At 43.1% G+C, this 72,089-nt stretch overlaps 1 pseudogene; it reads left to right on the forward strand.

Moving 5' to 3' along the window:
- Positions 1-18,188: 18,188 nt before the first annotated feature.
- Positions 18,189-18,306, forward strand: LOC124790601 (annotated as a pseudogene).
- Positions 18,307-72,089: the final 53,783 nt, after the last annotated feature.

Genomic DNA, 72,089 nt, shown 5'->3' on the forward strand with positions numbered 1-72,089 from the left:
CCGCAGGGCCGTATTCTCCATGTTTACATATCCCTGTATTTGAAATACTCATGCTTGTAACAATTTATTTGGCGCTTCAGTATATATTGATACTTGCATAATGAAGCTATCAGTATCTGGATTCCGTGAATTCGTTTTTGGAGTGTTTACGTACATGCTTTCACAACAGCTCCTGAAAACAAACGTCTGTTTGAAGATTTTTCTTTGGTAATTATTTAAGCAACCACTGTCTCTGATCCGCAACGGTCAGCAGAGATTGCTTGATGTTTGGTCGCCCGCTGCTGCTCCCAGAATGCGTCGATCTTGAGTTCCAAAAATCAATGTTTAAAGCTATGACGCACCACAGATACAATGTGCGCAACACGTGAATAGATGTGCCGATGTGTCCATCCGGATTCCCGTAGGCTCACACGGCAACGCAGTCAATGGACAGTGTGTGACGTTTGGTCGGTCACTACTGCTCGCACAGTGAATCGATCTTGACAAGTTTCCATACCTTGCGGACATCTTGTAAAGTCATCAGATGACCAAAACGAATCGCAAAATGATTTAGATAAGGTATCTGTATGGTGCGAAAAGTGGCAATTTACCCTGAATAAAGAAAATGGTGAAGTTATTCACATGAGTAATAAAAGAAATCCGCTAAATTTCGATTACGCGGTAAGTCCCACAAATCTGAAGGCTGTAAATGCAACTAAATACTTAGGAATTACTATTACAAATAACCTAAACTGGAAGATCTCATGGTTAAAGTTGTAAGTAGAGCAAACCAAAGACTGCGATTCATTGGCAGGACACTGAGAAGGTGCAACATGTCTATTAAAGAGATTGCTTACATCACGCTCGTCCTCCCTATCCTGGAGTACGTGCGGTGTGGCATCCGAATCTGGTGGGACTGACGGGTGACATCGAAAAAGTTCAAGAAAGGGCAGCTCGTTTTGCATTATCGCGAAATAAGGAAGATAGTACCACAGACACGATACGTGAATTGGAGTGGCAGTCATTAAAACAAAGGCGTTTTTCATTGCGAAAACATTCTGTTGGCACCCACCTACATAGGGAGAAATGATCATCACGATAAAATAACAGAAATCACGGCTTGCACAGAAAAGTTCAAGTGCTCGTTCTTTCCGTGCGCCGCTCAAGAGTGGAACGGTAGAGAGAGACAGCATAAAGGTGGTTCATTGAACCCTCTGCCAGGCACTATATTGTGAACAGCTGAGAAATCACGTAGATGTAGCTGTCTTTGAATAAAAGTATAATTTTTGTTCGTCTCATTGCGTATTTATTTCAATTGCGTTATGCCCTAAACAGTAGCGGTGCTTTCTATGTATGCTCCAGGTTTTGTCGAGGTATAATAAAGAGCCAGAAACAGCCTCCTTGCTCTGGCGCTCCTTCGCTTATCATCAAAGGCTCCTGATGTTCTCCTCTGCTTCTCTCTGTTTGGAGGCTGCTCGGCATATCGAACCACTTCTTCTCTATTCTTCCTACCCCGTTACCCTTTTTAACATCAAGCACTGTTTTCTTTCCTTATTTAATAAAGGGCTCTATACCGATGAGTTACAGACTGATTTAGAGAGAACGACAAGATGATAATCACTTATATGTCTATTAGGATGCTTAATTAAATGACTGAAAAAAAGTGTGTTTCATACTCATACTTTGCACTGTTTTATGGACTGAACTGTTTCACAAAAATATGTATGCCCTATTTTAATTAACGCAGGTACTTCCGTGGATACTTGTTTTCATACACACAGAATCATCACTGAATTCTGATGGGAGATTTTGATCGAAAATCTCTTCATCGTTGTTCTCTTTACCACAGGAGTTGCCCGTAAATCAAGATTCTAAAAATGGCTCTGAGCACTATGGGACTCAACTGCTGTGGTCATAAGTCCCCTAGAACTTAGAACTACTTAAACCTAACTAACCTAAGGACAGCACACAACACCCAGCCATCACGAGGCAGAGAAAATCCCTGACCCCGCCGGGAATCGAACCCGGGAACCCGGGCGTGGGAAGCGAGAACGCTACCGCACGACCACGAGATGCGGGCAAATCAAGATTCTGAACTGCGCGCTGTGCCTGCAGTTACATTAACATGACTTATAGACTTTGTGAGTATTGTGACAAGTAGGTTGTCAGCACAGTACAGGAAGACCCCCACCGAACTACCACAAGTCACAGTGACATCATTTGCACCCTCGAACACTATTGGGAGACTCGAAATATGGCTTCACAGTGGTCACCAGCGGTCAACGACACCAGCTGATGACTGGCACCTATAAATTATGGTACGTAAGTACCCGGAAGAGAGTGGAAAAGAACCGCAGGCTGCCTTTTTGGAGGCAAATGAGAGGGCTGTGCCGTTCCAGACAGAGCCAGCCGTCTCCAAGTGATCAATTTGGCCTCTAGCCGTCCATTACAGACAACAGTACAACTGTGGAGCGCGAAGAAGTCACTATCGTGGACTGTAGAGTACCGCAACGGGAGCCTCCAAAGTATTGTTCAACCGTATAATTAAGTCTTAACTGAAACATCTCCTGAATGTGCGTAACTAAAGCGTGTCGCTATAATCGCTCTTTCCGTTTGGTAAGTAGTTAATATAGGTTGTAATGAATATAAAAGGGAAAAGGAAGAAATGGCGATTATAATGATGAGATGAAAGACGAAAATCAGCGAAACCTATGTTGTTGGCCAATCTTTAATAGAATGATACGTGTCCGTGGGAAGATAGTTAAACAGTTTTATACATGAGAGCTAACTAAGTCAACGCTCATAAATTGCCATCGGACTTCGTTGTGACGCAACTGAACGAGGATAGGTTCGGTATTTAAGGCTACAATAATGGCGGCCGATACATTCCATCATCATATTCGGAAGACCAACAAAGAATATTTTCTGAATAGTATTAAAAGGAGTAAATTAAATAATACAAATGAGCAAAGTAAATGATCAGAATGACATAATTTAACTCAGTCAAACGAACGTCATAAGGCACCATCTTTTATTCCATCCGTTCACTGAGATGACTGAGAAAGAAGAGTGTGAAAGACACTAGTATTTGTCCTAAAACAAATTTAGTGTGAAAACAAGTCATAGCACGTAGCATAGACCATGGATAACACAGATTACGCATGACGTCATTTTACTGAAACCATCATCTAAGTCACGTGACTCGGTGTAAGAAGGCGATTATGTTATTACGCATTTATAGTGAATAATTTATGACATTTTTGTTACAGATCAAATGTTGTACTTTATACTAGAAGCAGAAGTAATGATCTTCATATATGCTCAGATAAGTCTTGTTTTGTATCCTGCAGATTAGGTGAACTGACGACATATCAGTTGCGAAAGTGAACTACTTTAAAATACTTGCAGAGACGTAAGTTGAGAGAAAAAATTGGTGTAGATCCTTAGATGTAAAACTCGATGAAGCTCTAACATTTTAAATGACAGAAAGTCAACACCTAACTCACTACAGGAATTCTCTACAATATTTTCTAATACCTACATTATGTCCATTATTTTGATATATGTACTGTATTAAGCAAAAGTCATGAAATGTAAAGTCTTACTATGGGAAAAACGGATTTCATTGCTTATAAAAGCATAATAAAACATTTCATACAGATTGTTGAGGAATCGTCGCTGTCTGCCAAGCATAGAGTTTGTCTTCTACTCCTGTGGAGGCGGTGAATTAAGACCGATAATGCCACAAAAACAGACACTCATTGAATAACTACAGTTCTACCGTTTGTAAAAAGAACTGTCAGTACTTTTCAAAAGGCCACGTGTAGTAACGATAACCATCGCATTAATATTAGCAATCTCGGAAAAATTAGGATAACTGTACTAGTGCATGACGTTTAACGACAGTACGACTAGTCATTTTATTCCATTGCATTAACATTAGGAACCTCGGAAAAATTAGGTTAACAGCAATAGGACAAGCCATTTTATTCTTAAAATATATGTTTGATTTCAGATACAAATGAGAAAAACTCTCAGTTCTGCTTCGCATAGCGCGTGATGGCAGAGATTCGGCTTGCTGCTACGAGTTTAGCTCGCTGCCCCGAGTCACGTGACTTAGATGTTGGTTTCAAAGGTCAACATGGTACAGATTGGTGCGCGAGCGGTCTACGTTATCTGTGGTCTACGGCACATATATACCAGATTATATCTGATTGTGAGATGGGGAATTCATGGTGATGATGATAATAATTGTGGGATTATACGGCCTGAGACACCTCGTAATGTTTTTATCACACAGCTCCTCATTAGTTGACAAAAATTAAGTTTACATTACAGGTTAACAGTATAGGTTATACTATCCAGCCCCTATAAAGACTTTGTTGTTTACATTATTTGAAATGGAGTCGAAATATCATGCATATTTATAGTCATTAATTATCAGCCTTGAAATGATTGTTAACATCGTTACAGAAGTCGCGATATTCGTGAATATAAATGGAAGATTCCAAAAAATTTAAACAAACCTAATGATCAAATGAATTGAAAGTATTAAATGACATCACTTTTGCACAGTCGACGGATATTTTTCTGCTACATTCCAGGTAACTTGGTTGACCACATTTGATGCACTGATATGCCGGTTTCCTTTTCTTGGATGAAGGACACTACGTACACGTATTCCTCTTTCCTGTTCTATCACTTGGTATGCTTTCTCTTGGCTCCTGAGTGTCTCCCAGATCGTTGTGGATCATGTCCTTGATAACTATTATTAAATTTCAATTTTTCAGGCGTTTCGTTATTTTTGGCTGTGTCACTTACATGGTTAAACTCTTGGTGAATTTAAACCTAGTCCTCTGCAGCACAAATTCGGAATAAAGCCATTCCCACGACATATGTTTACTGGTATATACAAGCCTGCCATCTGCCAGCATCCTGTACCTTCTTTGACGAATAATTGGGGCATTTCATGTCAAGTAAATCTACACCAGATTCCGTTAAATTGTAGTAACAAATAATTTACGGCTTATTTTTTTGTGTTATTAGTTTCAGTTGAATGATACCTTTGCCTCAAAATTTGACTTTTGACTGTTAGTTCAGGCATTACTTCTTTCAAATGTTGCGTCGAGGCTCAGAACGTTTCCACTTGAGAATATTTTTGCCATAAACGTACCATGTTTACTAGGAGGGATCATTTGTGATACCGATCGCTCCAGGCTCTTCTTCCAATAAAGTATTTGCTTTTCCAGTATCACTTTCTGCTTAGTGATGACAATCAGCTACCACAAAATGAGAATGAGCTACAGAATCATCAAAAATGTCGTCTCTTATTTTCCTCTGTGGATCAGTCGGAACATCTTACTCCTTTTCGAAAGTCGCTCCTTATTATTGCTGAAAAGTAACATAAATTGACGCAATAATGAAATGCTGTAAAATAATAAAATCCGAAAAGCAATTGAAAGCAAAATATGTATTAATTAGAAACAAGCTGTCTGTTGGACTAACGTAATCATTACACGTAATCTGAAACACGTGATCAGACAGACACTCAGTTTCCTATTCACTTCTAAACGGTATACTTTATCGCTAGAATCAAATTGATTGTTGAACATTGCTTTACGCGCGGCAAGCATTAAGACGAATATACTGAGAAAGGGAGACCACGGCGTTCGCAGTGTTATCACACTGAATCTTTGAAATGAATGCTGAGTTTGAGAGAGCGATGTTTACGGTGAAGGGTTAACGCGAAGGGACTGTCTCTCAAAACGATCGCGCACACGGTTCTCATCACGTAAACACCTTCCCACGGAGAAAGGAATCAATCGAATGGAATGGTCTGCAGTGTCTGGGGACACGAACCAATTACGAATACTTGGGATTAGCTGAGACATGCAGTGCCTCGCCACAGGATCCCTCCTCATATACGGGATAACATCAGAAGCGCTGCCGACCAAGACTAGAACAGAGGTGGGAAGCAACGGGTCTCGATTATCTGATGTAAGGCATGCCGAGAGGAATCCAGCCATGTTATAATGAACAACGTGCGGCAACATGGTACTGTATGTTGGTCAGAAGCAGATTTTGGTTTCACAGATGTGCTAAGACGTGCATTTTCGAATAGAATGCCTTATTTTTGGTTGTTATTTTGTTTTCATTGAAAAGTAAATTTTTAGTTTCATGAGGATTATTCTTTCATTCTCAGCTCCCTGCCCACACATGTTCGCTGATACGTAGGTAGTGCTAATCCTTTATTTGTTCAGTTTTGGGCACGATGTAGAATAGGGCTCCAGTGAGAAAGATAACTAATACATTTCATTACTGTTAGTCCTAGAAAAACATTGGAGTACCAGCACAAGAGTATGAGACAAATGGAAGACAGACTGAATCCTCTTCGTAGTTCTAACTTTACCAACAAGAAATCGTTAACTGTTGCAGGGTTATGGATTGGTTAAATAGCACAGTTAAACCATAATTAGGGGACGAATTAGTATAGGTTCAAATGGTTCTGAGCACTATGGGACTTAACATCTGAGGTCATCAGTCCCCTAGAACTTAGAACTACTTAAACCTAACTAACCTAAGGACATCACACACATCCATGCCCGAGGCAGGATTCTAACCTGTGACCGTAGCGGTCGCGCGGTTCCAGACTGAAGCGCCTAGAACCGCTCGGCCACACTGGCCGGCTAATTAGTATAGGACAATTTTATCTGATGTTCACGTATTTTATATTCTAATCGACGAAGCTTAAATAATATTGTTATTCTCACCAATCTGCATCTTCTAGTTTTAGATATCTTTAAATTATGTTCCATATTTCATTATGGAAATAGAAGAATGAAACATAGAAATCGGGATGCATTTTAGAAAATGTCATTGGCGTAAGAACAAAGGAATATTTCATTCATATAGCTTGTGAAACCGAAACATGCCCTTCGCACTGCTTTATTGGGATAAAGAGTTTCAAAAAATATGGCTATCCTATTTTAACCACCTGAGATTTTTTCTGGGAAACTGATTTCGCGCATACAGAATGATTATTGAATATGTCCAGCTCACGAAAAAGTAAGATAGTCAGTTCTTCTGAGGAAGATAATAAAATCAAAAAAATGGAATCACAAAACACAACACACAGCCATGTCTAATGCGGTATACGAAAACCGTTGGCTTTCAAAACACCTTCTTGTCTTCTTGAAATAGGTAAATACAGGTTCTGTACGCTTTTCGACGGAGTCTTACACGATTCTTCGTGCGAAATAGTGAAAGCTTCAGGTAGCCATGACTGAGGTGAATAGCGGTCGTGCTCCCTTTTCTCCAAAGTAGACCACAAATGCTCAATACTATTGAGATAGTGACTGTGGTGGACAGTGGAAATGTGACTATTCATCCTCGTGCTGACAAAACCAGTCCCGGACGACGCGAGTGGTATCAACAAGGGGTCTGTCTTCTTGGAACAGAGCGTCATCATGGGGAAATAAGCAGTGTACTATGACTATGGGATGGACTTGAGTAGCCAAAATGTTCACACAATCCTTGGTCGTGATGCGATCTTTCAGAGTAACAATGGGACCCACGGAGTATCAGGATATGGCTGCCCAAATCATTACCGAACCCACGTCATATTTCACACTTGGGACGTAAACTCGGCCTGAAGGTAAAAAATGTATGAAACGATACTGGCCTGGTGGGCTAGGATTTTCATTCCACTCTCTGAATGGGCTTGTGCATGGGCTCTAACTATGTAAGGCTTTGGAGGTCGAGGAGACTGTTCGTTTGGGTGAGTATCTTTAACGTGGCGAGAATATCCATAGTACCCTAAAGAGCGGCTAGTTTCTATTGTCTGCTTCCAAAGTGTACGGTGATAACCTTCCTGATACGGCAATTGTCAGAAGTGTCTGCGGATTTCTGCAGTAATAAATATTCAGCGGAAGAAAGCCGCTGCCGATGGTGATACTTGCGGGTATATCCGAGGATAGGCGAGGTAATAATTGCTTTGTTGTTTAAATGGTAAACGATAGTGTCAGTATTATGATTTTTGTTTGTTTTGATTACATACTATAACTAGTTAACAATTATTAATGTTTTAAGATCTTGTTATCCTTCATTTGGGAGGAGTGGCGCTATAGTTTCTGGAATGCACAGTGTCCTGAGATTTTATATGCATTGTTGATATCTGCAAGAGCTAAAGATGAGGAAATTCCCCTTTTTATGATTTTCCTCACAATTACACGTACATCATGTACCCGTCGTAACAGCAGCTGCCTTACGTCTGCGTGATTCCAGTTTCGTTTACATTAAGCTTAGTCACTCGTTCAACTACCGAAAACTGCCACTAAGAATATTATGAACGACTCGACTGGAGGGAGGGGTGGGGGGGGGAGGGGGCTAGCAGCAGCGCAATATGCTGCTCTACAGCCTACAGAAAAGTTAAAAAACATAATGAGAATAGAAACAAACAAGAAAAACAGGCTATAAAACGGTGACATTGTAAAAAACTGTAAAATGGCGGTAAGTTGTGGAATGTAAAACATACAAACACTGCGGTGATGATGCGGATGAAGACACACAAGAAGTAGACAGGCACAATTAAAAAACACGGCGACAGTGTGGTTTCTGTTCGCACGAGATAAAAAACACAACTAGCGACAGTATGGCGGCTGTTCGCAACACTGACAGGAGACGCACAACACTAAACGCTCACTTATAACAGCACTATACAGGTGACCCGGATCTATAAGGGGGAGATATCAGTCGTTGTTTCACATACTACATAGATATTGTATAGTGCAAACGTGGTGATGTGAATCTCTCAGCACTCTCTGATATAGCCGGAATTTGACAATTCCTGTTAAAGACTTAGAGGGGTTGTGGAGGGGACTTCATAAACACAGTTATGTTAAGGTAGTCATGTCCCGAAATGTACCGTCTAGATGTAAGATAAGTTTGAAGATCGGATTAGTTTCAAACCTCCCGTTTCAGTTTGCGCACACAGCGTAGCCGCTCCACGTGCTTCACTACTGTTCATTACACAAGGTGTATCTGCGACACATGCTTTTATACACTCGATCCACAAACCGTGGTGGGCGTCCGTTGAGCACCACAGTCAACCCTCGTAGTTGTGAATGTACTACTATCTCGAAGTCGTTGTTGAAGTCGCGTGGAAATGGTGCTTACATGATCGACTGAGGCGATTCGCGAAACGTTCTCGATACTTGCGTTGTGCGGTTTTACCATTAAGGGTCCCGAAGCGAGAGATTTAAAGGTGGTCCGATCTTCAAACTCATTTTAAATGCAAAAGGCACATTTTCAGATACGAGTTCTTTATCAAAACTGTGTCTCCAAATTCCCTCCCGTAAACCTTAGAAGCATGTAAGGAACTGTAAAACAACCTATATATTTACAAGTAAGATTTAGTATTACGGTGAATTATCGCAGATCTGCTAAATGAAATACGGTATAAATATTTGATAGTAGTACAACATGTGACGATAATCTGTGACGATTTCATTTGACTTTCCAATTTTTCGGATGTGTTCAGCAGAACAAGTCCCAAAAATGGTTTCAGTTATTACCACAGAAAACTGTGGCTTATGGAGCATATCAGTGATATGACAGTCTATGTTTTGTTAAAATGTGGCCATGAAAGGGCTCTACATTATTAGATCACAACCATGCAAACGAAAATTTGGGCAAAAGAGCAGACATACCGTCAGAGTTCCGACGTGCCGAACAGGTTAAAGCGCGAGGGTCGTTCAATAAGTGATGCAACATATTTTTTCTTGAAAGCATGTTGGTTTTGTTCAGGATTCCAATACACGATATTATTCCCAACTCTTTTGGCTACAAAAGATTATGTTTCTCAACATAATCTGCTTTCAATGCGACAGACTTCCGGAACCTTACTGGAGGGGCCCTATGACCGCATCGTACCACTCTATTGGTCGACGTCGGAGTCCACGTGTTGCTGCATCAACAACCTTCCAATCATCCACGCACTGCTCGCCGCAAAATGCATCCTTCATTGGGCCGAACAGATGGAAATCATGAGGTTCGAAGTATTGTAAGCTGAATGAAATATTGCCAGCTCCTCTCGGGTGCGCAGACTTGTGAAAGGCCCTGCGCTGTCATTGGGAAGGGTAAGTTCTTTTGCATTGTTGTGGCGACGAAAACGCTGGAGTCGTTTCCTCTGTTTCCTGAGGCTGTGCACGGCCGGCCGGCAAGTTGTGCGAACTTGTTGCTTTCATGGCTAACGCCGAGCGCAACGACTCGTCGTGCTCTTGTTTGTGTTCGAGTATAATGACTTTTCTGGAGACTAGAAATCTACTCTGTAGGAATCAGCATGGGTTTCGAAAAAGACGGTCATGTGAAACCCAGCTCGCGCTATTCGTCCACGAGACTCAGAGGGCCATAGACACGGGTTCACAGGTAGATGCCGTGTTTCTTGACTTCCGCAAGGCGTTCGATACAGTTCCCCACAGTCGTTTAATGAACAAAGTAAGAGCATATGGACTATCAGACCAATTGTGTGATTGGATTGAGGAGTTCCTAGATAACAGGACGCAGCATGTCATTCTCAATGGAGAGAAGTCTTCCGAAGTAAGAGTGATTTCAGGTGTGCCGCAGAGGAGTGTCATAGGACCGTTGCTATTCACAATATACATAAATGACCGTGTGGATGACATCGGAAGTTCACTGAGGCTTTTTGCAGATGATGCTGTGGTGTATCGAGAGGTTGTAACAATGGAAAATTGTACTGAAATGCAGGAGGATCTGCAGCGAATTGACGCATGGTGCAGGGAATGGCAATTGAATCTCAATGTAGACAAGTGTAATGTGCTGCGAATACACAGAAAGATAGATCCTTTATTATTTAGCTACAAAATAGCAGGTCAGCAACTGGAAGCAGTTAATACCATAAATTATCTGGGAGTACGCATTAGGAGTGATTTAAAATGGAATGATCATATAATGTTGATCGTCGGTAAAGCAGATGCCAGACTGAGATTCATTGGAAGAATCCTAAGAAAATGCAATCCGAAAACAAAGGAAGTAGGTTACAGTACGCTTGTTCGCCCACTGCTTGAATACTGCTCAGCAGTGTGGGATCCGTACCAGATAGGGTTGATAGAAGATATAGAGAAGATCCAACAGAGAGCAGCGCGCTTCGTTACAGGATCATTTAGTAATCGCGAAAGCGTTACGGAGATCATAGATAAACTCCAGTGGGAAACTCTGCAGGAGAGATGCTCAGTAGCTCGGTACGGGCTTTTGTCAAAGTTCCGAGAACATACCTACACCGAAGAGTCAAGCAGTATATTGCTCCCTCCTACGTATATCTCGCGAAGAGACCATGAGGATAAAATGAGAGATTAGAGCCCACACAGAGGCATACCGACAATCCTTCTTTCCACGAACAATGCGAGACTGGAATAGAAGGGAGAACCGATAGAAGTACTCAAGGTACCCTCCGCCACACACCGTCAGGTGGCTTGCGGAGTACGGATGTAAATGTAGATGTAGATGTAGATGCTATCTGATCCCTGTAGACATTCTGCCAGAGCCTGTGAATATCTGCGATGCTTTAGTTTTCCGCGAAAAGAAACACAATGACAGTTCTCTGCTTGGAACGCATCCCTGATACAGAAGCCATTTTGAAGTCTACATGTGTTGTTGTTGTTGTGGTCTTCACTCCAGAGACTGGTTTGATGCAGCTCTCCATGTTACTCTATCCTGTGCAAGCTTCTTCATCTCCCAGTAGCTACTGCAACCTACTTCCTTCTGTATCTGTTTGGTGTCTTCATCTCTTGGTCTCCCTCTACGATTTTTAGCCTCCACGCTGCCCTCCAATACCAAATCGGTGATCCCTTGATGCTTCAGAACATGTCCTACCAACCGATCCCTTCTTCTAGTCAAGTTCTGCCACAAACGTCTCGTCTCCCCAATCCTATTCAGTACTTCCTCATTAGTTATGTGATCTACCATCTAATCTTCAGCATTCTTCTGCAGCACCACATTTCGAAAGCTTCTATTCTCTTCTTGTCCAAACTATTTATCGTCCATGTTTCACTTCCATACATGGCTACACTCCATACAAATACTTTCAGAAACAACTTCCTGACACTTAAATCTATACTCGATGTTAACAAACTTCTCATCTTCAGAAATGCTTTCCTAGCCATTGCCAGTCTACATTTTATATCCTCTCTACTTCGACCATCGTCAGTTATTTTGCTCCCGAAATAGCAAAACTCCTTAACTACTTTAAGTGTCTCATTCCCTAATCTAATTCTCTCAGCATCACATGACTTAATTCGACTACATTCCATTATCCTCGGTTTGCTTTTGTTGATGTTCATCTTATATCCTCCTTTCAAGACACTGTCCATTCCGTTCAGCTGCTCTTCCAAGTCCTTTGCTGTCTCTGACAGAATTACAATGTCATCGGCGAACCTCAAAGTTTTTATTTCTTCTCCACGGATTTTAATACCTACTCCGAATTTTTCTTTTGATTCCTTCACTGCTTGCTCAATATAGAGATTGAATAACATCGGGGAGAGGCTACAACCCTGTCTCACTCCTTTCCCAACCACTGCTTCCCTTTCATGTCCCTCGACTCTTATAACTGCAATCTGGTTTCTGTACAAATTGTAAATAGCTTTTTCGCTCCCTGTATTTTACCCCTGCCACCTTCAGAATTTGGAAGAGAGTATTCCAGTCAACATTGTCAAAAGCTTTCTCTAAGTCTACAAATGCTAGAAACGTAGGTTTGCCTTTTCTTAATCTAGCTTCTAAGATAAGTCGTAGGCTCAGTTTTGCCTCGCTTGTTCCAATATTTCTACGGAATCCAAACTGATCTTCCCCGAGGTCGGCTTCTACCAGTTTCTCCATTCGTCTGTACAGAATTCGCGTTAGTATTTTGCAGCCGTGACTTATTAAACTGATAGTTCGGTAATTTTCACATCTGTCAACACCTGCTTTCTTTGGGATTGGAATTACTGTATTCTTCTTGAAGTCTGACGGTATTTCGCCTGTCTCATACATCTTGCTCACCAGATGGTAGAGTTTTGTCAGGGCTGGCTCTCCCAAGGCTGTCAGTAGTTCTAATGGAATGTTGTCTGCTCCCGGGGCCTTGTTTCGACTCAGGTCTTTCAGTGCTCTGTCAAACTCTTCACGCAGTATCATATCTCCCATTTCATCTTCATCTACATCCTCTTACATTTCCATAAAATTGTCCTCAAGTACATCGCCCTTGTATGTCTACATATGGCGCCGTTATCTATCGGAACTTCATGCTTTCGGAGTTGAAACGGGAACATTCCACGATGTCCTACAACAAAATACATATATTTTCAAACGAAATTGAATGGGAAATAAATGTCTGAATTACTTACTGAACGCTCCTCGCAGTTCACAAGATTTTAGTATCCGCAAAGGTAAATCTGGATGCCGATAAGACTTTGAGATGCACATGAGGGACTTGCGGGTTGTGAAAGCATTTCTGTTATCCGCGCAGACCTACAGCAGCGCTTCATTTCCGCAGCAAGCCTGTTCACTACTGTCAGACTGGCTTCTTTTTGTGTTTGCAATGACCATAAATTACCATATACTTGTACAGCCCGTTGTATGTCGAAGAATATAGATTCCATAATCTCGCTATGTCGATGGAACGCCTAACAACGACCACCAGCATGATTACCCGGAACGTACTAGTCTTTTCGTTCTTAGATTAATTTTTTTGTAATTTCCGTTTTGTTGTGTGGCGATTCTAAAACGAAGAGCTGGACCGCAGCATTCCCGCATCTGCGCGGTTACCGCCTGGACGTCGGGCGCGGCGCGCGCACCCGCATGCGGGCTCTGCCCAGCAGGTGATCTCGGGCCGCACCTGTTGCTGCCTGCCCAGACGTCTTCTCGTCAGCAGTAAATTAGGCGCACAGCATCAGTAGAAATGCGACACTGTGCGCCTGTACCACTGAAGCTTTGTTTGTGGCTTGAAAAAGATTGTTCGTGAGCAATACACTCCAAATGATACGTGATATTACACGAAGAGCCAAAGACACTGGCACACCTGCCTAATATCGTGTAGGGGCCCTGCGAGCACACAAAAGTGTCGCAACACGACCTGGCATAGGGTCGACTAATGTCTGAACTGGTGCTGGAGGGAAATGGCACCAAGAATGCTGCAGGGCTGTCCATAGCGACGGGGTGGAAATGTCTTCGGAACAGCACATTGCAAAGCATCCCAGACACGCTCAGTAATGTACATGTCTGGGCAGTTTGGTGGCCAGCGGCAGTGTTTAAACGTATAAGAGCGTTCCTGGAGCCACTCTGGACGTGTGTGGTGTCGCATTGTCCAGCTGGAATTGCCTAAATCCGTCTGAATGCACAATGGACAGGAATGAATGCAGGTGATCAGACAGGATGTTTACGTACGTGTCACCTGTCAGAGTCGCATCGAGAAGTATCAATGGTCCCATATAACTCCATCTGCACGCTCCACACCATTACAGAGTCTCCAGCAGCTTCAATAGTTCCCTACTAACACGCAGGTTTCATGAATGCATGAGGTTGTCTCCATACCCGTGCACGTCCATTCGCTCGATACAATCTCAAACGAGACTCGTCCAACCAGGCAATATGTTTTCAGACATCAACAGTCCAATGTCGGTGCTGGCGGGCCCAGACGAGGCGTAACTCTTTTTGTCGTGCAGTCATCAAGGGTGCACGAGTGGGCCTTCAGCTCCGAAAGCGCATATCAGTGATGTGTCGTTGAATGGTTCGCACGCTGACACTTGTTGCTGGCCCAGCACTGAAATGTGCAGCAATATGTGGAAGGGTTGCACTTCTGTCACGCTGAACGATTCTCTTCAGTCGTCGTTGGTCCCGTTCTTGCAGGATCCTTTTCCGACCACAGCGATGTCGAAGATTTGATGTTTTACCGGATTCCTGATATTGGCGGTACACTCGTGAAATGGTCGTACGGGAAAATTCCAACTTCATCGTTACCTTGAAGATGCTGTGTCCCATCGTTCGTGCACCGACTATAACAAGACGTTCAATCTCACTTACATTTTGATAATCTGCCATTTTGGCAGCAGTAACTGATCTGACAACTGCGCCAGACACTTGTCGTTTTATATAGGCGTTGCCGACCGCAGTGCCTATACCAGTTTCTTTGGCACTTCAGTGTAGTTTGCCCATGTTGTCGGCGGTAGGAAATGAAGAAGAGAAGGGAGGTTTAGAGCAATATCCATGAAAAGGATTTTGAAGAGTACGGATAAGATAAGTCAGGGCGATTAGGCGTGGAAGCATACTAGTGTGGTCTTGGCATACCGTGTGCTTATACATAATCGCTGCTCGATCCAGCGTACACGGAAAACTATTTACCGTATGAGTACCCAACTTATAGGAATGATGTTCTGGCTGTGCGCTGCAGGATTTGCGTTGTTAGTAATGTTAGTGTCATGACTTGGCGTTAGGCGCCAGAACTATGGTTCAAATGGCTCTGAGCACTATGGGACTTAAGTTCTGAGGTCATCAGTCCCCTAGAACTTAGAACTACTTAAACCTAAGTAATCTAAGGACATCACACACATCCATGCCCGAGGCAGGGTTCGAACCTGCGACCGTAGCGCCTAGAACCGCTAGGCCACTCCAGCCGGCCCGCCGCAACTGATACAGCAGCTTAGAGGAACTCGAATCCCAAGGCCCAAGGACATGTGGTGTGGACACCACAGGTCACTGTAATCTGGTTCACCACTATGTTATCCCTTTTCTAGGGGAGAGAGGTGCCTTGCTTTTGGTGCATGATGGAGCTGCACTTCACACTGCTCGTGTGCTTATTCGGTTGCTCCGTTAGCACGTTTGTAAAAAAACGAATCATTGGTCGATCGTTAAAATTCAGTGCCCGCCAGGATTATCAGATTTGAATCCATGTGATATCTGCCTGTGAGGTACTCGAAGGGCAGGGCTTATCAACGGGACACTAACACACTTTGACGAGCATAACGAGGAGTGTAGTCAACGTTCCACCTGAGATGTTTCGGACAGCAACAGTGCAATCTGTAGTAAGGTTCCAGGCTGTCGTGGACGCAGATGTGCTTTACCTTGAGCAACGTTTGTATCCTGGAACGTAAATACGATACGCGTTAACAAATATTACCCTCTCATGCGGAAATTAAAATGTTTTCCTTTGAATGGTTTATTCTTTATTTCTCTACCGCATTTCTTTATAAATGTTTCCACAAAGTCCCATTGTCCTTCGATTACTCTTGATCGTGGGGGTCTTCTGAAGTAGCGAAAGGTGAATATTAAGACTCCGGACTTCAGTTGTACGGCCTCCGTGACTTCTACGGTCCCGTACAAGCTCATTAGTGAACTTCCTCACAAGAAAGAGGACTATATTTTAAACTAACAAAAGAAAATCTAAGTACCATATTTATTTAATTTAAATAAATATTACTTTTAGCAGCACTAACAGAAAATAAGCCAACACGTTTTCCGTGTAGAACGCTAGTTTCCCACTTAAGAAGATCTTCGTTTTGAAGTTTGGTTTCATCAGTTCATGATATACCTTGCTTTCTAATTCTGATTTTTTTTCTTATCATACATACTGCATAATACAGAGGACATGCACTGTCCACCAACAGCCGATGTTGAATATAAGGACGACACGCTTACATTATACAAGGTGTTTATGAAATTAGTTACAAAATCTTTAATTGTGACGAAGGTAAATAAGTTACAGAAATGTTTGATACAGCACTAATGTTGCTGTATTTTGAACGATCGACGAACGATTCGTTTTATTTACAAATGTTCAGTGTTGCTGCCTTTTTTAACACAACCCAATGTCCGACCTGAAATCAATTGTCTGCCAAATCCTATGAAGCAAGTCTTGATTTATTGTGTCAACTGCTTGTGTTATCTCGTTGTCGCAGCCTGTCCGCGTTTCCCGGAAGTGGGGAAACAAACACTCAATCTTTAATTTAACCCCATACACAGAACGGCATTAGGGTGAACTTAGGTGACCGTGGTGGCCGCGTTGTGAATGGTGTATGTATGCAGAATAGTATAGCGACCCGTGTCCGCATCCCTTAGCGTACTGGTCTAGGAGTTGTTGAACAGCATCACGCGCCGGCAAGAGGGTAGGCGCACAACATGTCATCGGAGCCGTATAATAGCAGGTGTGCAGGGCAACTGTTTCAATGTATTGTGACATCAAGGTGAAAGAGACGTCAGGTTGAAGTTTTATGACCTTTCTTTGCAAACGCTGTAATCGACATAGCATGGATATTCCAGACTGGACGACACTACGGGTTTTCCGTCTCTCACTGGGACATGCAGTAAATCTCTTGTTCTCTTCCGCTGTTCCATCCACTGGCTCTTCTACGCACCATCCAGAATTTTCTAAATCGTTCGAATCTGAGGGAGAAGCAGAGACATGTTGTAGGTCTTGAAGCGCTGAACTGTGAGCTGTGTGTAAGGATTTGTACCTTACATTGCGTGTACGGTCGATCTCCACCACTTTACGTTCATATAATATCTCATGGGACAGGAACGCTAAAGCATTACGTGTGAGGTTCGACGCCACTGTAGCAGTACCATCCATTTTCGTAAATGATCCATCAAGATATACGAAACTCTTCCATACAAGGGTTAAGTTGTCTTGGTATTGGATAACAATCCTATTTTCATCACTCTTGGTAAATGTGGTTGAGGCATAAGACTCCTGACTTATAGTACACTCATCACATTCTACCAGATTAATTATATCGAATGACATGATTGTGATGTTTCAAACCTACTGATTTAAGAATCTTGTAGTTCCTATTATCACTTTGGTGTTCTCTTGTTAAGTGCTGCACTGTGAGCTGTGTGTGGGGTTTGTACCTTACACCCATCCTGTCTTTGTTGGAATTTTGTAGACAGGAATCTGAAGGCTGCTTCGAATCCTGACTGGTTGTAGGTCATTCCCGCTTCTGGTCCCTAAACGATTTCAGAAAGTTGAAGATCATTGTCGTCACTTCCGTCTTTGACAGGTCTCTGAACATTCAAGGTGACCATCATTCCGAATTTAGATGTAGTCGTACAGTGATTTCATCACCATGAAAGTCGACAAGTTGATTATCCTTTTCCATAATACGCAGCTCCAGCTAGCCCAATTTCTGAATTGTTACTGGGAGATGTATAGCGTTGGTAGCGGTCTCAGAGCCAACGGCCTTGCCGCAGTGGTAACACCGGTTCCCGTCAGATCACCGAAGTTAGGCGCTGTCGGGCTGGGCTAGCACTTGGATGGGTGACCATCCGGTTTGCCGAGCGCTGTTGGCTAGCGGGGTGCACTCAGCCCTTGTGAGGCAAACTGAGGAGCTACTTGATTGAGAAGTAGCGGCTCCGATCTCGGAAGCTAACATACGGCTGGGAGAGCGGTGTGCTGACCACACGCCCCTCCATATCCGCATCCAGTGACGCCTATGGGCTGAGGACGACACGGCCGCCGGTCGCTACCGTTGGACCTTTATGGCCTGTTCGGGAGGAGTTAAGTTTTTTTTTTCTTTTTTAGCGGTCTCAATATCTTGTACCCGGTTCCAACTGATGGTAAGAACCGTAAATCGTATGAACCAATTACTGTTGAGATAGAAGTTTGGTGCAATGTTACAATTGACAAGCGTTTTATTAACAAGAAGTATATCGACAGACTGATTAGATCTGTAAAATTTATTAGTTTCCTTCAAAGCATGTCCTCTTGTGAAACCTAGTAGGTGCCATATTGAACCTTTATGGTTAAAGTCAGTCATTGCACTCGGTGTATTTATTTCGGATTTAAGTGTATTAATGCTTGCACGTAGCACAACCCCTTTTAAAACGTTATTTAAATCCTCAATATAGTATGCACCAGATTCTATTACAACATTGATTTCCAGATACAGTTTCTTGTCAGCCTCTGTGATATTTGGAATCCTATTGTATGTCTCCAGTCCAGTCGGTGCAATACTCAACTCTCCATCAATCGGTGGGAAGTATTTTGCGTATAATACTATGGTTCATTTAAAGTCTGGGTGTATGCAATTACATCTGAAGCTCAACTGATGATTGGAAGCTTAATGCACCTACCTATATATGCTTCTTCATACACGGTGCACAGACACACACACAGGTTAAGTATTACAGTCTTGGCAGTGGTGAAAACTGTACAACACTTGTCTTCTAGCGATGAAGTATCATTGTAACTTTTCTGGTAGTTGCAGGTCTCCAAATGAGCCGATATAGTAGACATTACTAGTCTTTTTTTCTTAACATACACCACCCAGTGGGTTTCAGGTCCCTCCGCAATATTTAAATTCACAGTTCCACATCCTCTACATTTCCACATAGTCTTCGGTATTGTATCCAGCATAAAAACACAGCAGAATCTAGGAATATTTGAAGTCTTTCCTTACGAATCTGTATTTGTAAGCAGTCTGGTAGGATGGCTTCCATTATAAAGTTACGTCATCTTGTTTCCCCTAGCTGCTCCTTAGAGTTCTGTACTTTCATGACTGTTCTGGCAATAGCTGCAACTCCACCAGGCAGTGAACCCATCACTGAGAGACCTACAAGAGCAGGACTGAGGAATGCGATAATTCTGCCTGAAGTGGGTACTGACAGAACACAAGATGCTTTAACCAGTCCTTTATGCTTCAGAGCACTTATAGCTGCATCCATCGCTTTTTTTCTTCTTCTTCAACATTGCCTTTTTCGTATTCAGTGCATGACGTGTAGCGTAAATAACTTGCTGTGAATTTACACCCAAGCCCAACATAATTTTACCCCCATTGCTTTATGGACTATAAAACTGCCCTACAGCAATATCCTTTCTCGTATTTATTGCCTTGGCTCGATCAGCTAAAATTCGATCTGTAGAATGACGTCATTGGAGATCTTTATGTACGACATACGCATATGCCATGTCGTGTTCCAGATATGCTTCGCCAAGGAAGTTAATTCTCTCATCACCACGAGCAAGACATTTTTGAAGCTTTGTATCACGTCTGCAGTATCCTGGAATGTGCAATTCAACTGGAAGTTTGCTGAGAGTACCGCCACATCCTATAATGTGTCTCCTATTCTGAATGTTATGCAACTGTGCTGGTTGTGCTCTGTGCATCCCATTATCAACAAATCGTCTGCATCTGTCCAGCTACTTTGTGTTTCAGGAAAACTAAGCCAATTTACTAGTGCTCTTTACTCTTGTCCTCTTATGACATGCGCTATGAGAAATAGTTTGGTTTGAGCTCTTCTGCAATTCCTCTGTGTAAAACCATCCTGAAATTTCAGTGCCACTGCTATCCCTTTCAGTGCCACTGCTATCCCTTAAGGTGTAAGTTTTGGAATTTTTTTTCTCTGTACTTTGGAAACTGTGAATATCTCACTCGACCAGTTTAGGAGGTATGACTTCTCAAATGCTTTCTTTGGTTTTGAGATACATACCAAATCACTTACATTAAATTTTAATATCATGAGTCTATGAATCTATTATGATGAACACCGAGTGGTCTCACTTTTATTGTGCTATGTTTGGTTCGATTATACTGTGCAATTATTTCTAAGAGGATATCTATCCATTTCTATGACCTACAAAGATTAAAACACATCCTCATTTGGCATTTTATTGCTCTGTTCAGACATTCCACGATACTCACCTTCAGGAGGCCTTGAAATATCTAGTGTCAAGGTCTCAATAGTGATCGGTTTGAAGATTGTCCAGACATCGATCTGTCTCAGTCTGCAACAATCACTCAAACACCCATGTCAAATCCCTCTCTGTTTTGTTTTAACAGCTAATGCTAGGCGAATTTAGAGTCTGATCAATAACCATTAAAATGTATTTGAATCCAACTAAATATTTCCTGATACCTACAAGATCAGCCTGCCATGGTCATCCAAACCTTTAATCACAACATGTTTACAACGATATGCTTTATGTATTGGTTTGTACAGTTATCAAACTACTGTCTTATTTCTTATTCGATTATACCTCTGTCTCTAAGCTTGCAAATAAATAAAACAATGTCATTCGAATGAGCAGTATTATCAGCAGCAGCTGATGCCATGAGCAGTCATAGTCAATCTGTTAGCTCACTGGGATCCTCCTAGTATATGTGCTGTGGGGTCCATTGCTAACTGGATGTCAATACCATTACCAGTACTATATTGAGCATCTAATGTAGGTCATATAATGATTTAGAAATTTTGCACTGTGTCAGTTTCCTGCTTTCGTATGCACACTGGTCATTTGCAGTATTTCATCTACATCTCAGATGTGTGGGAGAATAATTTTTAAAAAATGCAGGATTGAATAAAGTGAGGTTCATTAGACCAACTGTTCTTTGAAATTCCCAATAACATATCTGTATTGTTTTCTCTTTTAAACTTATAGCCTGTGTGCCTAACATGTATGTTTTTTCATCACTGTTGCTGAACATTTTGTCTATTTTACTATCACTGTGATGGTTATTGAAATCAGTAACTTGATCATCATTTTGTAATTTTGATGAGAATTCGTTGAAAGATTCAGCAAGTGGTTTAAAAGTTTCTCTCAGTATCTGCTCTCGATTCAAAAGTCCGAGCCTTAGCAGCAGTAACTGCTCTCGAACTGCTTTCTGTACAGTGATGAATTTATGCTTTGTCGACATCTTGTTATTTACTAAACTGGCTGCTTCGCAGGCTGCACCTTATATGTATTTGTCACAATCCTATCAACCTTTACAGTTAAGTCATGTACTTTCTTTTCAATTCCATCAACATTTACAGTTACGCCATTTATGTTTTTTGCCACTGGAGTAGCCCTAGTATAAAACTCATGTTTCAGTCTCAGAAGAGTCTGCATGTATGTCTCCATGTCCTCAACTTTATGTCTGAGAGGATGAAATCTTCCATCTATGTACAGACAAATTCTATGTCCATGTATATGCATCCTCTCGGATGGAGTGCCTGGCTTAGGTGTGAAATTGTCCATGGTGTGATGTATAGTAACATACCTACCTATTTCATAGCTATATGTATGGAAACTCCTGGAAGTTGTGCCTGTACCTATCATCAGTTTTCTTATTTTATCAGTAACAAGGATTTCTGCAATCTCCACATATCTTTATATATTCACTGAGTGATATATCAGTTCCTACATGTGCTTGGTAAACGTGCTCCAAATTCAGAATTGTTTGATTGAAGGCTATAATGAGGTCTCCATTTTCTCTCACCATTTGCTTTGGGGTTCTAGAACATATCTGACTCAAATAAAGCATGTCAGCATCCATATGATGATCGAAACAGAAATATCACACAATTTGACCCTCATTTTCAACAACAACATCATCCAATATGAACATGGTGTATTGATTTACTTTTTCAGGTCAGGGGATTTCACAGCTTTGACTGAATGTTATATTTGTTATCCAATCAACACCTTGTATTATCTTCTGCAGCAATTGGTATGTGGGCTGAAACAGTATTTTTGAAAATACACATACATACTCAAATTAGACTCTATCCAGGTGTGTTAGCAGTGACATGAGAACATTTGTCTTGCTGCAACTGAATGGACATATAGTTATCAGTCATACATTATCTGGGAATAGTATCTCATGCTTCTTCTTCTGATCTTCTTCCACACCATCACAGGACCAGTCGCTTCCACGAAAATCCTTGTACAGAAAGGAGGCTTGCCATACCGCCATGACATCTATAGTCTCTCTTATATATATATATATATATATATATATATATATATATATATATATATATATAAAATCATACCTTCAGCAAAATCAACATCATCTTCATTGTTTGACTGAATGATAGACGAAGCTTCTCTGGTGTATATATATATATCACCTTCAGTCATTGTTAAACTGAATTATGGATGAAGCTTCTAAGGTATATACATATATACAGGGTGAGTCATGTAAGATGTAACACCCCCTTTATTCCAGGGGCGATTGCACGTATCGGCATGCGAATTTTGGCGAATCATAGCAGACTATGGGGCACATACATTAGTACATGCATAATAATCACAACCTTTATATTGACCGAGATAATGAGGCAAGTACATGTTTTTCAAATGGGATGCTATACTTTTTTACCATCATTTGAACGCTCTGGAAAAGATGCACATAGTGATGTAATGCATGTTGCTATTGTGATTTAAACTTTCCTTAAAAGAGGGCGGATGAGGATGTACCTACTTAGCATAGGCCGTGCATGCTGCATAGAGCACGGCAACTCGGCCTGCAGGTCGCGCGAGGAGTGTTTACAGTCTACAGCCACTTCCGGCCGCCTCAACCTTCAATCATACAATATTTCCCAGCGTCCGTTAAGCGAAGTTTGAATCACAATAGCAACACGCATTACATCACTATACACGTCTTTTCCAGAGCGTTCGAATGATAGTAAAAAAAAGTATAGCGTCCCATTTAAAAAACATGTACTTGCCTCATTATCTCGGTCAATATGTACCATGTACCAACGTATGTGTCCCATAGTCCTCTATGATTCGTCGAACACTGCTTGTCGATATCTGCAATTGCCCCTGAAATGCGACTCACCCTATATATATATATATATATATATATATATATATATATATATATATATATATATATATATGCTTTCTTGTATACACAGAATTCAGTATTTCCCTCAAAGTGATGAGTATTCTATTAGTTTCTTCTTTTGGCATCAAGCTGATGCAATCTTCTAACTCATCTACATGCACACTATACGTAAGGAGGCAGTTCACAATGCCTTTATACATAGTTTGAACATTAGGCAACCATCTGTTCAGTCTTTCCAACACAAGGGATAGCAGCATCTGTAGGCTGAATAAGTTCTTATGGTGAAGTGCTGTAAATAAGTGAATTGGTCTCAGCATCATCACAGCACCATCATACAGTGATGCAATACACGCCAGCACAGGGAGAACGACATGGATAATACTTTGTGATTATCTGCTGATTGGTGTAGGGCTCTGCATTACACAGTTCATCACATTCCAACTCTGTAAATTGCACATTAGAGCTTTTTCGATTTCGAACACAACACAACACTGTCCACTGATGCTTCTATACCAATATTTAAACGTTTTGAGGTGCTAGCTGTTATATTATAACTCGAAGTGGTTAGCATAAGAGAACTGTGAGCATTTAGTAGATTCTCATCCACCACATCTGCACTGTGTTCTTGCAGTGACACCTGAATGTTCTGGGATGGTGCATACGTCAAAGACCAATACTGACCTACACTGTGTGCAGTGAGATCTCCAGCATGCCCTGGGGCATTCTGGGTTTCTTTATCAAATAAACCAGTGAGCAGGATGGTTAATAGGAGCTAGCTGTCCCGCTGCAACATGCTGGGCAGATGCATTCAAGATCCTACAGTGCTATAGGTCCCAACACACCAGAGATCACTGCAGGTAGCTACTGCGTCTGGTCTGGACGTATTGGAGATTGCTGCCAGCCTGTACATGCCAGAGGTCACTGACAAAGAAAAAGAAACAATAAGCATCCACAGACAAACATGAAGAGTTGAACAGAGGTATGGTGATTCGCACCAATTTTTTGCCCATGATGTCACACATTTGAGCAACCTCTGGTGATGGATTGTCAACTAGACCTGTTGGTCTGGGATTGCTGAAGAGGACAAGTCACTGCAGGTCCATCTGTTTGGTTGCAGGGGGAATCATTATTAGTTCAGCATATTACTACTATTGGTGTGCTTCCAACCTCAAAAAAGTAGCACATAGTAATAATATCAGTTACCTGCTGGATTGGGGACAATCGCCTCTTGTGTGCTGGAAGAAGCAGGTTGATGAGCCATTTCAGTTGAGGAGGTCGGCAGTCTGAGCACCACCAGCTGTCTGTGTCAACTGCGAAATTGAACTTCGCACCATCCTGCTGCATCGCCATTGTTTGGCAAAAAATATTATTTTTCGCTCCTCCATTACCTCACCTCTCCAGATATCCGAAAGCACACAATGGATGCAGTCCTTGACTGTATGTTTACATGTAATATGGTTACTCAACTCCTCCCTACTTGATACCCACAGCTCATCAATAGCATACATTGCACACACACACACACACACACACACACACACACACACACATACACACACACACACACAGAGTACCTCCTGTGCCAACAGCTCAATGTGGATTGAGATTTTCCCGTAACTTCACAATTGGGGGAGAGGCGGCAGCTATAGGACCATCCACATATAAATAAATAATTGCAGTACCTTAAATTCTCCCTCTCCAGCAGGACAGTGCAGACTGAGTCTTTTTCCCGCCAATTCACAAGTGGGAGAGACGAGAGGAAGGTAAGATGGGGAAATGGTCACAGCGAGGGGCATTGGGCGAGAGGGGGAGGAAAGGGAGTGGTTTTGCCAAAAATGCTACATTCCTACATCTACATCCCAGTAGAGGAGGTAGGGGACAGCCACCATCTTCAATAAATTTTGCAACAAGCAGACTCATGTCACTTCGGCTTTGGTCTGTTACTCACAGCATGCCACTGCAAGTGATCCTCTGACGCCACCAGTTGAGCTGCGCACGTCAATGCTGTGGCCTGAGGGGTAGACGAGCTAGGGGTATGTGTGACTGCAGTCCAACTGCTAAGGACCAGTTTGCAACAGTTTGACACATCCAGGACCAGAAGCCCTCTCATCTGTGCTGTGCTAGCTGTACGATCTGCCATAGCTGCCCTTATGGTATGACGATTTTGGTGGGCATCTGTACTGAGTGGACGTCCAGAAATGCTCACGTGATCACTGATGCCAGCCAGCGTTCTTGCACATCTGACGTAGCTCATTCAACTTGTATGGCATTTCTCCGAAAGGACCATCTCGCCACTTGGAAGGCCACAATTTGACCCCTTTGAAAATGGCTCAGTTGGCTGAAGTAAGCGTGAGTGCGTCTCTGTGGCAAGGTTGCCTTCTCGCTTCACACGTCTGCAGTACAATGAGCATCTTGGCTGTGAGAATTCCCTATTAAAGGATAGACACTGATGACGCACTGATAACTATGTCACTACTCTACCTATTGCTGGAAGGCGATGGAACCATTACCAGTGTGCTATCACCCAGGTGGTATTTGCCGTCTTCTCATCAACATCGATGTCGTCTTTTCAGGTGTACTATTTTTTTCAGGCAGTGCATTTTATGCCTCTTGCTGACTGTCAGGGGAGTATGTAGCAGAACGATTAAATTGCAGAGACTGTAGTAATTTCAGTTCCAAGGAAGACAGGTGGCGACAGTTGCGAATTTTACAGGATCATAAGGTTAACAATGGTTGCAAAACACTCACACAAATTATTTACAGTATAATGGGGAAGTGGTAGAAGCCAACTACGGGAGAGATCTCTTTGCTTGTGGGACAAATGTAGGATGCTAACCCTTCGACTTAACTTCCAAGTCCATTTAGAGAAGATTCAGGAGAGGCTGTTGACAATGTTGATTGGAATAAATTATTTGAAACTGTGAAGGAAGTGGGGTGAAGATACAGGAAGTTAAACTTATCTACGACCTTTGTAGAAACCAGAGAGTAGTGATAGGAGTTGAAGAGCATGAAACGGAAGTAGTAGTTGAGAAGGGAGTGAGACACAGTTGTAGCCTATCCTCACTATCTGATCTGTACTCTGAGCTATCTGTGAAGGAAATGAAGGTGAAATTTGGAAATAGAAATTAAGTTCAGCTAGAAGTATTTATAAGTATGAGATTTAATGATGACATTGTTATCTTGATAGAGACAGAATAGGAGTTGGAACAGCAGTTGAACGGAACGGTTATTATCTCTTGAATAGATGTTAAGAGATAAAGATTCACAAAAGTGAAACAAGCGTGATGGCAAGGAGTCGAAGTAAATCGGAGGATGCTGAGGGAATGAGACACTAAAAGTATTGTCATTTGAGCAGCAAACAAAAATAAAAAAAGCTTTCGAAATGTGATGCTATAGAAGAATGCTCAGTACAAGATGAGGAGTTCCGGTAACTAATAAGGAGTTCGAATTCGGGAACAAAGCAATGTATGGAACAACTTGGCTAGAAGATGGAATCTGGATCACAGGATGCATCCTCGGCCATCTAATTAAATGTGGAGTGGTAAAAAATATAGAGGGAGACGAAGACCTGACTTCGGAAAGCAAGTTATAATTGTTGTAATGTAGTCAAAACAAGTGCTGCATTTGCTTCATTGTCAGTACTGGACGTAACAGGAAGAAAAACAGCCACAAGAAAACAAAAATAAAGAAGATAAACACATTTTCACTTGCTAAAAGCAAACGAAAAAACAAAACCTTACAAACGATTCCACCGCAAACACTTCACTTTCTTCTTGTCAGTTTGCATGATACAATGTTTCTGAATCTACTGGTACTCCTCCTAACTGGGGACACTTCTGAATGCTGTTGCGCATACTCTTTAGTAAACTGTCTAGATAAGCGTGGGGGATATTCCCACCCGGTTAACCGTGCGGTCTAACACACTGCTTTCCGGGCGGGAAGGCGTGCTGGTCCCCAGCACGAATCCGCCCGGCGGATAAATCTCAAGGTCTGGTGAGCCGGCCAGTCTGTGGATAGTTTATGAAGCGGTTTTCCATCTAACGCGGGCTGGTTCCCCTTATTCCGCCTCAGTTACACTATGTCGCCGATTCCTGCGCAAAAAACTTTCTCCACGTACGCGTACACCATAACTACTCTATCACGCAAACATTGGGGTTGCGTAGGTATGAGACGTTCCAGGGGGGGGGGGGGGGGGGTGAGGTCCACTGGTGGGCGAACTTAACAATAACTCTGGGTTCGGTGTGGGGCGGCGGACGGATGCGTGGGCTGCTGTAGCTTGGCGGACGGTTGAGTGGACTACTGTAGCTGTCGTTGGGTTGTGAACCACTAAGGATACGGCCGGGACGAAGCCTCTCCATCGTTTCCAGGTCCCCAGTTCAATACAATACAATACAATGGGGGACATTGTCCCACTCATCCACAGCACACTCTATATGCTCTGTAAGATCTCTGGTGGGAGAGGGTGATTGCATACCGCTCTTTTTAGAATGGTCCTGGCATTCTCAATGTAGGTGAGTTCTGGAGAATATGGAGACCATTCCATCCGACTGATCCTACGCTCCAGTAAGGAGGTGCTCACACGATTATGACGAAGGGGGCGTGCACTGTCGTCCATCCCATCAGCGTGAATCCCGCTCGAGTATGTTCACCAAATGGAGACATAATGTGTGCAAAGACTTCGTCCCCAAACCTCAGACCAGTGATCCTTCCAAGTATTTGTACGAGAGGTGTCTGTGGTCATACGTGACTAAACCGCCTTGATAAGGGTGGCTCTCTACAACAGTTAAGGTATAAATGTTATCCTCCACTCACTCATTGTCATGACGGGGAGATATACGGGTCTCACAGGAAAGAAGCGTTATGCCCCACTGCTGCCTACTCACAAAGAGTGGGTTTGTGCTCATACTACACGAGCCCCTATTTGAACCCGATTTAAAGTCGGAACCTTTAGAGGGCTTCTGGCTCGTAATTCTTTCTAATGGAGCTTATTTAGTATCGTTTGCGTTGACACCTGTGCTCCTGTAGCTGTTTGGAACAGCCGCCATAGACACACAAAAATAGCTGTCAGCACGACGGGATTTAATTTCTGAGGTCATCAGTCCCTTAGAACTTAGAACTACTTAAACCTAACTAACCTAAGGACATCACACACATCCATGCCCGAGGCAGTATTCGAACTTGCGACCGTAGCGGTCGCGCGGTTCCAGAATGTAGCGCCTAGAATCGGTCGACCACTCCGACCGCCGTAGACGCACAGCATGGTATTAAGACTTTCTGCTTGCTGTTATACGCAAACGTCGGTCCTAGACACGTGTTGTTATGCTCTCATGCCCACTTCAGCGACGAACCCGTCACTTGAAACTTGTTCGAAATTCTTTAGTCATCACTTTGATTCACAACCCCCCCATGAACCATAGACCTTGCCGTTGGTGGGGAGGCTTACGTGCCTCAGCGACACAGATAGCCGTACCGTAGGTGCAACCACAACGGAGGGGTATCTGTCGAGAGGCCAGACAAACGTATGGTTCCTGAAGAGGGGCAGCAGCCTTTTCAGTAGTTGCAGGGGCAACAGTCTGGATGATTGACTGATCTGGCCTTGTAACATTAACCAAAACGGCCTTGCTGTGGGGGTACTGCGAACGGCTGAAAGCAAGGGTAAACTACGGCCGTAATTTTTCCCTAGGGCATGCAGCTTTACTGTATGGATAAATGATGATGGCGTCTTCTTGGGTAAAATGTTCCGGAGGTAAAATAGTCCCCCATTCGGATCTCCGGGCGGGGACTACTCAGGAGGACGTCGTTATCAGGAGAAAGAAAACTGGCGTTCTACGGATCGGAGCGTGGAATGTCAGATCCCTTAATCGGGCAGGTAGATTAGAAAATTTAAAAAGGGAAATGGATAGGTTAAAGTTAGATATATGGGAATTAGCGAAGTTCGGTGGCAGGAGGAGCTAGACTTTTGGTCAGGTGAATACAGGGTTAGAAATACAGAATCAAATAGGGGTAATGCAGGAGTAGGTTTAATAATGAATAAAATAATAGGAGTTCGGGTAAGCTACTACAAACAACATAGTGAACGCATTATTGTGGCCAAGACAGACACGAAGCCCACGCCTACAACAGTAGTACAAGTTTATATGCTAACTTGCTCTGCAGATGACGAAGAAATTGATGAAATGTATGATGAGATAAAAGAAATTATTCAGGTAGTGAAGGGAGACGAAAATTTAATAGTCATGAGTGATTGGAATTCGAGAGAAGGAAAAGGGAGAGAAGGATACATAGTAGGTGAATATGGATTGGGGCTAAGAAATGAAAGAGAAAGCCGCCTGGTAGAATTTAGTGCAGAGCATAACTTAATCATAGCTAACTCTTGGTTCAAGAATCATGTAAGAAGGTTGTATACATGGAAGAACCCTGGAGATACTAGATCAGATAGATTATATAATGGTGAGAAAGAGATTTAGGAACCCGGTTTTAAACTGTAAGAAATTTCCAGGGGCAGATGTGGACTCTGACCACAATCTATTGGTTATGAACTGTAGACTAAAACTGAAAAAACTGCAAAAAGGTGGAAATTTGAGGAGATGGGACCTGGATAAACTGACTAAACCAGAGGTTGTAGAGAGTTTCAGAAAGAGCATAAAGGAACAATTGACAGGAATGGGAGAAAGAAATACACTAGAAGAAGAATGGATAGCTTTGAGGGATGAAGTAGTGAAGGCAGCGGAGGATCAAGTAGGCAAAAAGACGAGGGCTAGTAGAAGTCCTTGGGTGACAGAAGAAATGCTGAATTTAATTGATGAAAGGAGAAAATATAAAAATGCAGTAACTGAAGCAGGCAAAAAGGAATACAAACGTCTCAAAAATGAGATCGACAGGAAGTGCAAAATGGCTAAGCAGGGATGGCTAGAGGACAAATGTAAGGATGTAGAGGCTTACCTCACTAGGGGTAAGATAGATACTGCCTACAGGAAAATTAGAGAGACCTTTGGAGAAAAGAGAACCATAGACCAAGAGCTCAGATGGGAACCCAGTTCTAAGCAAAGAAGGGGAAGCAGAAAGGTGGAAGGAGTATATAGAGGGACTATACAAGGGCGATGTTCTTGAGGACAATATTATGGAAATGGAAGAGGATGTAGATGAAGATGAAATGGGAGATATGATACTGCTTGAAGAATTTGATAGAGGACTGAAAGACCTAAGTCGAAACAAGGCCCCGGGAGTAGACAACATTCCATTAGCACTTCTGACAGCCTTGGGACAGCCAGTCCTGACAAAACTCTACGATCTGGTGAGCAAAATGTATGAGACAGGTGAAATTCCCTCACACTTCAAGAATAATATAATAATTCCAATCCCAAAGAAAGCAGGCGTTGACAGATGTGAAAATTACCGAACTATCAGTTTAATAAGTCACGGCTGCAAAATACTAACACGAATTCTTTACAGACGAATGGAAAAACTGGTAGAAGCCGACCTCGGGGAAGATCAGTTTGGATTCCGTAGAAATACTGGAACACGTGAGACAATACTGACCGTACGACTTATCTTAGAAGCTAGATTAAGGAAAGGCAAACCTACGTTTCTAGCATTTGTAGACTTGGAGAAAGATTTTGACAATGTTGACTGGAATAATCTCTTTCAAATTCTGAACGTGGCAGGGGTAAAATACAGGGAGCGAAAGCTATTTACAATTTGTACAGAAACGAGATTGCCGTTATAAGAGTCGAGGGACATGAAAGGGAAGCAGTGGTTGTGAAGGGAGTGAGACAGGGTTGTAGCCTCTTCCCGATGTTATTCAATCTGTGTATTGAGCAAGCAGTAAAAGAAACAAAAGAAAAATTCGGAGTAGGTATTAAAACCCATGGAGAAGAAATAAAAACTTTAAGGTTCTCCGACGACATTGTAATTCTGTCAGAGACAGCAAAGGACTTGGAAGAGCAGTTGAATGGAATGGATAGTGTCTTGAAGGGAGGATATAAGATGAACATCAACAAAAGCAAAACGAGGATAATGGAATGTAGTCGAATTAAGTCGGGCGATGCTGAGGGAATTAGATTAGGAAATGATAGACTTAAAGTAGTAAATGAGTTTTGCTATTTGGGGAGCAAAGTAACTGATGATGGTCGAAGTAGAGAGGATATAAAATGTAGACTGGCAATGGAAAGGAAAGCTGTTATGAAGAAGAGAAATTTGTTAACATCGAGTATAGATTTAAATGTCAGGAAGTCGTTTCTGAAAGTATTTGTATGGAGTGTAGCCATGTATGGAAGTGAAACGTGGACGATAAGTAGTTTGGACAAGAAGAGAATAGAAGCCTTTGAAATGTGGTGCTACAGAAGAATGCTGAAGATTAAATCGGTAGATCACGTAATTAATGAGGAAGTATTGAATAGGATTGGGGAGAAAAGGAGTTTGTGGCACAATTTGACAAGAAGAAGGGATCGGTTGCTAGGATATGTTCTGAGGCATCAAGGGATCACCAATTTAGTATTGGAGGGCAGCGTGGAGGGTAAAAATCGTAAAGGGAGACCAAGAGATGAATAGACTAAACAGATTCAGAAGGATGTAGGCTGCAGTACGTATTGGGATATGAAGAAGCTTGCACAGGATAGAGTAGCCTGGAGAGCTGCATCAAACCAGTCTCAGGACTGAAGACCACATCAACAACAACATTCATTCACAACGACATTCACTGCGAGGTTCAACTGTGTATTTCCCTGCTCTATTAGAGTGACTAAACAAAGTCTCTGATCGACCTTATTGTTGCCCAAACCATCTTGAAGCAACACAACACAACTCTCGTAATGACGCAGAGCACAAGTACTACATGTTGACAGGTGACATGGTTACCACATACTGCACAGTATTGCCCCCTCACATTAGAAATATGGGCGGCGTCAGCTACGATTACCTTACAGACAGACCAATGTATTGATATCATAACGTATATCTAGATCACATTTATTATAAAAGTTTCGGCAACATTTATTTTGACCACTGTACTTCGTAGCAAGGACGCCCATACGATAATTTGTAGGGAGGGGCTATACCTTGGGGTATAGAGTATAGCATTAAATCAGTCTTCGGGGTGAAGGCCACAAGAGGAGCGTGACACAGTGAGACGCCTTAGAGAAACACTACTTGTCTGGCAGCACGCAGCACGTGAGGTGGCGACCAGTACACCACACTGAGCGGCGCGGCACCCGGCCCGTTGGTAGTGTGGGCGTATCGGTTGCGGTCGGACGGCGGCGGCAGATGAGAAAGAAGCAGCAGAAGCCGCGGCCGGCTGCTCGGCTGCTGTAATGAGAGCCGGGCAGAGGCGAGCAGAGGCGAGCGCCCCTTAGAATACCTGCGGGGGCGATGCGGGCCGCGCATGCGGGCGGACGCCATCAAAGGCGCCGAGCCAGGCCGCAATCAAAACAGCGCCGCGCCGTCCCGCCAACAGCCGCACTTAAAAGGCACACCGCGCCCTTCTCTCTGTCCTCAGAGGGCGTCCCGTGTCTCGTCCGCTTCTGCTCTACCGCTTTCGCCTCCCTTTGCCACTTACGTGAGGTGTAAACTTTAAGAAAACTACACGGTCGCCACTAGATCAAGCCCTTTTTTAACAAATTAAAGATCAGGTTGGATTGCAAAATTTTGCTTCACTGTGTAATTGGGACAAGATGAGTATAAATTTGTTCAGTCAAATGATGCAAAGTCTAATTGTGTATACATACGTACAGTAAAATAAATAGTAAATTAATAAAGTGTGAACTAAGCACTCAAGTCGTGAAATGACACTGAGATGGAAAAAGTCACTGGATTGCTCCTAGAATGAACTCAACAAATCGTTGGAAGTCCCATGCAGAAATGCTAACCCATGCTACCTCTATAGCTGCCCATAATTGTGAAAGTGTTGACGGTGCAGAATTTTGTGCCCAAACTGACCTCACCATTATGTCCCATATATGTTCATTGGGATCCACTTCGGGCGATCTGGGTGGCCAAATTATTCGCTCTACTTGTCTAGAATGTTCTTCGAACGATGCGCGAATAACTGTGGTCTGGTGACATGGCGCATTATCATCCATAAAAATTCCATCGTCGTTTGGGTACATGAAGTGCATGAGTGGCAGCAAAGTTCTAGGTAGAAGAAAATAACCATTTCCAATCAATGATCGGTTCAGTTGGAACCGAGGACACAGCCTATTCCGCGTAAACACAGCCCACACCATAATGAAGCCGACACCGGCTTGCACAGTGCTTTGTTGACAACTTGGGTCTGTGGTTTTGTGGGGTCTGCGCTACACTCGAATTCTACTATTTCCGGTCATTAAGTGACAGCCGTCGAGCACAGCGTTCCCCATGGTGAGAGGAAATGCCTTAAATCTGATATTCTCGGCACGCTATTGACAGTGTGGATCTCGGCGTACTGAATTCCCTAACGATTTCCGAAATGATATCTCCCATGCGTATAGCTCCAACCACTATTTCGCACTGAAAGTCCGTTAGTTCCCGTTGTACGGCCCTAATTACGTCGGGAACCTTTTCACAGGAATAACCTGAGTTCAAATGACAGCTCGGCCAAAGCACTGCCCCTTTTATACTTTGTTTACACGATACTACCTCCATTTCTGTATGTGTATACCGCTATCCAATGAATTCGGTCGCCTCAGAGTATGTTGCATAACCATCAGTGTCCTTTTTTGCAGTTTGTAGAAACAGCGCTGGGACATTCTGAGGAAACAAACATTCTACGCACTCTGTTTTGCAATGAAGAGGACTTCGTGGTAAATTAGAAAGAATGCGACAAGACAAAAGGTATCAATTTTCAATGAGAATATTTATTATTGAATTAACATAGGATAAATAAGAGTAGAGCATCCTAATCCAAAACCTGGCTGCTGTCTGAGCATTAAACAACACACCCGAACAAGTTAAAATAAAACAGTTTCGTACATCGTAATTAATTGTATGGGAAATGAAAGCAGAGGAACAGAAACGTATAGACTCACTCTGGATTCATAGAAGAAGATAGAATTAAGAGAGAAATTAACCATCACTATAAACACGCTATCACGGCAAGTAGATTTATACCGGCTGAATAACTGAAACAATTATAATATACGGGAGTTCGTGTCCACATCATAGATGATGAAAAGGAAATAACACGGGGGTGAACAAATTACTCATCCAGCAATACCTTATTGACTCAGATAAAAATGATGAACCTACAGAAAAAAGAATGCACGACTACGAAAGTTCGATTAAATCATGAGGAAACTGCGAAGAGGCCAACGAGACCAGGAAAGTCGAAAACCTCACGGGTTCATGCAGCACGGGGACCCTACAAGCAACAGAGCTTACTAAAATCAAACAAATTTAAAATACAGGTGCTCAAGTATAACGTTAGATGCTGATCATTTAAACTAACTAGGATCACACTATGAAGTATTGAAATTCACTGAACGAAGAGCACATGGATATAGTTTGAACAAAGCACACGGAATTCTCTATATCTGATCATACATTTAGCTGAGGCAGGAAAATGCACATGCACGTGAAGAGACAAATATTCTCACATTCAGACAACGTAAATATCGCCCTGGCTTGGCCTAATCATCAAGCTGTGGTGAACATTCCACAGCGAAATGTTCCAAAGGAACAAAGAAAACCCAAAATATTCAATAAATCGAAACTTCTATCATTAGTGAGGCATTATGTTAAAGACAGTAAACACACTCGAAGATGAGATAAAACGCTTTAGTTAAGATGAAGAACTCACACATTAATCTTCTTGTGAATGTTAAGTTCTTATTTCTTTCTTGCTAAGAAAACTGGAGAGTGATTCCGCCTTAAGCAAGACACCTTCGTTGTTTTGTTTTCACCCAGACATGTTTCAGCACTTTTTATGCCGTCTTCGATGAGTTTATTTGTTTACTTCTGTTCTGCCAAATCGTTGTAACGTGTTAACCTCTAAAGAAACTTTTGGTAAAAATATTTACATTTGTAAAATGAGCGATTGTTGTCAAATATTTTACATTGGTTTGGATACAGTACACAGCTGAGACATATATCGCTGTGTTCAAGCATTCTATGGTGTTTGTTTACTATATGTCGAAAGGTTCTAGTTTTATAGGATATTAGAAATAAAGTAGTTGTATGTATTTGTGTACATACCCCATATGGAGCTACAGATATTTAATATCACCCGTAGAGATTTTCAGTCGTAAATGCATAACAAACAGAAATATAAAAGAACGTTTTGCCGTTTGCAGATGACAAGCTGTAGGTTGCGTAGTAGACCTAGAACTACTAGCGTGAACATCGAATAGCTTCGTGTGAGGTATGTAAACAAATGCATATATCCACTTTGTTTCCAAAAGTAATACAAAAACGATATAAGGTAACAGTACTGATACTTACGCATATCGAAATTAATTGAGAATGGGGCTACAGGTGTGCGCACTGTTACTTGCTGTCATCTTTTCGATGCGGTTTGTGGATTGTTGGGATGATAATGTTGTTTCATATTATGTTGGTAATCATTACTTTGGATCCTTTTAGTTAGAAAATAATAATTATCAATATAGGATTACATGCAACTGAGGACGACAGGACAACAGAGTTTATAGATGTTCTTTCACACTGGAGGAAATAATACGTAACACAAGAATTGTTTGCATTTCAGTCCATTTCATCAGTATACCTGATCATTAGATCAGAAACAATTACTCCTCCTCCTATTACTCGTCGGAGCGAGTTTATTGCTCGGTACCAGAGAAAAAAGATGGAATATTCGTATGGCATTGATTGCCGGGAGTCCCCTCCTGGGGACGTTTGGCCGCCGACTTGCAACTGTTTACAGTTGACTCCACATTGAGCGATTTGCATGTCGATGATGATGAAATGATGATGAGGACAACACAACACGCAGTCCCCGAGTGGAGACAATCTCCGACCCTCGGGGACTCGAACCCTGACCCGCTATATGGAGTCAGATGCGCTAACCACTCAGCTAATTGGTCGGGCCCCTGTTTTATATATCAAAGAAATGAAATTAAAAGGAAAGTCAGCGTTGGCCGTAATATTGATGTTTTATTGATGGCAGAATATCAATATTACGGCCAATGCTGACTTTCCTTTTCATTTAACATATATGGTCGTTGTGCACACAGCACTCCATGGAGTCGCCAGTCAATCAAAAAATGATCTGCGAAACATTTCCGCACTAAATTGGCAGACTTCGCCACGAAGGCAAGCATTGCAACAAGCTGAATCCGAATCGTGAACCAGTTGTGTAGATGTCTTGGCAGAATCGGTGATGCACGAGACGCACGCCTGCCGTCGACACTTTTTACCTCCTGCTGCCGATAAATCAAGCGCACGAATTCTCGAAATGAATCGGTATGCTCAACGGAAGCAGCAACAAATCATCGAACTGAATGGGGCTTGTTGCTGCGGATATAAATTAAGTACAAATGCGCCTGTCAGAGCAGGCCAGCCTCTGCTTTACGCTTCAGGTCACACGCAAGGGGTGTATAAATACTGGGCGGGTGAGCGTGGCTTTTATATTTGGAATGAATTAAGACGGAAGGAAGGGGACCGGGGGACCGCAGGGAAGGTGGCCGCCGATGAATCGCCAACGAGCAGCAGAAACATTGTGCGGATCGTATCAAAAGAACGCAGAACCCTGCCGCGGGAGCCAGGAAAAAAAAATGGACCTGGCTAAGTTGTACTTGCTCGCTTTTAATCCGTCAGGTGTGACGGTTTCGCACCAGGTAGAAATTCTTAATTAACTGTAGAAGTGTCGGGTTGAAAGCCCGGAGCTCCGGTGCAGGTACGAAATGCACAGGCCACGAAGGGCGAATCGGCAGGGGGACAGGGGCTTACCTGGTGCCGGTGCAGCCAGCTGCCGTGTAGTGAGCGCCGGCACGAGCGCCGGCTGCGCCGTCGCAGCGTGTTCCCGCGCGCAGACTCAGTACAGCGAGCTGCTGAGCTGCTGCGAGCGCGTGCGCAGACTGAGAAACACGCCATCCACACCAGCGACAAACACTTGCAACAGGCTACCGATAACAATGTGGATATTTTTTGGTGTTTGGCGAAAATGTTGTGCACAAAAGTTGATACAGGCAGCTTACTTTTTTTTTTTTTTTTTTTTTTTTGTAACAGTGTTCTAATATACCGTATCTACGTGGATGGAAAGATGCCACAGTGTAGTTCTGACGACATATGACGTCACTGACCCCAAACCCACCCCACCCCACCTAACCTCTGGCTGCACCAGCTCGATATGCAGGGTGTTACAAAAAGGTACGGCCAAACTTTCAGGAAACATTCCTCACACACAAATAAAGAAAAGATGTTATTTGGACATTTGTCCGAAAACGCTTAATTTCCATGTTAGAGCTCATTTTAGTTTCGTCAGTATGTACTGTACTTCCTCGATTCACCGCCAGTTGGCCCAATTGAAGGAACGTACTGTTGACTTCGGTGCTTGTGTTGACATGCGACTCATTACTCTACAGTACTAGCATCAAGCACATCAGTACGTAGCATGAACAGGTTAGTGTTCATCACGAATGTGGTTTTGCAGTCAGTGCAATGTTTACAAATGCGGAGTTGGCAGATGCCCATTTGATGTATGGATTAGCACGGGGCAATAGCCGTGGCGCGGTACGTTTGTATCGAGACAGATTTCCAGAACGAAGGTGTTCCGACAGGAAGACGTTCGAAGCAATCGATCGGCGTCTTAGGGAGCACGGAACATTCCAGCCTATGACTCGCGACTGGGGAAGACCTAGAACGACGAGGACATCTGCAATGGACGAGGCAATTCTTCGTGCAGTTGACGATAGCCTAATGTCAGCGTCAGAGAAGTACCAAATGTAGAGACTCTTCGTGCTCGTATTATGGACGGCTGTGATGCAATACACCATTCTTCAGGGCTACATCAGCGCATCAGGGATTCCATGCGACAGAGGGTGGATGCATGTATACTCGCTAACGTAGGACATTTTGAACATTTCCTGTAACAAAGTGTTTGAAGTCACGCTGGTAAGTTCTGTTACTGTGTGTTTCCATTCCATGATTAAAGAAGGTAAGTAATTAAATGAGCTCTAACATGGAAAGTAAGCGTTTCCGGACACATGTCCACATAACATGTTTTCTTTCTTTGTGTGTGAGGAATGTATCCTGAAAGTTTGGCCGTACTTTTTTGTAACACCCCGTATACGGTTTGACGAGAGAAAACATTACGAAAAATCTTTTCGACTAAATTTTGTCCAAATTCGTACCGATTCATGGTGGTTTCAGATGAGAGACAAGACTACGTTCAAACTGTCCATTTCAGATGTCTTACGACAAAATAACTTTCTCTCATGCTGTAAATTAGTAACCTGAACATCAAGTACAGGGTGATTCAAAAAGAAAGAACAGTTTTCAGCTATTTATTACAGACAAGAAATGAAAGGTAGAAACACCCTGCGCAAGTCACTAGATAGAGGAAGGTTCAGAATTCCATGTTCGCATAGGCGCTATACGGTACACTCAACATTAGCACCTTGCATTGCTCGAAAACATCAAAACAGTAAAATTGAAACTAATGAGCCTTCGGTCACAATTTTTTAGTCTTATTTACCAGGTTTAAACACTTCTAAGCGTGCCTTCATCAGAATTTCAACATTTAAAGTGGTCTATATCATAATTACAAATTTATGGCAAAATTTTTTTCATATAAAACGTGTAAGTTCAAATGGTTCAAATGGCTCTGAGCACCATGGGACTAAAAATCGGAGGTCATCAGTCCCCTAGAACTTAGAACTACTTAAACCTCACTAATCTGGAGTCACACACATCCATGCCCAAGGCAGGATTCGAACCTGCGACCGTAGCGGTCGCGCGGTTCCAGACTGAAACGCCTAGAACCGCTCGGCCACTCCGGCCGGCAAAACGTGTAAGTACTGGCTAACAATACAATACAGCGCTTATATGTCTCGTATAAAATAAATAAGAGGCCATATTTTATACGTGATACGTAAGTACAGTCTCGGTCTTGTATTGTTGGTCAGTACTTATAATATTTTAAATAAAAAAATTTCTTCCCATAAATTTATAATTATGTTATAGACAAGTTTAAATGTCTAAATTCTGATGAAGGCACGCTTAAAAGTGTTGAAACCTGGTAAATAAGATTACAAAATTGTGACCGAGGGCTCGTTTGTTTCAATTTTAATTTACAAACGGTCACTGAACCAAGCACCCACGTTCAAAACTTATCGAAACAGTAGTTCATTTCATTCCGCACACGAATCAACAGGTCCTTGTTTATTGTACAGACTGCTTCAGTAACTCGATTTCTCAGCTCTTGAAAAGTAGCTGCCAAAGGTGGGACAAAAACTCTGTCTTTTATACTCCCAAACAGAAAAAAAAATCGGAACGTGTGAAGACTGGTGACCGCGGATGTCAAAAACAATGAACTAGATTCTGCTCTCCACCTCTTCCGATTTAACGATGAGGATGCTGTTGATAAGATAATCTTCCTCTATCCAGTGGCATGCACAATGTGTTTCTATCTTTTATAGTTTGTAATAAACAACTGAAATCCGTTCTTTCTTCCTAAATAACACGATATTACTTTTTGAATTAACGGGTTTGGTTAAACAAAATTAAATGGCCGTGAAATTTAAAATTGCATGTGGTGCTATTTTTCCTCGCACTAGAAAACCGCACTTCGTCAGTATAAACCAAGCAGGTTCTATGTAACGTCCGTAAGTAACAGTTATCCCATTGAGATAGTCACAATGGCGGCTGAACAGATGGCGGCTAAGCCGGCTAATTCTGATCACAAGAGCTCTCTGCCTGTTCCATGAGATGAGCTATCAAAAATGTAATATTGTGATTAAAACGAAAGAGCACAATACAATAGGTTCCTTTTCATCGTAACTTATTACGCAGTAAATAGACTCACGTGGACCATATGCCCGTACAGATAGAACCAAGAAGGAAAGCATAAGAACAGATAAGAATTAAATCAGCGCTATTACGATTCAAATGCAAATAGTATGCGAGTCCTTTTCTTATGGTAACAGTATCATCATTCAATCAAACATCACTCTCTTTTCAAATTAAGTCACGCAGGACAAGAAAGAAAAGAAAAACATCCTTGATTCTTTCTACAACAGAGCATTCGATATAGATTACAGTGGATGGTTACATAACTTGAATTACGTATGCAGACACTCGTCCGGGAACCAGAGCGTGTCAACGCGAGCTCATCCGGGACGAGGAGGTACGGCAGCCCCGAATCGAATCCGCCCGTTGGCCTGACGACGAGGGATCGGTGTGAAGGCCAGCCTCGATATGCTTTTTAGGCGGTTTCCTACATTTCACTAGGTGAACACCGGGTTGTTTCCCATGTTCCGCCTAAGACACACGCAACGCAAACATTTAGAACACCTCAAAAATGCACTCTGAATTTACTCTATACGCAGACATACTCGGTGCACTGATCTCTTCTGGTGGGAGGGCAGAATACTGACGAACGTAGCTGTTTCGTCTCCTTAAGTGGAAATGATACGAATTTAGGTTCAATAAACAGAGTTATCTGAAACATTTTTTTAATCTACAGTGTTTTATCTACGCTGTGTATAAATTTTATCTTGGTATCAGCGTTAGTAATGCCTTTAAAATATTAAAACGTTAAACTCAGCACTCACAGCCACACTCTTTCAGATATTTGGAAAATGGTGATAGGCACTATTCTTCTGTCAATGGTGTAGTAGGTAATGAACCATACAAAACTCCAATAGAAGAGATGGAATGCTTTGACCACATCGAAATGAGGCTTGGGGGTAGCCATCGCCGCTTGCTGAAGGAGAAGAAATATGAAGCGCAACAGAATGGGAAACAACTGGCAGGCATAGTCCAGTTGATTGTCTCCAGTTATATTATGGGAGACCTATTAGGAAAGTTACCTGCAGTTTAGAGGCAATTGAAGCTTGCTGTGTGGGAAATTACCGTTCACAAGCTATCAACTAACCAAAAAACAACACATAACCGTTCTTCGAAAGACGACTGGTGCAAGTACAGCCAATAAATGAAACTTATTCACTTAATGAAACCTATTCACATGATTAATCAGTACCATAACCTGATATGAATGGGCGGCCGATGTGGCCGAGTGGTTCTAGGCGCTTCGGTCCGGAACTGCGTTGCTGCTACGGTCGCAGGTTCGAATCCTGCCTCGGGCATGGATGTGTGTGATGTCCATAGGTTAGTTAGGTTTACGTAGTCCTAAGTCCAGGGGACTGATGACCTAAGATGTTAAGTTCCATAGTGCTTAGAGCCATTGGAACCATTTGAACCTGTTACGAATGCAGTTAAACCTACATTCAGGCTTCGTGCAGACACTGATTTTTTGATGAAGTGTCGTCATGGGAAAACAAAAAAATGCAAATGGAGGAATGAATAATTTAATTTGGATTAGACGCTTAAAAAAGAGAGTCTTGGACTAATTGTACTAAAAATAGATGTCTATGATGCAGTTTTCTATTTAAATGAAGGAAATAATGGTAGAATTGTAGCTGTGAAGAGAGTTGGTGTAAATCCAGGTGTGTTTACTGCAAAAGCATTTCACACAGTCGATCAGAGCAGGATTAACAAACCTGAAAGAGCACTGTCTATAAATATAGGCCAGACAGACCGAAAGAGGAGAGAAGAGGAACCTGGAGGATGATGAGTATCGATGTGGGGATTCTAAGCTTGTTGCAGTTCGAAATACGTGAACTGAACCTTTAGACTGTCTTTTCTCAATTCTACATTTCTTTCCACCAGCTGTAGAAAACAAGTAGTCTTCCGACTAGGATTAAGGAAATTTTTAGTTACATTCTGATTTAAAGAACTGAATGTTAACAAAAATAATTAATTTTGATTGTACAAAATTCTGAACTTCGTAAATAATAAAATTTTAAACGTAATCATTGTAGTTATGTGGTGTTATACTCCTCTTAGCATCTTGCAATAAAAATTTTTAATATATTTTCAGGAGGTGGTTCCCCACAGCTATTATATATTTGAAAAATGTCTTATATATTTGAAAAAATTGAGCTGCTGGTAAATTTCAATAACAACCAGCTTCAGTCATCTGACCATCGTCAGGTTCATAAAAATATTCACAGCATCATACTGGGCGAAACATAAAATCGTTATCGTCAGGTGATAAAACATCTACATCTACATCCATACACCGCAAGCCACCTGACGGTGTGTGGCGGAGGGTACTTTGAGTACCTCTATCGGTTCTCCCTTCTATTCCAGTCTCGTATTGTTCTTGGAAAGAAAGATTGTCGGTATGCCTCTGTGTGATCTCTAATCTCTCTAATTTTATCCTCATGGTCTCTTCGCGAGATATACGTAGGAGGGAGCAATATACTGCTTGACTCCTCGGTGAAGGTATGTTCTCGAAACTTCAACAAAAGCCCGTACCGAGCTACTGAGCGTCTCTCCTGCAATATCTTCCACTGGAGTTTATCTATCATCTCCGTAACACTAACCGCGCTGCTCTCCGTTGGATCTTCTCTACCTCTTCTGTCAACCCTATCTGGTACTGATCCCACACTGGTGAGCAATATTCAAGCAGTGGGCGAACAAGTGTACTGTAACTTACTTCCTTTGTCTTCGGATTGCATTTCCTTAGGATTCTTCCAATGAGTCTCAGTCTGGCATCCGCTTTACCGACGATCAACTTTATATGATCATTCCATTTTAAATCACTCCTAATGCCTACTCCCAGATAATTTATGGAAGTAACTGCTTCCAGTTGCTGACCTGCTATATTGTAGGTAAATCATAGAGGATCTTTCTTTCTATGTATTCGCAGCACATTACACTTGTCTACATTGAGATTCAATTGCCATTCCCTGCACCATGCGTCAATTTGTTGCAGATCCTCCTGCATTTCAGTACAATTTTCCATTGTTACAACCTCTCGATATACCACAGCATCATCCGCGAAAAGCCTCAGTGAACTTCCGATGTTATCCACAAGGTAATTTATGTATATCGTGAATAGCAACGGTCCTAGGACACTCCCCTGCGGCACACCTGAAATCACTCTTACTTCGGAAGACTTCTCTCCGTTGAGAATGACATGCTGCGTTCTGTTATCTGGGAACTTTTCAATCCAATCACACAATTGGTCTGATAGCCCATATGTCCTTACTGTGTTCATTAAACGACTGTGGGGAACTGTATCGAACGCCTTGCGGAAGTCAAGAAACACGGCATCTACCTGGGAACTCGTGTCTGTGGCCCTCTGAGTCACATAAATAATGAATAATACAGTGTTATCATATCGAAATATAAATTATACTGACTACAGCTTTAACATGGATATGTACACCCCACAGTACAGTTTTTATAGGGTAATCCGCCTGCGAAGCTGAGTGGTCAGCGCGGCTGACTGGCGTGTGGGTGCACGGGTGCAGTGCCCGGCACTGCCGGAGATTTTTCCCTCAGTCTCGAGAACTGAAGCGGAATGCACACAGCTTCAAGTAAGATGCAGTGCTTTCAGGGTCTGGGGGAGGCTCTCCACACGACAGCCAAATTACTTCACAAGGCAGAGGATGACACGGGCTGCCATCAACGTCCTAGAGTTAGAACTGAATATATCAGAGCGTGTTCATGTGCACGGGAACTCGATGTCTTGCTTCAGATGTACAGTGTATTGACGTCACTGCAGATCACAGGCTGTCAACGTGAGACACGCTGTGCTGTTGTACAGTTTGGTTCCGAACTGCCACGTGCGTGTGGAGCTGAGTGAGACCGGAGAGCTGGGAAAGAGCGACACGGCAGACGGTGGAGTTGTGGAGGGTGTGCGGCGGCACGTAAGTGGAGGCAGACTACCCTCTGGTGGTTATCGCCACCCCAGAGCAGAGAGGGCTGCGCCGGCGCCGGAAGCCGCCATATGGTCGCCACACCCCGCCGTCTGGCGCTGCACCCTACCTTTATCACGGCCTCACCGGCAAAGCGCCGAGCTACTGGGGATGCGGAAGGGCACTTGAAAGTCGTGCCAAGTGCTCTCAGCCACAGTTCTAAGTGTGCTGATAGAGCTGTGTCCCTCTGCTGTGGTTCCCTACCGTGGGTCTGCGGCATACGTTGACATATCTAACCAATGTATAGGACTCAGGCACCTAAAACAGATCAAAACGAGTCAATATGTCACGGTACTGTTTCCATTCATTTACAACAGGCAGTGAGAAGGATTTTATGATGGAAACAAGTAATTTTTAACGCTTATAGGTGGCACTTTTCTATAAGTATCTTAAATGGTTGGTGCTCATCAGCTTTAATATATTCGTTAAACGACACATTCTGAACACCATGAGCTGCACTTGATTTGTTTATTTGCCACGCATGGCAGTCAGCTGCGCTGACGACTCAGCTTCGGAGGCGGACTATTGTATAAACACTGTGCTATGGGGTGTTTATTCGGGTGCGTAACCCTTCGTCAGGAACAAATGTATCTACATCAACTTCAACAGCATAATAACTGAAACTCCCTGGCAGATTAAAACTGTGTACCGGACCGAGACTCGAACTCGGGACCTTTGCCTTTCGCGAGCAAGTGCTCTACGTTTTTTTGTTTTTTTTCTTTTTTTGTATTTTTGTTTTTTTTTCGTTTTTTGGATGATAATGGTTTTCTTTTTTTTTACCTTTGCCTTTTGCGGGCAAGTGCTTTACCAACTTTTTTTTTTTAAATTTTGCGGCCTATTGCTCTACCAACTTTCCTTTTTTTACTTTTTTTTAAGTTGCAGGTAAGGAGAAAACAAATAAAAACCTCTTGTATATGAAAATAGAAGATGACGTTCTTCATAAAATAACACAATATCCTTTGAAAACGTAAAACATAAAAGGTAGTTATATTGCCGCAACGGTCTTCTTTTTTTATTTTTATTTTTTTTATTTTTATTGTGAACATAAATGAGTATAGGGTCTTACCATCAGCAGCAACCCAATTTTTTTAATGTTATTTCTTTTTTTTGGGGGGGGGGGGGGGGAGCACAGGATAAAGAAAACAAATAGGCTGCGGATAGAGAGCTATGCGTGAAAAGCGTAAACATGTGTAAGGAAAAAAAAAAAACTTAGAAGAGGAGGAGAAAAGAGAAGCAAAATAAAGTAGGAATACTTCCCGCGCCATGCTCCACTTTGGCGCGCCATCAGAACAAAATGCATTCTATCATTGACCATTAAAGGGGAACGTGGGACCGTCCAGTCTTGGCTGGCATGGTTCGTTGAGATTCCAGCTTTGAGGCGGGTTGGTGAAAATACTCTGTAAATAGTTCGCAAAAGTGGCCCGATAGTGTCGATGTCGGCGAAGGGTGTGGTGATGTACTTGGAGGCGTGTCCAAAAGTCCGCCGGATCGACGATGTCGTCCCGGAAGAGGTAGTTGACAGCCATGCCACTGATCCATGTGATGGCGTGCCACTTAGCCGATGGAAAGTAGGTTGTGTCGGGATATATCATCATGGTAGGAGACACGTGATGTGGTGGTACTCGGAGGTAGAAAGCCACAATCTTCTGTACGACGGTCCAGACGGCTGCTGCCGGCCCACACTCAAAACGATGTAAATCTGTATCTTCGACATTGCGCTTGAGGCACAGGGGTGAGTCCACCAGTGCGATGCGATGCAGTTTCTGTCTTGTAGTATACTTGCCGTTGACGAGAATGTACCACATAGAGGTGGTGTCAGTGGCGTGATATGGTTGGTGGATCGTTTTCCAAACTGTAGGCCATGAAACCTGGGGGTGACGTGTTTCGACGGGGTTGCGGGGTGGAGACTTTCGGAGACGGCAATAGATGTCGCGGGTCGTCGTCTTCCTGGTCCTGGGGAGCTCGGTGCATATGTAGCTGTACTCCAAAAAGAAACGGCTGATACGTGACATCGGAGGTGGGATGTGTGCCAGAGACGTCGGTGGGCGTCTCGAAACAGGCGCGAGCTCGGTGGTCAACATTCCAGTAAAACTAGCATTTTGGCTTTTCCATAACCGTAGTATTGGTGTAAAGTGCCGCAGTCCTGGCTCTCACATTAACCAGATCGAGGCCACCGTCCCGCTTCGGTGAGGTGAGAGCCTCATACTGAACTTTGAAGATGTGTCCAGAACAAATAAAATAGCCGAAAGCCGCCTGGAATCTGGCCGCCATTGTCGCAGTGATGGGCAGAATCTGCGCTATATGGGGTATCCGGGATGCCAGATTGGTATTGACGAAGGTGACTCTCTGGCACATATTCAGCGGGCGTAGTATGTGATTTTGTATGTTGGCCCGGATGCGTTGCAGTAGCGCCCGAAAATTGATCGCCGAGGTGCGGCGAATGTCTCGCGTGTACACTAATCCGAGACAACGAAGGTTGTCCACCAGTTGAAATGGGACTACGCTGTCTAAGGGAAGGCCGCGGCCGATCTTCATGGCACATGATTTTGCCACGTTCATAACGCTCCCTGCCCCTGCCCCTGCATCACGGCCAAGTCGTCCGCGTAAGCTCGGCAGCGGAAAACATGATCCCGGAGTGGAATACCTGTCAGACGTCGCCGTAATCTGCAAATGAGTGGTTCCATCGCAATGGCATAAAGCACCGTCGACAAAGGGCAACCCTGCCGTACTGAGCGTTCAATCCATATAGGTTCTGTAAGTCTGCCATTGACGAGAAGTCTGGACGTTGCTCCACAAAGGAGCCGCATAATCACTTGCGTGAACGTCGGGGGAATTGCCATGCGGTCCATCACTGCATTGAGGAATGCATGATTGACGCGGTCAAACGCTTGTTTGAAGTCGATGGAGATTAAAGCGCCTGGCAGTCGCGAGTGTGTTGCCACAGCGATCACATCTCGATATTCACTGAGGGCCGTCTGTATATTACGATCGCCGCCTAAGGATGTTTGTTCGTGGGAAACAATGTCTCGTAAGACATGTTTGAGTCGCACTGCTACAAGGCGTGTGAAAATCTTGAAGTCGGAATTGAGTAACGTGATCGGCCGATAACTGTCGAGTGGTGTTCCTACTGCTGGTTTCGGGACTGGTACAAGTAAGCCTTCCATGAACATTGGTGGCGGGTTCGCCGCGCCGGACAAAAGTTCCCAGTACATGCTCCTCCATCGTGGCAACATCAAATCTTGGAAGGTTCTGTAAAATTCGAGAGGTAAACCATCTGGGCCGGGAGATCGGTTCAGAGACCCTTTGGCTACAACGCCTTGGACGTCGTCGGTGGTCACTTCAGAAGTCAGGAGGGTTGCAGCTGCTGCGTTTAGAGTACCAAGTGTCTCCTGGGCAACCTCAGCAATGACCTCTACACCGGCAGGTACTTCTTGATAGAAAAGTGTATAGTGCGTTGTGAATGCATCCGCAATGGTAGCTTGCGAAGTCAGCCGTCGTCCATCAGGTAGGTCTAAAGTTGTCATTAAAGCCTGTCGGCGTCGACGAACATTTTGAACAATATGATGCATAGAAGGTTCTTCACCGTTAATCCTATCTTGGCTGCGTGCTCGTACAATGGCTCCCTCTAGACGGCATCTGATCAAGGTTAAAATCTTTGCCTTGATGCGTTGAGCTTCTTTTAGACGATCCGGAGATGGAGGATGATCCATGTGTTCACGTAGAGCGCTATAGTAGAAATTAGTTGTGAGGTGATTCCACCTGGCTTTGGCTCTGCCATAGTGTGTTAATGTGCGTCGGATGGCCGGTTTGGCGCACAACAACCACCACTGCAGTGTGGTCTCGTAACACATAATGCGTTGAACACATGTGTGCCACGTGTCGGTGACCTGTTGTCGACATTCAGGGTCCCGCAGTAGCGTGACATTGAGTTTCCAAGGTCCTGCACTGCGCCATATAGATTGTCGACGTAGGTTCATGGTACAGATGTAGATGTCATGATCCGAAAAGGCAGACGGCCAACGTTCCGGTCGAGGAGAACTGATTTTAGAGCGTCAGAGATGTATATTCTATCAAGTCGGCTGGCGGAGTGGCTCGTGATGTGTGTATACCCCGGGCGGTCGCCGTGTACCACTCGCCAAGTGTCGAGGAGACGAAGGCGGCGGACGAGAAAGCGAAGTTCCGGACGTGTGGTGAAATGGGGGTATTGGTCTGTGCGCTCGAGAACACAGTTGAAATCTCCACCTACGATGAGATGATCGTATCGGCCGATGAATAAAGGTGTGATATCTTCTGCGTAGAACTGGGAGCGTTCCCTCCGTTTATCAGTGCCCGATGGGGCGTGGAGATTTATGATTTTGATTCCTTCAACTGTTATGGCCACCCCTCGCGCCGTTGGGAGGTATGTGACATCGGAAACTGCAATCCCTTCTCGTAGGAGGATGGCTGCGCCTGTGTGTTCCATAGCTGCAGGGGCGGCGTACGTCTCATATCCATAACACCCAGTCCAAGTTGCTGTCCTCAGTTCTTGTAACAGGGCGATGTCGATGTCCGCTGCACTTAGCGTGTCACCGAGCAGGTGAGGTTTAACGTGGGAGCCGATATTATTAGTATTGATAGTAGCTATTCGGTACGCCTGATGGGAGATCGGTGCTGCCGATAGGTTCGTAGCTGGTGAAGATTGTCGTGTTGGATGCTGGAAGTCCATAGAAGTCGCAGGATTCGCCGTAGAAACTTCCCCCATTTTAGTGTTGGTCTAACGGAGGAACAGATTTCATTTTCGCATCAGATGGAGGTGGGAAATCCGTGTCATCCGCCGATGAAAAATGTCCGACAGGTTTGACATCGGCGAGAGGTGGCAGCGCTGGCCGAATCGGCTCAATTGCGTCGGTGACAACAGGCGTGCTATGTTCCATGGCTTCTGGGCGCGGGGCTTGCGCACGATCTCTGTTGGACGGTTCACCGTCTTGTGGATGACGCGCCTCCGTAGCAGAGGAAAAAGTGTTATCGTGTTCTCCGTCAGAGTGATGCGCCATCTCTTCGTCCTGCGGAGGTGGCTCAGTGGTCGATTCTGACGTCTTGCGGCGTTTTTTTCGTCGTTTGGGTGACTTCTGCTTTCGGCAATGAGTTTCAGTGTCTGAGGAAGGAAGAGATTCACGTCGTTCCGGTACAAAAGCCGCGGGTGCTATGATGCGGTCGGCATTCTCCAGAACACTCTCATTGGTATCCTTGTGATCTTCTAGCGTGGGTGTGTCCGGCTGTTGGACATGTTCACGGGCGGCATCGCCGGTGTCAAGGTGCTGGGACGCCTCCGGGTGTATCGGACCAGAGAGACGCTCATGAACGGCGGCTTGTGAGGGCTGGACGTGCAGTGTCGCCGCATAGGTGACTGGAAGGGTGGTTGTGGTTCTGTCGGTGTTCGTATCGTCGTGCCTTAGTTGTGTGATGCGGCGTTGCAGGCATTCATTACGGACGTGGCCTTCTTTGCCACAACCGGAACATGTTCGAGGTCGATCGTCGTACATGACCACCGCACGGCAGCCGCCGATAGAAATGTACGATGGAACGTGCCGTTTGAGATCGATTCGAACTTGTCTCACACCGTTAAGCACCGGCTACGTCGTAAACCGTGCCCATGTCTCGGCTACGTGGCTCTGGACTTTTCCGAACGGGCTTAGCGCCGCGATAACTTCATCTTCATTCACCTCAAAAGGCAGTTCGAATACACGGATCGTCCGAAGGCCAAGTCCTGCATGGTCGACATCTACGGGCCCGACGTTTCCGTCGGAGTGCCGAAATTTTAGTCCATGTCGCGTCCTTTGAATAATCTCGTTGCAGGCAGCGTCGGAAGTCATCTTAACATAAACGACGCTGCTAATGATCGATAGGTGTATGCCGATGAGTTCGTCACAAGGGATCTTCACGTCTTCGTGTAGGAAGCGTTCGACGGCCAGTGCTTTGGGTCGTGCGTATTCATTTGAGAAGGTGAACTTAAGAGTGTTCTTCCTGGAAGAGTTGGCCATTAGAGCGTGTTCGACTGAGAAGCGCTGTGACGAGGAAGTAAACAAAACACTCCGCGCGCGCAGCGGCGTGGACGGTCGAGCGCGGTGCGCACTGCTGCCCTGCCGAACGCAGACTGCGAACTGAGCTACCCAAGCACGACTCACGCCCCGTCCTCACAGTTTTACTTCCGCCAGTACCTCGTCTCCTACCGTCCAAACTTTACAGAAGCTCTCCTGCGAACCTTGCAGAACTAGCACTCCTGAAAGATAGGATATTGCGGAGACACGGTTTAGCCACAGCCTGGGGGATGTTTCCAGAATGCGATTTTCACTCTGCGCCGGAGTGTGATCTGATATGAAACTTCCTGGTAGATTAAAACCGTGTGCCGGAACGAGACTCGAACTCGGGACCTTTGCCTTTCGCGAGCAAGTGCTCTACCAACTGAGCTACCCCAGCACGACTCACGCCCGTCCTCACAGCTTTACTTCCGCCAGTACCTCGCCTCATACCTTCCAAACTTTACAGAAGCTCTCCTCCGAACCTTGCAGAACTAGCACTCCTGAAAGAAAGGATATTGCGGAGACACGGTTTAGCCACAACCTGTGGGATGATTCCAGAATGAGATTTTCACTCTGCAGCGGAAACATCCCCCAGGCTATATTTATAAAACAAGATAAAAAGCTGGCAGACGTTGACTATCACGACAAAGGACGTGGAAATGCCACGTACTCAAGACAGACGACATTATCAGAATTAGAAAGCAAGGTATATCATGAACTAATAAAACCAAACTTCAAAACTAAGATCTTATTAAGTGGAAAACGTAGCAAAATGATTCAAATGGCTCGAAGCACTATGGGTCTTAACATCTGTCTAACCGAAGGACATCACACACACCCATGTCCGAGATAGGGTTCCAACCTGCGACCGCAACAGCAGCGTGGTTCCGGCCTGAAGCGCCTAGAACCGCTCGGTCACAGTGGCCGGCGGTAGGGTTTCCTTGCACCGACCGTGAAAGAACAAGAAAATATGTTCCTCAATTAGGAGTCAAACAGAGCTCACTTGGTTTATGAAACTGTTCTTCCTTTTTCCGCTGTTACGTATTTCTGATTTCGGTTTTAATTCCCTTACCAAGAAGAGATTGCAGTGGGTAGGTTGCAGTGAAACCCTCGCAACAGAATGAAATTTTTCGCGTGTTTTCCACCAAGCGAACATTCTCCATGAAGTTATATATGAAACTACTTCATCCTAAAATCGTGTTTGGCCGGTAACATACATCAAAACAATGATATCCATTTCTGGTTCCACAACTGCTTGCCTACCATCCTAGACCTGGATGCGCTCCCTATGCTTCTTCTATTCCAAGTGGAGTGTACAGCATTGAAAGAGTAGTATGTAGAACATATTGTGAAACTGTGTACTATATAATACAGTTGGAATTTAAATTTCAGCAGGAGGAAGGATAGAAAATAAACAAAAATCGTACGGTGCGTGTACAGCCAAGAAAGAATAATAAATGATTAGATATTTAAGTGATTTGAGGTTGTGCAGGGTGCATAATCTTGTACACAGAGGTCGCACCTCTGTCGGCAACAATGGACCTAAACTAGATTTTCTGCGAAACGAAGTGAGCTTGGGTGAGAGCGCAAGCTTTTAATGAAGTTTTAACCAGATTGAACGCAACGTGAAAACCAATAATGTTTTACACAAATATGTCGTCGCCAGAAGCTTTGTTCTCATACTGTTTTCAACTTGTTCACCAAAGTATATATGCGTTTTAGTATCCCTAATCATAGCTGACACCACCCTTCCCAGTTAATGCTGACATTTCATGCCAAAGGTTATAATGACGTGGTAAAAGCATTATCATTGGTCGACAGCAGTGAGTCTTGCATACAACGTAATGTCGTACATTTGGAATAACAGTTGAACGGAATGAACCATGTCTGGAAACTAGATTATAAGGCGAACGTCAACAAAAGTAAGGCAAGGTTGATGGAGTGTAACCGAATTAAATCAGGTGATGCTGAGGAAATTAGTTTAGGATATGAGAAACTAAAAGTAAAAGTAAAGTTTTGGCTATTTGAGGAGTAAAATAACTGACTATGGCCGAAGCAGAGAGGATATAAAACGGAGACTGGGAATAGCAAGAAAAAAGAAGGCACAGGCTGATAGGACACGTCCCAAGGCATCAAGAAATAGTTAATTTGGTAACGGAAGTATGTGTGAAAGCAAAAGTGTAGAGGGAAAATGTGAGTTGCAGTAGTTATACAGAGGTGATGAGGCTTGCACGGAACAGACTAGCATGGTGAGCTGCATCACTTCAGTCTTCAGACTTAAGACCACAACGTAAACAATATCAACACTTGTTGTTGGTGATGAAAGAGTGGTGGAACACATTCAAGTATTATTTTTAGAGTAATACCAAGGGTTCCGCAGACTGTAAAACATCCATTCGACAGACGTGTCATCATTAAGGAGGGTGTACACCCTCACTGAATAGCACATTATTCCTGTGCCGAATATTCAGCACTTTAAGTAGCACTCGTAAATATATGTACCACTGGTCTCAAATATTGTTTATTACTTTGTTCACGACATAAAATCGATGTTGTTGGTATAAATATATGTGTAATTATTTCTCTGAGAAGTATGAATAACATTGTTACGTACCATTGACTGTAGGCTTGAGATATCAGCGAGCAAGTGAGTAATGGTACAAATATCTACCGATGGCCTTTGTGGCACTCGTTTTCTGAGCTGGTTTTGTGTTGAATTAGTATTTGTCACCTGTCTGTTTACTCATCTGATATGTTCTGATATTAACGACGGTAATTTCAATTCAGAGTAGCATTTCCTACGTTATGACGTGTAAAATTTATACGGGAGTTGTTTATAGGCATATTTACAGCTAGTTTCTTCCTTCCGCGCCCTGCATATGCACGAACAGATTGTGGTGGATTTAGTTCCCAGTTAAATCCAGATTTTACGGGCTATATGTGATGAAATGCTTTTTCTAATGCAGAATGAACATTTGAGGTAACATTGTTTTCCAAATTATCACGAAAATATCGGCTACTAAGGTAAATTACTTCCGATGACAGTTCACATGTAGGATGATTACTGGATATTTGCAACGTGACACACATTCGGATGCAAAAGGAATATTTTTTACTCATTGTTGGTTGGTGTTTATAGTTAGAGGGATCGTTTTCACATTCGTGAATCCTTCGTTGAGGTCACTAAGCATGACATCATGGAGCTGGCGCAGTCCATGGCAGATGAAGTTCTTGCTGATCGTGTAAAGAATTGCTGGGAAGACTTGTCGGAAGAACACGCAGATGTTTCAGAATTTGTGGGAGAGTGTAATGCAGATGTTGTAGCTATTGTTTCTATAGTTCCAAATACTACTGCAGTAATTGATGGCAATCTAGGTAACACAGCGTCCAGTGGCCCATTCGGTGAAATGCCTAGTAAAGCTGCGGTAGGTGAGGTAGACCGTTTGCCAGCGCTTGAAGAAGCATTTCATGAAAGTCGTGAAACGGACGTTGATACTGAATGGCTGTAGATGTGGACTTATCCATATTTTCTTAAGCTGGTGGTAAATCGTAGTCCTTCGGAAAAACGCCTTTCTCCTGAGAACATATCCATACTAACGAAGTTGACACTGTAAATTTCCTCGAGACTTTTTTCATTTTCAGCACAGATCTTGTGATCCTGACGTGAATAACTACCACCCCATAACTCAGAGTGGATTTAAAAATGTGTAATCATGTGAGAGGTTTTATTAACAGTTTTCTCCGAGGAGTACATACTGATGTTTATTTATTTATAGCTATTATATTTTCAGCAACTGTAGTATATATTAATTAACAGGATACAATATAGTCGTCATTTGCACAGTTATTTTTGTTTTTCAACAAATTCATTTGTCGTCTTTAGAAGCTTCGTATTGGTTTAGCAGAAGTGCAACTGATGTCTGAATTATATTCTGAAATACGTACTGACATGCATTTCATTATGCCTGATAAAAAATATTGTCACTTAAAGGATTAACATAGGACGTCAACGTGAATCTGGTAGTCAAGAACTGTAGATCTCCAGCTCTCTTCCCGTTGCTAGGTAGCCTTATCGTGATGATGAAAATATCTTCCACTACCAGGACTCTAACAGTCATTGTTACCAACCTTGGTTGTGGAACCCTCAATGGAAGCAAATTATATAGCTGTTTCGTCACTGAGAACAGCTATGATTGAATCATAGCAACAGCTGGACTTGAACTCTGTGGTAGTAGCTAGCGTGACCGATGGTTTTTAATTTGTGGTATATAACGATTATTTTGGTTGTGGAAGCCTCAATGGAAGCAAATTATGTAGCTGTTTCGTGACTGATAACAGCTATGATTGAATCATAGCAATAGCTGGACTTGAACTCTGTGGTAGTAGTTAGTGTGACTGATGGTTTTTAATTTGTGATACATGACGATTATGACAAGGAAGCAGACAGACTGTTTTTCCGCAGTTGTGAGGCAAGAACTATAATGAGGGATCAAAATGTTTTGTTTGAGGGCATTGCTGCAGTGTATACGAAACGTAGCGCGACTCAGATGCATGTACATAAGAATCTACACGTAAGCAAGTGATCAGTGTAGCATTCGTGTATTAGTGTCTTTCCGATGTGTGCGCGGTAAATGAGGGAACGTGAACTACAACGTCGTTATTACAAAACAGGATCAAAGTCTTTTCTTGGCTGCCCAAGGACAAACACGAGTGGGGATCCTTCGGAGGCAGCATAACTGTCGAAACCACTGATGTAAAATAGTGCACCGGGGATGCTGTTGCTTCGTGATAACGCATGTCCTCATATCGCAAATGTTGTAACGCAGAAGCTATGCCAGCGCGAATCGGAGACATGAGCCAACAGTCCTGATTTCTCCCCGTGCGATTATCACGCCTTCGGTGTCTTAAAAAAGGCGTCGAGGGTTCGACTATGCCTGTCGGACGAGGAGTTAGACAGTTACGGACCTCTGCAGGCAGCAAGACGTGACGTGTTACCAAACAGGTATCTTCAACCTGGTACTTCGGTGGGATGTTTCCTCAATGATCACGGCGATTTTACCTGAATGGCATACCGATTCTGGGCCGTATGGCCCTTGAACGGGAAGTATTTGATTGGCCGTTATATATTAATGATTTTGCAGTGAACACATAGTGTGTAGGGGGGCGATCACTCTGCTGTAGAAATAATTCATAAGCCAGGATCACTTAAATACTGTTCAGTGGATAACCGGTTTCAACAAACTAAAGGTGCCATCATCGGATCTGAATGTGGTTAACATTTATAAACCATTTGGATGTAACGATACATGAGGCAGATTATCTGATATAAAATCATTGCCACAAAAATTAAGAAACCACTGCTCTCCTGGTCATTCTTTTCCATGAGCTACGTCAAACCGAAGTCCCAAGATAAAAAACAATTTGGTGCATGACCGCTGCTCGACAGCCAGCGGTCTGCATCACACATTGCTGGCAGTCGAGCAGCGGTCATGCACCAAATTGTTTTATCTTGGAACTACAGTTTTACATATCTCGTGGAAAAGAATGACCATGAGAGCAGTTGTTTCTTAATTTTTGTGACAATGATTTTATATCAGCTGGTCTGCCTCATGTATCGATATATCCAAATGGTTTATAAATATTAATCTACATTCAGATCCGATGATGGCACCTTTAGCTTGTTGAAACCGGTTATCCAGTAAACAGTATTTAAGCGATCTTGGCTTTTGAATTATTTATATATTAATCAGCCTATCAAGACTGACATCGTTGGTGTTTGGGACTGACAAGTTATGTACCAGCTTGATAACGTATTTGGTAATCGATGTGACAGTTGTAACGTTTCGCCTAAACCGCTTCCACCGCTATCTCCGGTATGTCTCCGAGGATTTGCTTCTAAAGCGAAAATTACGTGGGAATGTCACTAGGTAATTCTCATGCTGCAGCTGCTGATTCGAGTCCTCACCCCGCTTCAGTTAATCTATTAACTTATTTTCCCTTCATACTACTTAATAATGGACTCAAGGGATTCTATTTTATCTCATTATTTTGTGTCAAGAACGCATAACGAGATCACGTATTGAAAAATTTTACTAGCCAGTGACTGTTATCTACTAATTTTACTCTATCTATCTACATCCATCTACATCCATCTACATCTAAAGCGAAAATTACGTGAGAATGCGACTAGGTAATTCTCATGCTGCAGCTGCTGATTCTCTTCGAAATGCCTCAGACGCCGGATAAATTACTGTTAGACATTAATGTAATTATATGATTATAATTTCAACTATTAGGTGATTGCTTGAAAGACGGAGGTTCCAGGCAAACGCCTTTTTGCAGAATTTGATGAAAGTTCTTTGTGCATCATACTTGAACTCAGGAAAAATTGGTTAGTGTCACCTTTTCATGTATGTGTGAATCACTATTCATTTCAACAGCGCGACAATCGAAAATATAAACAGCCGCCAATAAGTGGTGTGAAGTCCACTGTTTTTCAGTTAGTCGGCATTGACGTCACATTACATTACTGTAAAGGCATTTTTTCCAGGCTACAGTTGCACAACACTGGTTTCCTTTTTCTAACTCTTTCAGTATGGTGCTGCATCACTTTGTCGATAACCTGACTAAGCAATAAATTCAGTATTTTCAACTTGGTCGGCAGCACTGCGGCATAATGCGTATGTTCAAAAGGTAACTGTATGTGCATAAATCTCTTGTAATAAATAGAACATAGTTTCTCCTATTACTTTAGTAAAAAAAAAAAAAAAAACGGATAAACAGAAGTTTACTTCCACTACTATCGAACCTCACAAACCAAGATTTCCTTTCGACGGTAAGGTTGCTGTTGTAGTGACGTCAGCTTCCACTCAGCATAACACATTATGCAATTTAATGGGAAACGAACATTCGCGCTGCCTGTCTCATCAGGTGCTACACTCTATCGTCTCCGTTGTCTGTGTTACAGTTTGTAAACAAAAATTCAGTAGCGTTACGCTTACAATGAAATGGAATTCTGCCTACTTCTCGTTTCAGAAGGTTAGAATACAAAAGCCACGATTTTTTTCGGTACTGTCTTCCAACCACTGAATTTTTGGCACCTTCTTCCTGGCAACTATCCTCAATTTTCTGGAAAGTTATTCCTGTTATTTGTGATGGCAGTATGTTTCGTATGTGTGATATCCTTTACTAACTGTAAACTGAGTACACACTCTGCCCCAATTACCGGCGTTCGTTTCGTGGTTAGTGAGCGACCTCTTCCCAGGAACTGGCAAGTAAATATTTGTCTCTCTTGATCGATAGTTTTAGTAATATGCGGGCTCATACGAACGGTCTAACTTCCTCCTTTTCTACGCAGTCTGATGTTTGTTTCATATTAGTGCTTTTCACGCACTTTAACCACTTTCATTCCATGGTGTTCAGATTTAGGCTTCAGTAACACGTGGTCACTTGTTTGACTTCATCTACTGAACATGTGCAGTGATATTGATGTAGTTAGACCCTATTATCTATGCTTTTGGGAACAACAAACCCCAAAAACAAGATATCTCTGGGCTTAAGTCAGAAAGCGCACCTTCTTGTTCCTTTTCTTTCCTTTTCTTTCTTTTTCTCTTTTCTTTTGTTTTTGAAGCGAGTTGTCCTACTAAGGGCAGCGATAAACGTTAGAAAGAAGGGGGAGTTACTTCTCTACACTGGTCACATAAGGGACGTATGAGGCGTGTGAGTAGCACTTACCTCCTTGTAACCTGCCGTCAACTCCTAGAACAACCGTAAAACGTTGTCTAAGGGTTGTTACTGCCGTCGTTGAGATGAAACTTCAAAGTAGCTATTACGTGGCTCAGTGTAGCTTAACCGGTTGCGCAGTTAAGCGGCGACTGTCGAGCGCCCGACGTAACTAGCTGAGTAAGAGGTTGCTCTAGGCGAGTCATGAATGAAACACTCCAAGTAGTAAAGACGCGCGACCTCGCGTGCTACAGGGGACTAGGACAAGGCCGGCCACCGTCCGTCTCTAGGAAAAACTAGTCGCGTCTGCGCCGGCCATTGACTCACACTTGGCACGCCTCCACAGACCCTGACTCACGCTAGATCAGCGTTTTGTCCCGTAATTGCTCCTTCTCCCTGTATTCATACGAGAGAAAGGCCAGTCTAACGTATTACGCATCGCCGCTTTCAGCACCACATCAGCGGAAGCACTTTACGTGGTGCTGGGGACTCTACCCCACAGCTTAGTGACTGAACGTTGATAAGGTATTGGCCATAATGGGCAGGAATGTGCAGCACAAACGGCACCTGAGGCTATGGTTGGTGGATGTATGCCAGAGGGAATGGGGCAAAGACAAGAAGGACCGTAGAGTACACTCATCCACTCCCTACGTCAAAAAGCGGAATTAGACCGCTGCATGATCCATTTCTTGATTGGACAATATCCTTATCCAACAGTTTAAAAAAAAGTTTAAATCTAAGCCAGTCGCTTGAATGGACGTGCAGGGAGATTTCTGCACAAACAGTACTATACTGCAGCCAACTCGCGCACGTGACGGGACAAGTTGCCTATCTAACAGATTTATAAAAAAAGTTTAAATCTAAGCCAGTCACTTGAATGGACATACAGGGAGATTTCTGTACACAGAGTACTATACTGCAGCCTACTTGCACACGTGAGACATCAGACATCCTGAGCAAACGGAAGAGAATTTCCATTCATTATGGTATGGCGAGAACTCAGCTTCTTCAACAGGCCAAAGGAACAGGACGAAGAATGCAACAGAATGTCGGAATTAAGAACTTGATGCCACTAGGTCACTTGTGTGTGTGTGTGTGTGTGTGTGTGTGTGTGTGTGTGTGCGTGTGCAGTGTAGCTTGTGTAGCACGAGTAGTGACCAGTGTTTCGATAAGAATGATTCATCATTGTCACCATTTACTTTGAGTCTTTGTCCAACTTCAGTGCGAGGTCGGCCTTGTTACTATGGATTTGGCGGTGTAGCTGTCAGACGGTGGTCGGGTTCCCTTCCTGTCGCCACCCCGTTCGCCCTGGGACGGAATTAGTGTACCCCAGCTGTCTGCGTCTAGCGTATGCCGTGAAATAGTGCGAATATTTTCAAATGTCTGCGAGTCGTGTAACTGAGACGGAACGTGGGGACCATCCCGGTATTCACCTAGTAGGATGTGGAAAACCGCCTAGAAATCACATCCAGGCTGTCTGGCACACCAACCCTCATTAATCCGCCGGGCGGATTCGATCCGGGGCCGGCGCGCCTTCCCGAGTCCAGAAAGCAACCCATTAGTACCATGAAGGCTGTCCATAAATCCGTAAGAGTATGAGAGAGTAGAGATCTCTTCTGAGCATCATATTTCAAGGCATCCCAGATATGGTCAATAATCTTCATGTTTGAGGAGTTTGGTGGCCAGCGGAAGTATTTAAACTCTGAAGAGTGTTCCTGGAGCCACTCTGTAGCAATTCTGGACACCCAGGGTGTCGCATTGTCCTGCTGAAATTGCCCAAGTCCGTCAGAATGCACAATGGACACGCATGGGTGCGGCTGATCAGATAAGATGCTTACATATGTGTCCCTGTCAGAGTCGTATCTAGACGTATCAGGAGTCCCATATAAATCCAACTACACGCGCCCCTCACCATTACAGAGCCTCCACCATCTTGAACAGTCCCTTACGGACATGCAGGGTCTATGGACTGATGACGATGTCTCCATACCCGTACATGTCCATCCGCTCCATACAATTTGAAACGAGACTTGTCCCATCAGGCAACATATTTCCAATCATCAACAGTCAAGTGTCGGAGTTGACCGGGCCTAGGCGAGGCGTAAGCTTTGTGTTGTACAGTCATCAAGGATAAATGAGGGCGCCTTCGGCTCCGAAAGCTCATGTCGACGATGTTTCGTTAAATGGTTCGCACCCTGCCACTTGTTGATGGCCCCGAATTGAAATCTGGAGCGATATGCGGAAGGGTTGCACTTCTGTCACGTTGAAAGTTCCTCTTCAGTCGCCGTTGGTCCCTTTCTTGCAGGATCTTTTTCCAGCCGCAGCGATGTCGGGAATTTAATGTTTTACCGGATTCTTGATATTCACGGTACACTCGTGAAATAGGCGTACAGGAAAACCCCAACTTCATCGCTACCTTGGAGATAGTGTATCCCATCGCTCGTGCGCCGACTACAACACAACTTTGAAACTAACTTAAATCTTGATAACCTGCCATTATAGCAGCAGTAACTTATCTAACAACTGCGCCAGACACGTGTTTTAGTTTATCTAGGCGTTGCCGACCGCAGCGACGTATTCTGCCTGGTTCAATATCTCTGTACTTGAATACGAACGCCTTTACTAGTTTCTTTGGCGCTTCAGTCTATTTAATTGTAAAATTAGAGAGACGAACAGAAGGAAACTGAACAATAATTCGTGCAAAGTACGTAAATTGTCACGAATTACCAGCGGATGTGTTTAACATCTGTAAAAATGTCAAATTCATTGTCGTAAGTGGCAAATTTTTTTGCATGGCTGAATACCGTGGGTACATTTAACATCCTCTCTGGACGTTGCTTCTAGCAGATGATTATGATACAGCACACAGTCGTAAAGATGCCAATCTCTTACTCTAACTGAACTGGGGAAAGAAACTCACATACTGAAGCAGAGAGACTCACCATTTTCTGCTATTCGTTGTCACTTAGAAACAAGTACTGATGTTTGTTTTGCCTCCGCTATGAAGCCAATTAAGTGGTGATGGTTATTTTTTGCTATTAAACCAATTTGCATTAATTAGAGTTTCAGAAAGTACACTTGAATGTGGTATTTGCCATCAACGAATAGAAAGACAAGGTGTGTCAGCAACGGAAGTGTTAGTGACGCATATTACAATTGCTTCCACTTTCACAAAATTTGTGTTATTGCTGACAACTGCTAAATTTTTTGCATGTATCCAGAAATAAAGCTTATTGTGATGCGGTAACAAGTTTCTATTCTGAAACAATTAAAATGTTTTCATCAAGCTGTAAAAGTAAATATAGAAAATAATAATATGCCTCTTTTTTTTCTTCATATTTACTCAGATGAACCAAAACATTATGACTGTCTGATTAACAGTGTGTCGGTCCATCTTGGGGACGGAAGATGGCGACGATTCTAAATTGGCAAAGATTCGAGAAGTTCATAACAGGTTACCGTCTGCATGTGGCCCAAGGCGTCTGTGCGTAGGTCACTCGTTTCCAATAAATTTTGGGCCAGTGGCCAATGGGCGCGGAGCTGGTGGTCAGTGGTGTCTCAGATGGTTTCCATTGAGTTCAGATAAAACAAATTTGGTGACCAAGACAGTTTCAGTATCACTCTCCTCTAACGACTGTAACACGATTTCGGACGTGTGAATGGACAGGTAGCCTACTGGAAGATGCAATCGCCATCGGGAAGGTCAAGCATGTTGGAATGCACATGGTGTGCAATTATGTTTGTGAAGTCCACAGCCGTCACGAGATCTTTGATTACTGTCACAGACCCCATGGAATCCCAGGTGAATGTTCCCTGTAGCATAACATTGCCCCTTCTAGTCAGTGTCCATGGCACGCTAAACGTTTCGAGCAACCGTTCGCTTAGAGGAAATCGTATCTGGCCGCCACCATCGACCTGTTACAACAAGAAACGTGATTCATTCGACCAGATGTTACGTTTTCCTTGATTCAGGATCCGGATCCCGTACTTAGTGCAGTCGTAACTTCAGTACCATTTGCTCAACATAGGAAAACTTAGTAGTCGTCTCCGACGGAACGCCATGTTCAAAAATGTGCACTCAACCAAGTGCGGCAGTACACTTTCGCTCACTTTCCTGGATGTTCATACTTTGAGACAAATGGAACACTGGCATATTGCCTGTTGTAGGGGTAATGCAGTGATTTCATAACTAGGAACCATATGCCAGTGTGCTGGTATCGAGTCACTGCGGATATGAGTCGTAGATGGTAACTGCTACACGTCTATAGCTGCAGCCTAGGGACAACGTCTGGTGCTAGCAGCAGTTATTGGCTTTCACCTGTTGAGCGATGCCACAAAAGACATTGAAGTAGTACTTTGTCTACATCTGCGTGTACATTACTATTCTGCAATTCACTCTTAGATGCCTGGCGGAGGCTTCGTCGAACCACTTTCATACTATTTCTGTACAGTTCAACTCACGAACAGCGCACGGGAAAAACAAACACTTAAATCTCTCCGTGCTAGCTCTGTTTCTCTTACTTTATTACGATGATCGTCTCTCGCCATACAGGTGAGCATCATCAAAATATTTTCCGCCTTCGGAAGAGAAAGATGGAGACTGAACTTAAGTCGCATCGAAAATCGCCATTTTCTTATTTTTAATTTTTTTTTAATTTTTTTTTTTTTTGTGATTGCCACCCTAACGCGCGTGTCATATCTCTGACACTACTATTTCGATGTAATACAAAATGAGCTGCCAGTCTCAGAGTTTTTCGATGTCGTCCGTCAATTCTGTATGGTACAAATCCCTTATCGCACAGCAATACTTTAACAGAAGACTAGAAACAGTAGCGTAGATGGTCTTTTTACCTTAAGATAAGGCGTCGCAACATTCTCTCCGTAAGTGCGATGCTCATCGCCAGCATTATGTAAAACATGCTCTAGGTGTGTACTTATTTATCTGATGAGTGGACTTAGATTTTTCACCTCACCAATCAAATTATTTGTTAGAAATTTCCGTTCCTGCTGTGAATTACCCTTCTTTCTACCAATAGAAATATACTTTCCTAAATAGAAATAAATTTATCTAAATGTCTAGAAGAATTCCAGTTGCAACAAAGGTTATAGTTCGACAAGACCTGGAAACTTCTTGTTGCATCAAATCATAAATCTTGTAACGCGCTAAAAGTGGAATCTACATAGTGCAGATACCGCTTACCATGTAAGCGAACTGACAGATCTCTGTTTAGCGTGAAATGGCTTGGAAAAAGCTTGGCTGTGGTTTCATTGGAGTCCCTACATACAGATAGATCGCAGAATGACAAACTAATTTAATTCCTATAGCAATTTGTTTTGTAATTAGCAGTTTATAAACATAGTAACATCCTGTTGGTTAATTTAATAACTGATTGCTGCATACATAGCTCGTCTCAGGAATGTATACGATGGCTACAGGCTGTGACGTCACTAGTGATCGTGGCATCGCGATGTATGAGCATACGTTGACTCGGCATTCGATGTGCCCGTTTCAACCGCGCTATCTCTGGATCCCACTCCAAACTGAGCTGCAGGTCACAGTCTCTATTTGCGGTGTTATCAGAGAATTTTATTTGAAAGGTTTATTTACCTACATAGTCCTAGAAGCAATTAATTTCAGCCACAACGAACGTTTCGTCAGATTTTATCCGATGAATGTTTTTAGCATGCTCAGCTAAAGCGTATTTCTCGTGGTAGTGCAGGCGATAAAACCTCTCATGCTCCTTCCTGACTAGTTCCACGGTGCATACTGTTTGTCCGACGTAAAGCTGGCATCATTCACAAGGTATCTTGTAGATCCCTCTTGCTCTGAGTTCTGGTGTGTCTTTAACTGGTCTCAGTACCCGACAGATACGTGTCTGATCTTGCGCCTTTTCAGCAGGTGGCTTATTTTTCCCGGCACGGAACGGCAAGAAAGCAGCCTTATTTTCCTGCTCCTCGTTATGGTCTTACTGTGATTCTTGCTTGCAATCATTTCGTTTACTTGACGAATTGTGTAGCCATTGGTCCTGAAGGTCTTGCCTAGGTTCTGAGCTCATCTGACAAGTTATCAGCGTGTGATTTCATTCTTGCACGCTGCACCAAACTTCGTAACCCAGTGCGCTTCTGTGCTGGGTGAGGACGGCTGATGGGCGCAAGGCATCCATCTTACCACTTGATGCCGAAAGACCGAATTTAAATACTAGACGCGGCTAGGAACACCAAATTTCTTATTCAGTGTTATCGCTGCGAGACTCTGCATTCTTACATTCCTTTTAGGAGTTGCACTTTATTGCTGGCGTATTTTCAGATCTGACCCTGTGCCTGGTAAGGAATTGTATCTTGAAAGAAGCTTCCGATAAAATTAAACACGAAATGCTAGCTTACACAATTAACGCTCAAGTATAAAAAAGTATTCTGTTACTTCATTTTATCTTTTCCGGTTTCTAGTCGATCATCGATTCTGTTTAGCGCATAATATTTCAACGCACATCAGTTCTCGAGACGAAACCCGCAATTATGACATAAAACAAGAATCCGACAAAACGCCTGAAACGATATTCTCTTTGTATCGAACTGAAGCTGATTTATCAAGCTGGCTGGTATTGATTGAACACCGAAATTTGTTTGGCGCTGCGTATGAGCAGTGAAATAGTGTTAAAATGGAAATGTTCCTCTGCATACGATAAAGAATTGTGTTTCACTGTGACAATGATTATAGAACCAAAGTTTCCACAAAGCAGCTGCTGCAGATTCAGAGACATTAAACACTAACGAAGCGTTACAAGCTGGGTTGAAAAACTTGATGAATAAAAATGCCGTTGGAGTGCTCCTAGGATTGAATATTTCTGAGCTGCCATGAATGAAGACTCATTACAGTTGGACTGCCAACTTCCATTACTGTTCTAGAATTGGAGATGATTGTTTCTGAGAAAAGACAAAGAATCTCTGAGGAACTCATAAACAATAACACTGGTTTCATGATCTCTATGTGATAACGAAATAAACTCCCATGATCTGACTGTTTAGGGGAGGAAGTCGGGGATACATCGACTGCAGCCACATTCGGGAACCAGTTGTCGTATGAATCTCTTATTGAATAAAATGAGACGATGGCGAGGGAGTCCAATTAGGAAATAAGACACTGGAAGTAGTAGATACGTTTTCCTATTTGGGCAGCAGTAACTAAAGATGGTCGAAGTAGAGGCGATGGAAAACGTAGAATGACAAAAGCAAAAAAAGAGTTTTTGTAGAAGAGAAATTTGTTGACATCGATACAAATTTAGGTGTTATGAAATTCTTGTTCAAAATATTTGAAGTGTGGTCTTGTACAGAAGTGAAATGTGGATGGTAAATATTTCGATCACGGAGAGAAGGAATGTTTTTGAAATGTTGTGCTTCAGAAGACTGCTGAAGATTAGATTGATTGACAAGACAACTAATGGAGACATAATATGGGATAACTAACAGAAGGGATCAGTTTATAGGACACATCCTGAGACATCATGGAATCGTCAGTTTGGTAATGGAGCTGTTGGGGAGTTAGCGAGGGGAGAGAGGAAGTTTACAGGGAGAGCGAGACTTGATTGTCAAATGACTTTAAGTTGCAGTAGTCGTGCGGAGATGAAGAACCTTATACATTTTATGCTAGCAAGGACAGCTGCACCAAAGCAGCCTTCGGACTAAAGACTATAATAGCAACATGAACACACTCCGGTCACAATCTGTCTTGCTATAGCAATGGTGTTAACGTCTTTCATCACGATACGCTCAGTAAGTTACGTGTTATGGACCATCTTCAGATCTGTTGAGTAACCCATGTGCTCTCTGTCACTCCTATGATAAATCCAGTGTAAGAATCCTCATTAGTAATACATCTGATACCTATTTTCACCAAAACTGAGACTCCTTTCCAAGAACCCTTGATGAAAAGCCACCCTGAATCTCAAATTGTCTCATGGACTGGATGGATTAGTGTCGTTGCTCGGTTGGAAACAGAGAACGTTGGACGCATACTCAAACCCTGCAGCCGTGGGCGGGTGGCCACCTGTCTGGAGTTTTCCCCAAGGTGAGGGCGCCATTGTCTGCAGACAACTTGCTGGGCGTCCACACACCACCTGCCAGTGCTCCTCCCAAAAGAATTCATTGTCGTCACTGACGCCACCGTCCCCCGTAGAAACCTTGGACCCTACAATTAACGCCTCCAAATTCATACACTCCAAGGCACGTCCTGTTAGCAACGTGGAGGTTCCAGGAAGCATTTCGCCGATGACGACCATTTTTGGCTTGCCATGGCCCAATGAGCGACATGCTTAAAAATAGGTGTCAATGTTTTTCCTGGTGTAAGGACCAATAAATAGCTCTAGCGATCCTTGGTACATAATTAGTTGCCCATAATGAATAATAAATGAAAGGCAATGATGCTAAAATGTCTTGACGAGGAAGTGAAGCCGATAGTTCCAAATGCGCACCTTGAGCACCAATGGCCCCCAATGACTTACAGTGTACACCTGTCAGGTACAGTTTCTATACCGCTTCCTGGTTGCATAAACAAATAGATCTGCTGCTCAGCTGAATAAGCCAGGACAGAGAGCGTCCAATGAGTACAGTGTCTCTTCTGGGCCAGTGCTGCGGAAATTAACAATCTCTGAGTTCAAAATACCCATCTTGTGGCTAAATATTATGATTTTTTGACTTCAGCTGTTGGGCGTTTTCTTACATCAAATCATGCCCACCACCTCTCTGTCTTAGCGGCTTTCCCAATATCGAATTGTTTCGTGAGATATGAGGTCAGAACAATGCATTACATACTCATTCTTGTAAATTCACTATTGGTACATTATGAATGAACTATCAGAGTAAAGAGGAGCATATATAAAATGCAAATCAGAACAGTACATATAAACAATTAGCATTAAATAAGGAATGTTACGCAACACACTCCAAGCGTTCGTATAACGTCTGAAAACATGACTGTTGTGGAGATGAAGAACTGGGACATCGTAAAAAGATTTGGAATTATTTGGTCATGTCAGTTATGGAATTAAGAATTCAAGAAAATTGGAGAGTTATGATGGAATCGTTCACTCGGTAAGCATCAGGGACGGCTCTCGACCATCAATAGTGTTGATCTCGCCGAAGACAATTCCAAGAAATTGACATCATTGTGAACACAATGAGATTTGAGAAACATATGAGAAGAAAATTTGGCTTCGGTTCAGAGGGAAAAGTAGTTACGTGATGATGTAGTGACGACAGGGTCAGTTCCAGAACAACTCGGAAGAACATGTATTTTTTGCTCGGAAAGATCTGAAGGATTGAAGTAAGGGTTTCTACACAAGCTTGTCCCTGCATTTGGAAGAGGACTGCGTGCTCATATGACTACCATGTCTTAATCTTCCAAATGGGTAGACAACTGTCGGTTACATAGACGTATCTGTTCCTGAGAACCTACAATTTCTGTACGACAACTAAATTGAAGTGATATGAGAGTCGTTTTACGTATTTGAGAAAGCAGTTTGTCGAACATAGGAGAGTGAAAATATGGACCTATAACATTGCAGAACGCTCCATTTGAAACGAGTGTGTCAACGACAGCCGATGTCATACGTGTATCGAAGGCAACATTACCCAAAATGCTGACATGAGGCAAGAAAATGTCGACCAAAACTAACTGACACCAAAACATGCCCACCACCTCTCTGTTAACGATGAGGTACGCAGAAGTTGAAGAGGACTGTTGTAGAGAAATTACTCAATGCCACACAAATGACGCTACAGATTAAGCAGCATTTCGTGTGAACTGCTTGTGGAATTTCAATTCACTTATCTGCACATGCACATGGGTTTCTTTCTTTTTTCTTAGTTCCATCTCGTTTATACCCCCTCTGTTTCATTTCGTATAATGAAGCTGTCTAGTCTCCAACCATTCAACAGGGAGATGTAATTAAGCGTAAGATATAACATGATTCAAATAAAAATATAATATTAAAATTTTCTATATTAACGAAAAAAGTTCGATTGCAGAGGACAAGAAAAATTTTCACTGGTTATATTGAAGCAGAATGAACAACTACCCGCAAAGGAAATCGCTCATGGAAGAAGTTGAATGCTAAAAAGTGAAGTAAATCTTGAGTAACAGCTTATTTACCATTGAAAGAATCAGCGGACAAAATATCCAAGAATATCTTCGTAAAAGCGTATAGTTTAGTTGTCGACCCCAGAAACCAGTAAAGGTCAACGTACGGAAAGTCCCGAGCATCTCACTAGTGTAAGTAGGTTACAGTGTGTTTGAAGCGGTAAATAGAATCTGAATGGGTAATATACTTCGGGCGGAATTTGTATTACACTACCTTACATATAAAATCGGTACGATCTTAATAATGACATAGTTTCCGCAGGCGTTGATTAAATTAAAACTCTGAAACGCATAACAGATGTGGATACATTATCATAGTAAGTTGCGTACCTTTCCACATCTATTATGCACTTGAGACTGAACAAGCTCGAAACGAAGGAAACGATGTCATTCTTCAAGTTTATCGAGTCTGTGTCGCCCATCCAGAAGAAATCATTGTCACATGTAACGGAGCTTATGATTTCCTGAAGATACACAGTTGAATTAATGCCGCCAGCTGCTACGGTAGCTCGTCTTCACGTATCAAATAGGAAACGGCATTCCTCGTGTAGTCACTTCCGAAATGATTTTCCCACTTCGTGGCTTCTGACAATATTTCTTTGGAGTGCAAACTTTTGGCTCCTGACTGTAAGAAAATTTTCATTGAAATTTCATATCTTTAGTCAAAATCGAGTAATGCAACTAATTATATCTTTACCAAAAAAATAGTAAAATAGGATTTTAGTGCATAGAGTAGTTTCAAAGTCCTTAAAAAATTTGTATTTAATGGAGAAGTAGTTAAAATGCCATTCTGGTCGTAATTAGGCATATTTAAATCACTTCAGACGAATGCCTCGACAGTTCTTTTAACGAGCCAAATGCTTTAACAAGCAAATGCTTTTATTATCCAGTTTAGGTAGTGCTTTTACTTCTTCCTTCTCTAAGTACATAATGATTCAAAGCTTGTTTCACGTTCTATGGCGCATCCTGCATATTGAAAAATTATGCACAATGTTGTGTAATTCGGTGGTTTCAAATTACGCAGATAGGAGGGAAATTTTAATTTGGGAGATGATGTTATCACCTGTGCTGTTAAAGCGTTGTTACGTAAGTACAATATGCGTTTTTCAACTGTACTGTATATAACTCAAGTTGAAAGCCTGAATTAATTGCGTCACATCCCACAAATGAGTTTTACTTCCGTTTTCCACCAGGCGTGTGCTGATACTTTTGTAGCGCAGCTCAGCCTGCTTAGGTGTTGATATGCAGGGAGGTTATAATTAAAATGGTCCACTGTGGTCTGTAATTATCGTATGGCAGCGAAACTTGGTAGATACGCTAACGCGTTAATGAGGAACCAATTTAAGGTGGAAAAAAATTAGTTAAAATTTTGGCCACCAGGTGCTAACGTGGCATTTTACACAGTTTGTGTGATCATATGACATCTACGATGTCATTTGGTGAGCCATAGCGTGTGAACAGTATGGATCTCGAGAGGAGTGAGCGTGCACTGTTAGCAAAACTCTTTTTTGTGAACAGCGGTAATTACAGTGCTGCATTGAGCGAGTATCACCGACTGAGAGGTTTGAGGAGAAGCCCGATGTCATTAAATGGCTTGAAGAAGATGTAAGGAAATTCGAAAACACGGGCGAGCTTCGTGTGCCACGTGGAAGAGGAAGGCGTCCGATGCCGGAGGATAATACTGAAGAGGTTGCTGTGGCTCTAACTGACCATACAGTACGTGTCTCGGATAGTTTTAATGCTCGTTCAGTGTTACGAAAATTGTCCAGCCCACGGTCAACACTACGGAATGTTTTGCGGTAAATTTTACATTAGTACATGGATTCACATCAGGTGATCTTACAGGCCATGCATCTGGAAAACGTCTGGAGATACCACTTGCGTCGAAGGTTATATTAAGCAGATCTTTTTCTGGGTAAGCGACGTGACATGTTGCGCCATCTTTCTTGAAAACAGTGGTTTCCATACAGTTGCGCGATTCCAAAACAGTAATCACATGTTGCACAAGGAGACCTCGATAATGTGCAGACGTCACGGTACACCCAACATGCTCTCTATGTGTTATCCAGACTATGTAGCAAATGAAACCTCACGATCTGCAGCATAGTTCTGAATTTGCTCCTCGGTTTCTGGCACGGATCAAAGTTGATGATGGTCAGTATACTGTGGAGAAAGAGGTATATTTTACACTTCAGAATGCAGAGAATACACAGAACTGCCGAATTTTTGTACTGCTAAGCAATGTGTGTTCCCCCCATGAACCATGGACCTTGCCGTTGGTGGGGAGGCTTGCGTGCCTCAGCGATACAGATGGCCGTACCGTACGTGCAAGCACAACGGAGGGGTATCTATAGAGAGGCCAGACAAACGTGTGGTTCCTGAAGAGGGTGTTACGTCGTGAATCACAATAGAGCAGCGATTAGCAGTCCAACAACACTTTATTCCATAGTCACAGAACATACAATATAACAAGTCAAAGATACATTGTCCTAAGAGTAAACAAACAGTCTCTCACTTGCGAGAAGTACATCACTCTGTGACATCCTCCCCACCCTGGTCGACCTCCAAAGGTACGGCCAGCTGCACAGGACGACTAATGATGTGACCTTCTGGTGTCCGGAGTATTATCGTCCTTACCCTGCCGTCTCTTCCTGGTAGTACCTTTTCTATCCTGGCCTTCTTCCACATATGTCGCGGACGTAGGTCCTCTTGGATCAGCACGATGTCGCCAGGGCGAAAGGGGATGACTCGTCCCGATGGGCGTTTAACTTCATGGTAGTTCCGGAGCTCCAATAGGTATTCTTTAACCCAACGGTTCCAAAAACTGTCACAGAGGTGCTGTCTCAGTCGGAATTCCTTTGTTAAATTCGTGCTCGCTGAAGGCTCTGGTCCCGTCGGAATAGTCGTAAGTTTTTCTCCCGTCAGAAAATGGGATGGTGTGAGTGCATCACAATCAACTCCTGGTGTGATGGGCCTGGAGTTCACCGCGGCTTCAATACTGATCAAGGTGATGTTCAGTTGTTCCTCAGTGAGCTTTGCGAGTCCCAATACCTTCCGTAGGCAACGCTTTATAGTGCCCACCATTCTTTCCCACCATCCTCCCCACCAAGCCGCACGGGAGACAATGAATTTCCAAGTAATACCGTGGTGGGCGAGGAACTGATAAGATTTTGTGGTGGTTAATGCCTTCCAAAGTTGGGCTAGTTCCATATTCGTGGCGTGGAATGTTTTCGCGTTATCTGTATATATCGTGTGGGGTAGTCCGCGTCTTCCGGCGAATCGCTGAAGTGCCATAAGAAACTTGTCCGTTGACAAGTCTGTACAGAGTTCGAGGTGGACAGCTCGTGTGGTAGCACATGTGAAAAGAGTGATATATGACTTGTGCGTTTCCTTCCCCACTTTGATGAATAGTGGGCCAGCAAAGTCTATTCCGGTTACAGCAAATGGTTTGACAGGTGAAACTCGTTCAGCTGGCAGCGGTGCTTCGATCTGTTACCCTCGTGGATTCTTCAAGATCTTGCATGCGAGGCATGTGTATCGGATTCTTTTGATTGCCTGACGAGCTCTAAGGATCCAAAATTCGGTTCGCAGTTCGGATAGTACAGAACGAACACCAAAGTGATGAAGGCGGATGTGTGTCTCTCGAATAACCAATTGTGTGAAGTGGTGGGAACCGTCAAGGAGT

This window comes from Schistocerca piceifrons, chromosome 3 (assembly GCF_021461385.2).
Source record: "Schistocerca piceifrons isolate TAMUIC-IGC-003096 chromosome 3, iqSchPice1.1, whole genome shotgun sequence".
Lineage (NCBI taxonomy): Eukaryota > Metazoa > Arthropoda > Insecta > Orthoptera > Acrididae > Schistocerca > Schistocerca piceifrons.